This window comes from Bos indicus, chromosome 15, assembly GCF_029378745.1.
Source record: "Bos indicus isolate NIAB-ARS_2022 breed Sahiwal x Tharparkar chromosome 15, NIAB-ARS_B.indTharparkar_mat_pri_1.0, whole genome shotgun sequence".
Lineage (NCBI taxonomy): Eukaryota > Metazoa > Chordata > Mammalia > Artiodactyla > Bovidae > Bos > Bos indicus.
This window is the reverse complement of record NC_091774.1, coordinates 48,671,135-48,743,223: the sequence shown is the minus strand read 5'-3', so window position 1 is coordinate 48,743,223 and position 72,089 is coordinate 48,671,135. Positions and strand designations below refer to the sequence as shown.

At 41.6% G+C, this 72,089-nt stretch overlaps 5 protein-coding genes across 5 annotated transcripts; all 5 read right to left on the bottom strand.

Moving 5' to 3' along the window:
* Nucleotides 1–1,998: 1,998 nt before the first annotated feature.
* On the bottom strand, nt 1,999–4,704 carry UBQLN3 (ubiquilin 3). The gene is made up of 2 exons (XM_070803793.1): nt 4,572–4,704; nt 1,999–4,297 (listed from the first exon to the last, which is right to left on the bottom strand). The coding sequence occupies exon 2, from the start codon at nt 4,258–4,260 to the stop codon at nt 2,290–2,292; it is 1,971 nt and encodes a 656-aa protein (XP_070659894.1). The 5' UTR covers nt 4,261–4,297; nt 4,572–4,704; the 3' UTR covers nt 1,999–2,289.
* A 4,330-nt stretch (nt 4,705–9,034) lies between these two features.
* On the bottom strand, nt 9,035–11,305 carry UBQLNL (ubiquilin like). Its single transcript, XM_019974261.2, has one exon. It carries the CDS (start codon nt 11,028–11,030, stop codon nt 9,225–9,227), a length of 1,806 nt encoding a protein of 601 aa, XP_019829820.2. The 5' UTR covers nt 11,031–11,305; the 3' UTR covers nt 9,035–9,224.
* Nucleotides 11,306–37,370: 26,065 nt separating this feature from the next.
* Nucleotides 37,371–38,346, bottom strand: LOC109568896 (olfactory receptor 52H1-like). Its single transcript, XM_019974260.2, has one exon. The coding sequence runs from the start codon at nt 38,325–38,327 to the stop codon at nt 37,371–37,373; it is 957 nt and encodes a 318-aa protein (XP_019829819.2). The 5' UTR covers nt 38,328–38,346.
* Nucleotides 38,347–51,769: 13,423 nt separating this feature from the next.
* On the bottom strand, nt 51,770–52,735 carry LOC109568895 (olfactory receptor 52H1-like). Its single transcript, XM_019974259.2, has one exon. It carries the CDS (start codon nt 52,719–52,721, stop codon nt 51,780–51,782), a length of 942 nt encoding a protein of 313 aa, XP_019829818.2. The 5' UTR covers nt 52,722–52,735; the 3' UTR covers nt 51,770–51,779.
* An 8,816-nt stretch (nt 52,736–61,551) lies between these two features.
* LOC109569282 (olfactory receptor 52H1) lies at nt 61,552–62,532 on the bottom strand. The gene has a single exon (XM_019974597.2). It carries the CDS (start codon nt 62,518–62,520, stop codon nt 61,576–61,578), a length of 945 nt encoding a protein of 314 aa, XP_019830156.2. The 5' UTR covers nt 62,521–62,532; the 3' UTR covers nt 61,552–61,575.
* Nucleotides 62,533–72,089: the final 9,557 nt, after the last annotated feature.

Here is a 72,089-nt window from a genome sequence, read left to right as displayed (position 1 = left end):
GTAAGCTGGAATTTATGTCATATGAACCCTCAGGCTTTTCTTGGCCCATATGAAAGGCAGATAAAAGCAACATTTCTCTCCCTGAGTTTTTTCTCAGACCTGTCTGACTTCCAAGGGTTGAAATTAGAGATTACAATGTATAACTCTGGCAGTCAAAAGCAGCCCAGAGCCTTCTTAGTTACAAGAAATAAGACTTTCCTCTGCCTTTCGCCTAGCACCACCATAAACAACAGTTCATTGGATGTGGACAAGAACCCCTCACTGATGGGGAGTGAAGAGGGAGTAGAAAGGAGTCTTGAAGCCTCATGCTCCACTGGAGATTAAAACCTAAAACAATGGGAGAAAGTTGCCCTCAAAGCTCATTTTATCTCTAAGGCACAAGATGGTAGCTAACAGGTAAAAGCAGCTTGATCCAAGTATCCTAGGTTCCAGGCAGAGCTTTTGTTTCTCCCTAAAAGGACTCTGAATACTGAGTCTCTGACATTTAAACACATATATACACCATGGCCACTTTCTATTATAGTGATATTCTCTTTCAAAGACCCTTTTCTTTCCTTGACTGGATTATGCATGTGTGCTTGCTAAGTCACTCAGTTGTGTCCAGCTCTTTGAGACACTATGGATTGTAGCCTGCCAAGCTCCTCTGTCCACAGGATTCTTCAGGCAAGAATACTGGAGTGGTTTGCCATGCCCTCCTCCAGGACATACTCCTGACATGGGGATGGAACCCACATCTCTTATGTCTCCTGCATTGGCAGAAGGGTTCTTTACCACTAGCGCCACCTGGTAAGCCCTGACAGGAATATAGCATTATCTTTTTTTTAACACATCTATGATAAAACTCTAACAGACTATGTTTTGTGTGTATGCTCAGACACATGCTCAAAAGTTTGACCATGTGAAAGTGTACTAAAGTGTGAATATGCATTTTATGTTAGTGCATTACTCCATGATGTATTTACCCATGTGAACCCACAGGCACATTTATGGGCTGGAAGCCATGGTTTACTCACTTGATAAGTGAATTGTAACACTTCTGCCCCAGAAGCATGTGGGTATCGGGAAGCATCCCCGAGTACAAATGGGTCTGAGAGACCAAAGGCACCTCCTGTGTGCTATATGTGCACCCTCCCTCAGCGCCTTTGTACATAATGACTTTTTTACTGGAATACTCTTCCCTCCTCCCTCAAAACTTTACCTACGTAATTCTTAGCACTTTTTTAGATTTTTAGCTTAGAGTTCACACTCACAAGCCTTGCCTGTCCCCATAGAGTAGATCAAGCCTCTGTTTTGCTATTTCACAGATCCCCATCTTTTATAACACTTATCATAGCTTGTGATTATATATAATGAGTACTCTTTGAACAGTTCCAGCTACCGTCATAAATTTATGAAGTCAGTATCATGCCTCTTTTACTCACATTGAATTCCCAACCCCTGGCAGAATGCCTAGCACAGGTTAGGTAATCAATTTCTGAGTGCAATAGTATAAGAAAGACAAAACCCAGGACAAGCTGGATCCATGGCAGTGGAATCAACTACAAATCTGGCTACCAAGGACAGTAGCTTTGTAAACACGGTGAGATCAGGGAATCTTAGAACTCAGCCTGATTCCTGCTCTATTGCTGTCTCAGGGATCAGGATCAAATCCAAAAATTGAGAGCCAACTGTAGGATAGAGTTCATGGACAATAAAAATAAGAAGCTGTGCCCACTTTTCAGTCTGGCTGGTGGTAGAGAGCCTCAGAGAATGTGGTGGCAGCTCGAACAGGACACCAAATCTGGGGAACCTTTGGAAGGGCACATGGAAGGCTGCAGTTCTCAGCTCACCCTCCTGTGTTCCCTGGGCCTTTTTCTTCTAACCTCATACCTTTCAGTTTCCCCTCCAAGCCCTCCCATCCATGCAGAGCTAGCTCTTATCACCACCTTTCCTCCTATACAGTCCCTCTTTTCCCATAGCCCACAAAGAATCAGACTCAGGCAGCAGACGACATTGGAGACTGGATGTAATTACATCTCAAGATAGGCATTAGCAGAACTCAGACCGTGACCCCAGGATGGTACAGTGACAGGGGTGGTTGGGTCACTTATAGCACCCCCACCTTGTTCTGGCTCTCATTCTTCCTCACTGACTCTGGAACAACATTGTCTCTGCAGTAAAGAGTATCATAGTAAATTTGCTTCATAGTGCAGCTGCATTCAAGAATGGCTGGGGGTGGGGGAAGTTAGGGACTGGAGCTATGGGAGGAAAGGCACAGAGGGAAAGATACGGTGTGAACAACTACGGCTCCTACAACTGCCTCAGCTTCTCCACAGCAGCATCCACGTCACCTCCTGTGGCAATGAGGGCCTGGAGATTGGCTTCAGGATTCAAGAAGCCCATGGCCTGCAGTTGCTCTAGCTGCACCCGGAAGTGAGTCTCGGGTGTCGGCTGCTGAGGATTGGTGCCTGTCAAGGCTTGCAACATCTGGAGGAAGGGGGTAGAATGGAGGCCCAGCTCCATAGAGCCCTGTGCTGAGGGAACCTCAGGAGCTGGGGGAGGCAAAGGATCCTCAGGCACAAGGGGACTCTCTCGAGGCTCTGTATCTCCCGCCATACTTCCCAGCCCTGTTAGACAAGGCATGAACCAGAGGAAGAGGCGAGGGGCTTCAGTAGCCAAGATCTGCAGACCCTGCTCAATCTGCAGCAGGGCATGCATGGCACGCGGGTTTGCCATGGCTGCCTGAAGGTGCAGCAGCAGTGGCAGTTGCCAGTGCATCTCGTCCTGCAGCTGTGGGGCCTGATTCATGCTGGTTGGCCTCAGAGATCTTGGATAAGCCAGTGGCGGTGGCCAGACACGCTCAGGGGTTCCAGCAGCAGCTGCTGTGGGCAAAGGTGGGGAAGGAACAATTTGGGTCCTATTGGCAGCAGGCCCCAGCCCGGAGACAAGATCAGGCATGTGGATGCTGTGGCCAGTGGAACCGTTCCCTGCACCATCTTGACCTCCATCTTTTCTAGCACTGCTCTCCATGGGATATCTCAGTAAGGCTGGGCAGGAGGGCTTTCCCTTGATTGCAACTGACTCCTTGGGGAGAGCCTGGCCTGACTCAGGTTCCTGGGATGAGGGTGAAGCTGGAGGAACTTGGTTTCCTGGTGGTGGAGGTGGTTGTTCTTGGCTTGGACTGAGGGTAGATGCCATCCCCTGCAGATAGGTTCCCAGGGACTGGGGGGTCTCATGCAATTGTTGGAGATAGTCATAGAGCCCTATATTCCCTAGAATATTGGGAACCCTATTTCTAAGTTCAGATATATCCTGGTCCCCAGGCCTTCTGCCCCTCCTGCCAGCTGAGCCTGCATATGTGGAAGTCCAGGGATTGGGGAGAGGGTCACAATTCTCCGTCCTTGAGGGTTGGCTGCTGCTGCTGGTAGCATTAGCATTAGTGGTGGCAAAGGGATTGCCACCAAACTGCTCCTGGACTGCATTGAGCATGGGGTCCATAATATCTGTATACATGGTTCGGAGCACATTGTAGCCACCCGGGATGCTCTCCAGGTTGCTGAGCGCCCGGTCCTGGCTGCGCATCATCTCTTGCATCATGGCAGGGTTACGTAGAAACTCCAGTGTCTGCCGCATGATTTCAGGATTGTTGAGAATGTGCCCAATCTCGGGGTTGTGCTGAATCAGTTGCTGCATACGAGGATTGTCAAGAACCAACTGGCGCACCAGGCCTGTGTTGGACAGCAGACCCTGGATGAAGGGGTCATCAATGATCTGAGCCACAAATTCAGGCACAGATACATGCTGCCACACCAGTGAGCTTGGCTGGTCAGGGAAACCACCCAAGGTCAGGCCTAGCCCATTGAGGCCTGTGAGGATACCCAAGCTAAAGGTAGGTGGCCCATCTGCTGGGTAAATGGAGCTTGGCTGAGGGAGTGACCCAGGGCTTGGGGCTGGGGTAGGGACTGAAGCAGCTGGGCACTCGTTGCCCATGGTGCGACGCTGCATCTTGATGACCAGGTGGACGGTGAGGCCATCTTGGACCCCACACTGTGCCAGCGAGTCAGGGTCCTTGAGGATTTTGCCAGCAAAGATTAGGATCAGCTGATCAGGGTGGGCCTTAAAGCGCTGGGATATCTCTTCCTTCAGCTGCTGGATGGTGCAAGTGTCTGTAACTGAGAAATCCTCCTTGTCCTTAGGCGTCTTCACTGTCACCTTGATGAGGTGGGGATCTTGGACCAGTGCTGGGCTGCCCTGTGGCAGGGCCTCTCCACTTTTGGCCATAGTGGGCAGCAGGAGGCCCAGGTCTGTGGGGACACAGCTGCGGGGAGGCGGAGGGGAGACCAAAATCATCCTTTTGGGCAGTGGTGAAAGGAAAGGTGAGCAGGGGGAGGATTTGGGGTCTCAGGGTGGGGGAACTAGAGGGTCCACATAGAAGGGGCTATGAGGGCATGGGATAGGATGCCTTAGGAGGATTTGGGGTTGGAGAGACGGTGCGGATCATGGGAGGGAAATCTGAGCCCTAGGAAAGAGGTTGATAGTTGATGAATGAAGGGCAAGGGCAGCCTGAAGGACCTGGTTTGGGGAATACATACCGATCAGCTGTGGCCCCGTCCTTCCTCTTAAATAGGACTCCAAACTGCCCTCATCTTGCTGAACAGCCACCCCTGAAGCCTTCTACACCAGAGCCCACTCCCCCAGGTCACTTCTGTGACCTCAGCACTGACATCACGGCCTCATACAATGGATTCTTGAGACTTTTCCAAGGTACTTGGGATTCTTAGGGGCTTCATCTCCCCCCACCCTTCAACTCTTCTACTTCCTTTATCTCAATTGCCTTCTTCATAGTGAGGGTTCTGGGCTGACCCTTCTTTCTCAAGCCAAGTGTTCTGCTTTCACACAACCTGGTAGGTGGTATGTGGAAATTCAGACAGGGGGTGGACAATTAAGAAAGGCTTCTTGAGCCCTTATGTCCCCACGAAGACCCCAATTCAGCTACTTGCTAGTTGAGCCTCTTCTTGGCATTGTTATGTTCCTATGTCCTCTCTGATTCAACATTAGCCACGACAAATCAATCAACATATTGACTTTCTGATGAGTAGGATGTAGAGTATAAAAGAGAGGTTCAAGATGAAATAAACTTTTATTTTACCTTTTTTCCCCTATTATTATTATCCCCCAGAAAAATTCAAGGAATGTATTGGCTATTTGTTGAGGTAAAAGACCAGGAAATAAGGTTGTTAAATAGAAAATTAAGTTCAGTCTATTTCATATCCAAATGAAAATGTTAAGAAGGTAGTTCTACACTGTGAGGCTGACTTCATCAGCATCAACAGAGTATGTGGAGCGGTATGTGTGTGTATATAGTAAAAGGACAGAGGTAAAAAGACTGAATTGTGGACAGTACGATATTTAGAAGTCTGAAAGATTGGATGAATTCAGCAAAGGAAATTGAAAAGAAATAAAACATTAAGTCAGAAAAGGAAATTAGAGAAAGAAGTCAAAGGACAAAGTTTCAAAAAAAGAGAAAGTAAACAAATGTGTCAAATGATTCTGGTAGGTAATAAGTGAGGACTGAGAATTGGCTACTGCGTTTGAACAAGAGAGACCAGTTAGACTAAGGGCCATGATGAGATCAAGTCTGGAAGAGTAGTGAGGCCAGAAAATCTGATTGGAGTGGGTTTTAAAGTAAATGGGTTGGAAAGGAAGTGGATCCAAGAAGAGTAAATGAGAAAAGGCTGATGGCTGCACAGAAATGGGGAATAAATCTTTTTGTGTGTGTTTGTTTCTTTGTTTATTAAGACAAGACAATTATAATATACTTTTATTTTAATGGAAACAATCCAGTGAGGAAGAGCACAGTGATGCAGGAGAAAGAGAAACAGTTGTAAGAGCAAATTGTTGAGAAGATAGAGGGATTGGAATCAAATGCCCAAGTGAAGAGCTTGATTTAGGATCATGGACAGTTTATTCATTAAAAGAGGATGAAGGGTGGAGTATACAGGTATAGATGCAAGATAGTTGGTTGAATTAGTGGCAGACAAAGGTGAAAGTCACTTTTGATCACTTTTGTCTTCTTGTTGGAATACGGAAAATATCATCTGAGACTGAGAATAGATATTGAAGGGCTGTTGAAAGTTTTAGAAGAGCATATAAGGTATGAAATAATCATCTCAAAGAATATGGCTAGAGCATTGGATCTCCAAGTGTGGTCCTTATATCAGTATCATCAGCATGACCTGGAAATTGTCAGCTATGCAGAATTTGGGGCCTTCCTGTAGAACCACAGAATTGAAAACCCTTGGAATGAAGCTCAGAAATCTGGGGGTTTTGACACACCCTCCAGGTGATTTCTGATGTAAATTCTAGAAAAAAAGCATTAAAATAAGAAAATGTATTAGGCATACAAACAGACCAACTAAAGCCTTGGTAATGAATTTAAATAAGACTAGTCAGCACAGTTATATGATTTTCTTTGCCTACACAGAGATTGGAGAAAGCAATGGCACCCCACTCCAGTACTCTTGCCTGGAAATTCCCATGGACGGAGGAGCCTGGTAGGCTGCAGTCCATGGGGTCGCTAAGACTGAGTCATGGGGACATGACTGAGCGACTTCACTTTCACTTGTCGCTTTCATGCATTGGAGAAGGAAATGGCAACCCACTCCAGTGTTCTTGCCTGGAGAATCCCAGGGATAGGGGAGCCTGGTGGGCTGCCATCTATGGAGTCCCACAGAGTCGAACACGACTGAAGTGGCTTAGCAGCACACAGAGATTAGGCAGGGTTGGATATAAATGTTATAACCATCGTGAGTTTGCTAGGTGGGTATTATATCAGAATAATTATGATAGATTGAGTAGTGTTGAAGCTAGAAAACTATGTTTGGGAACCTAAAGTAGGTACATGAAGAACATGTACCCCACTTCTAAGTTCACAGAGAAGGAAAGAAACAGTCATCACTGCTGGAGAAGCAGTCTTCTCAGCGAACACTCAGATATTAATCACAGCAAAAAGGTGAGGGAACATTGAGAGATAAGGTTGTAGGTATGAGTTTCACTGTTGCTAAATTGAATCCTAAAAGGTAGAGTGGGAAAAACCGACAAGTGGAAACTGAGTCACATGAGGGAATTTCAGAGCATATTGACAGAATCAGGAAGATAATCTGGAGAATTTTGGCTCCTTATGTAAACTGAGGATAAAATATTTAATTGGATTAATAGAGATATCTTAATGGGGAAGTGAAAAATCTGTTTCTAGCTATAATTTTCTTTCTTGAGGGGGCTTCCCTATGGCTCAAATGGTAAAGAATCTGCCTGCAATGCAGGAGACCCAGGTTTGATCTCTGGGAGAAGGAAATGGCAATCTGCTCCAGTATTCTCAGTTAGATTGGAACTTGTCCTGCATTTCTCCAACTCTAGTCTTTGTCACTCAGTTGTGTCTGTGTCTGACTCTTTGTGACCCTTTGGACTATAGTCCACCAGGTTCCTCTGTCCAGGGGATTTTTCAAGCAAGGATACTGGAGTGGGTTGCAATTTCCTTCTCCAGGGGATCTTCCCTATCCATGGATTGAACCTGCATCTCCTGTGTCTCTTGCATTGCAGGCAGATTCCTTACCCACTGAGTCAGGTTTTCCTGATGGTCCAGATAGTTAAAGAATCCTCCTGCAATGACGGACACCCTGGGTCAGGAAGATCCCCTGGAGAAGGGAATGGCTACCCACTCCAGGATTCTTTCCTGGAGAATTCTATGAACAGAGGAGACTGGCCAGCTACAGTCTATGGGTCACAAAGAGTCGGACATGACTGAGTGACTATCACTTCACTTCATTTCTTTGACCTGTTTCTTTTTGATAGGCCATGGTGATGGAGTGGGACCTTTGGCAGCAGATTTACTGAAGCACTGGGAGCTTAATGGAGCTTTCTTTACTCTTGCTGATGGTCACGTCGGGGCTGAAGGATGGGTGACCTGTGAGGACCACACAAATCTGAATATCCCTCACCTCCTCCACTGCTCCTGCCCTATTCCCAGACACCACTGTCTCCCACATGCTAGAACTAGTGTTCCTGCTTCCAGCTTTCTCTTCTACAACAGTGTTCCACTCTCAGCAGCCAGACTGACATACTGAACTACTCTATTCCTTTGCTAAAACCTAGCAATGATTTTCTTTTGTATTCATAGTAAAATCCAAAGTGATCACCAGATCTACAAAGCTCTTCGTGATTTCTAATAATTCTCTTTTCCCCCTTATTTTTTAGTTCACTCCTCTCCAGCTACACTGTCCCTTGTTATTCTTCAAACACAACAAGAGTACTCTTATCTCACAGCTTTTCCTCTTATGCAGCCTTCTCTGCCTGGAACAATGCCTGGAACAATGCCTGGAATTGTATGTGTTGCTCTCCCAAGTCGTGATTTCTGCTCAACTGTCTCCTTTCAGAGAAGCCCTCCTTTATGATCCCCCATTTAGCACAGCTTATCCACTGCATTTTTCTTTATAGCACTTATAAATACCTCATGTAGCTATACATTCAGCTGTATTTCCTAGAGTAGGAAATGGCAACCCACTCCAGTATTCTTATCTTGAGAATTCCATGGACAGAGGAGCCTGGCAAGTCGTAGTTCATGAGGTTGCAAAGAGTTGGACGCCACTGAACACACATACACGTATTTCCCTCTTTTCATATGAGTATGTTATGACTGTCTTCCCTACATGTGGGTCTATTTTGGTCTCTAAGCATTTGTGTGCAGCTGTCTATACACATGAGTATGTGTACTGTGTGGTGACTTTATATGCCTATATATGTGAATCTTGGGCTGTTAACCATGTGTGCATATGTGTTTGAGGTTATATGTGCATGTTCTTGGATATGTGAGCATGACATGATGTCTGACATATAATTCTGTGGGTGCAAATATGCTTTTCTATTTTAACATATGCATGTGGTTGTGGTGTGTGTGTGCTCACGCATGTATGGTACATGAGGTAGGGTTATTACACATTGACAGTTGAATTTTTCATTTAAAAAAAAAAAAAAAGGCCAAACTTCAGATGGGGTCAAGTTGATGTAGCCATTTTATTGACAGATCTCTCAGCTATGGCCAATGGTCTATTATTCAGTAAAGAAAGCACTGTTTGGTTTTTCCCATTCTAGGACTTCTCCTAACCAGAAGCACCAGAAAAGATGAAGGCAGATGAGGTAGTCAAATGGGTTGGCAGGCAGGTAGCAAAGCAAATAGGTATGCCCAGTGGTTAGGATCCCTGGGATCTCCTGAGCTTCTGGATGGCAGCGCTGGTGTCTCCCTCGGTGGCAATGAGGGCCTGCAGATTGGCATGATGGTTTGCAAATCCCATGGCCTGGAGATATTCCATTTGCTTGCTGAAACGAGTCTCAGGGGCTTGTAGAGGGTGGGAGGGGTCTCCAGCTAGGGACTGTAGCCTCTGTAGGACTGCTCCCGATTTGGGACAGGACTCAGGTCCTTTAGGCTCAGCCATATTGGACACATCCCAGGTCCAGGGCACTGTGTCAGGGTAGCTGCAGCTGGGTGCAGGAAGCCAACCCAGGCCCCATAGGTAGGGAGCAACACAGGGTAGAAGAACAGGAGCCTCAGTGGCCAACAGCTGCAGACTCTGCTCAATCTGCAGTATTGCTTGTGATGCTTTAGGGTTGGCTAGAGCTAAAAGCATATCGGAAAACTGAGTCTGCTGCAGAAATGCAGGCAGTTGCTGCCTCCACTGTTCACTCAGCTGGGGCACACTCATGAACAACATCATCTGGTCTGCCAGGGAAGGGTTGTTCAAGAGCAGTTGCATCATGTTTCCTTGGATCTGGGAGCTGGTCTGCTCATTTGATTGCTGGAGATCATCTAATTTCTGGTTAGAGCTATCTAGAGAAATGGTGGCATCTTTGTCTTCTGCCTGGGGCAGCTGGTTGAGCTCTCTGCTAGGTAAGGCTGGTATCCCAGTTGGCTGCTCCACAGCACTAGCATGACTTTGACCATTAGTGGAGTTAGAAGTACTGGCCCTGGAAGTATGATTTGCCATGTTGAGGGTAGAATTGACTGAAGTGATTGAAGATACACCTCGAGAATTAGCATAGATGACTCGGGCTGTAGGGGGCTGTGGGAGATGTTCCTGTTGTTCCTGGGATGGTGGTGGAGATGGGAGTGAACACTGGACTTGCTCTGGCACTTGTCCTCCCAGAAGAGCTGTGAAAATGTTGCCCCCAAATGGATCTTGTGTGCTGTTGAGCATCTGATCACTGAAATCAGCAGAACTCTGACCTGAGGCACTGTCCCATCCTGGGACAGTCTCTAAGCCTACATATGACTGTGGGTTCGGTGGACTCTCAAGATTCTGTGCAGGTTGCTGGATCTGCATTATTTCTTGAATCACTGCCAGGTTCCTGGCCAGCTCCAGAGTCTGCCACAGGATCTCAGAATTGTCAAGGAAGTGTGAGACCTCTGGGTTCTGCTGCATCAATTGCTGAGTGTCTAGGTGTTCTGAGATGAACTGTCTCATGAAGTCTGTGTTGGACAGGAGTTGCTGGATGCTAGGATTCTCCAGTATCTGTGCTATGCGCTCTGGACTACCCACTTTCAAGTCCTGGGTATGCACCTTGGGCACATCCTCTGAGAGAGCTGACTCCACTGGTGTGTAACCCACACCAACAGATTGGTATACCCCACTACTGTTTCCTTTTGTGTTTTTGTCCTGGTGGCAGGGATGGGCTAGGGATCTGGAGCCGTTTTTGGACTTGATGACCACATGGATGGTGTGACCGTCCAGGATGCCCCTCTGGCTCAGCACATCATGGTCTTTGAGAAGGCGGCCCATGAAGACAAGCACTAGTTGGTCCATTTGACATTTAAAGTGAGCCGACAGCTTCTCCTTGAACTGCCTTACCGAGGTATCATTGGCTATCACAAAGTCTTCCTGCTTGCCTGGTGTCTTCACTATCACCCTAGTGACAACCGGAGAGATCTTCTTCTCTGCAGGCAGCCCTGAATGATGCCCACACTGGGCCATCCTGGGTGTTCGAGCAATGACATGCGGCATGGACCTTAGTGGGTGGGCAGATGGGGAGCAGGTGGAAGCAGGGGCAGAGGGGTGAGGGCAGGCAAATACTTCCTCTGGCCTCTGTTTCAGGTGTTGCGTTCGCAGGCCACAGGCTGGTTTCCTCGTTGCCCCAAAGGGGATGAGTGACCAGACTGGGGCCAGGTATTTTGTGATGTTGTACCCCCACCCCAGTTCTCTAGATACGGCCCAGCTGAGGCCTGTTGTGGCTACTAATTCATTCTTGATATAAAGTAGGCTAAGTGGAGATGACTCATGCCAGGGCTGCCCCTCCCCCGGCCCCACCCACCAAAAGCACAGCTCTTGAGAAAAGGGATATTGTGATGTCAACCCAAGCCTCACAGTCTCTGGCTGAACTAGTTGGGAAAGGAAACCTATTTGGGGATTCTGGGTCTTCATAATAAAAGAAAATAAGACACTTTTACAGGAAATAGAGGGCAAAGTTCTCAGAATACAGCTATTAAAAGTACAGACTGCTTAGTCATGGTTGCTCAGTCATGTCTGACTCTTTGCAACCCCATAGACTGTAGCCCACCAGGCTCCTGTGCCCACGAAATTCTCCAGGCAAGAATACTGGAGTGGATTGCCATTTCCTTCTCCAAAAGACTGCTTACATAGTCCATATGTTTCTCTGTGGTGCTGTGTGTGAGTCCCTTGTGGGGATATCAGGCTTGTGAATGAAAAGCTAGGTCTATTAAAACCATAGGTAAAACCATATACCTGTAGGTAAGAAAGAAATTTCTTCCACAAGAAGGAGTTTATTCCTTTTTTGGAGATCTGGAAAAAGTGAAGCCTTAGAAAGTAAAGGTGGCATATTGGTAAAGAACCTGCCCGCCAGTGAAGGAGATGTAAGAGATCCGAGTTTGATTTCTGGATTGGGAAGATTCCCTGGAGGAGGGCATGGCAACCCACTTCAGTATTCTTGCCTGGAGAATCTCATGGATAGAGGAGCCTGGCGGGCTATGGTCCATGGAGTCACAAAGAGTCGGACATGACTGAAGCGACTTAGCACATAGAAAGGAAAATGGAGCAAGACAAAAGCTTCTTAAGTGGAAGAGAAGGCTGTGTTTTTCTCTGGGTCAAGATTCTGGAATTCTAGACTTAACTGAGAGTGTTCCCATGCAGTGGGAAAAGATTTCCTCTATCCTAGAAGTAGGAGTAGGGCTAAACAGGGAAAATCCTCCTAGAAGCATAACACACTGAAGGTGAATGAATAGTTCCTTGCTAAGTATTTTTTATTTGCTTATCACTTGGTCTTTTCTACACAGTGCTACAGCAGAACTTTTAAAATAATTTCTTTCAATGTCCTGGCCCAGTCCTGAGTTGCCTACCTTTGTGTTGAAGCAGTAAGGGGGAAATTTGTCTGTGAATCAAGAAGTGAGCATAGAGTTGGTTTAGCAGTGAAATTCCTAACAGGGCAGGATTAGGCATCTAAAAGCCAACATCTTTTATTTTTTATTTGGCTAGCAGATGAATTTTCTGTTAAAGGACATATTAAAATATTTTTATGTTTATTGATATTTGGGTATGGATGGAAATATTGTATATGTAAGAGTGGGAATGCATGTCTGATTTGGATACAATATTTGTAAATGTATGTATACATGAAAGTGTAAGCATCAGACAGTGTGAGTGAAGTATTCTGGTATCCTCTGTGTGACTCAGAAGACTTTAGGGTCTGAAATCTTGAACATTACATGTACCTGCATGGACAGAAGGTACATCATATCATCATCAGATACATACATCAGATAAGTACAAGCAGACGATCTTAGCCTGAGCAAAGAAACTAATGACAGTCAGCTAGCAGACTTTCTGCTATCATATCAAATGATTCCTTATATAGAAGGTCTGGGCCTTTAGCCCAAACCATGTCAGAGCTCATGTCTCAGCCTTCCATTGCTTAATTCCTAGAGCAGGATTCAGGTCTAAGGCCATCTCTCAACTGCATTCGAAGTGAAATTGATCAGGACAATGAAACATTAATTTTCACACTAAGATACTGCCTCTTTTCTCCCCAGGTACAGCATAGGAGGTTGGGGATAAGATAAGAAACTTGCACATCTCACTTTAATGATCAACTCCCTTGTATCTTCAGCACTGGAACCAGAGGATCTCAGCCTCAGACACAGAGAATTCTAAACCTAGCTCAACAGACTTCCACAACTGGAAGAGTTGGAATCACAGTTTTCAAAACACAGATGAGATTTGTTTAAAAAACTATGAATCCAGCTCCTACACTAGGTTTCTGGTAAAGAGGGGGTAACATTGCCCAGCTAATGTTTCATTTCCCAATGAAACTTCAATCAGATCTCCCCAGACCACTATTAAAGAGCACTTTAATGTGCTGATGGAGATATTTATTGTCAAGAACTAACTAAATATAATCAATATATCCCAATCATTAGAGCTGATGGCCATTTTGAGGAATGGTCCACCTGGAGGGTGAGGTAAAGGCCACACTTCTATAAACACTCTCTCCTGAGGTCTCAGGGTCTGGAGGGTTTTTTCAGTTTGACAGCTTTGGGAGGTGCCCAAGCCCCAAAGGGCCTTTTGGATGGTGGTCTTGGTAACCTATGCTTCAGTCCCAGGAAGCCAGGAAGCATAAATAATCAGGAAACCATCACTGTAGACATAGAACCTGTGATCAGAAGGTTAGTAATTAATGCCTTATGGTGTTTCCAGCATCTTATCCAGAATGATGCTGAGATGGCACTCCCGGTGGTATCAAAAGCATAAAAACTCTCCTCTTGGCCAATGCTCAGTGGGCGTAAGGCATATAGCGCCTGCAGGCCATGCAGGTCCCTGACACGGCTGGCTTGCACTGGCTGGTGTACCATTTCCTCTACCTGTAGAGTGCTGGCATTGAAATGACTCACGCCAGGTAACCCTTGGCCACCTGAGTGGCACAGGGCACCCACAGCCCCTTATCATCACTAGCAAAATATAAATCTTTCCAGGGCACAGCAGCATGGGAGAAGCAGTTGTTGTAGGTGGCACTGGACAGCTGACACTGCAGCATCAGGGTGTTAGGAGAAAGGTCCACCTTGGCCATGGCGGCTGTGCCATAGTAGTTAAAGTACATGAAGTTCTTGTACAAAGTATTGCCACCGCCATTGCCATAGCCCATTTTCCTCTCCTCATAGTTCTGCAGCAGTACCAGACCTTCACAGGATTTGTATAGCCAATAGTAGTCAAAGTACCTAGGCCAAGCCTCACACCAAGATCATCAGGGTTAAAAAAAGTTTAAAAAAAAAAAAAAGAGAGAGCACGAGAGAGAAGCCTGGAACTTCCCTGGTGGTCCAGTGGTTAAGAATCTGCCTTTTAATGCAGGGAACATGGGTTTGATCCCTGGTCAGGGAACTATGATTCCACATGCCCCAAGGCAGCTAAGCCTGTGCACCACAACTTCTGAGCACAAGCGCCACAATGAAAGACCCCAAATAAGACTCGATGCAACCAAATAAATAAATAAGTAAAATACTAAAAATAAAAAGACCAGTGAGTGTCCTAACAGTCGGGGCTTTGGGAGTCAACCAGAATTGACTTGTAATCTCCCTTCTTTTACTTATAATATATTATGACAACATATATCTGTAAAGAAAAAAAATGTAACAGTAATAATATTAAAATCAACTGCAATGATGCCCAGTGGGCACTATACATGCATTATCTCATTTAATTATAGTAAAGCACTGTAAGAAAAGTTTAAAGAGCCTTGGGTATAGAAGAATTTGTTCTTGAGATAGGACCAGGCTGGGGATACAACTACTTTGTATTATGATGGGATTAGAAATTCCAGACAGTGGGTTTATGAAGGAAGCTTGGGGCAGTCTGCACCATCCTTAACTCATGAAATGAGCATTAGGGGGTGACCTGTCAGATCTTGGCCAAGACTATCCAGGGGCATGCTTAAAGTAGAGGAAGCTGAGCTGGGGCCACAAAGAAACCTGCATTTAGGGTAGAGTAGAGCTCCTTTGGAATAAACCTGGTGCAGAAGGGAAATTATCCTGGACTCACCTGGAATCTGCAGGCAGAGGGGCCACCCAGTAGAGGGAAGAGTTTGGGCTGGGTGTCGAGTCTTGGTCCCAGGCACTTGTCTTGTACAAGAAGTCTCTCCAATTAAGCTGTACCACAAGGGGTTTGACAGACTTCCTTCATAGCTCAGTTGGTAAAGAATATGCCTTCAATGCAGGAGACCCAGTTTCAATTCCTGGGTTGAGAAGATCTCCGTGAGAAGGAAATGGCAACCCACTCCAGTATTCTTGCCTGGAGAATCCCATGGGCAGAGGAGCCTAGCAGGTTAAGGTCCAGGGGGGTCACAAGAGTCAGACACGACTTAGTGACTAAACCACCACCACAAGGGGTTTGCTGACTTTCTGGAGGCCTCCATGGGCACAGGAACCTAGAGAAGAGTTCAGGTAAGGTATGAGCTAGGAGTGAAGCATATAGCACACTGGAATCAGACTATGAAAGTACAATAACTACGTGCACATTTGAGTGAGTGTCCATATACTTGAATGCATTTATATGTGTATAAGAGAAATGATTTGCAAGAATAAAGGTTAGTGTGTATGTCTGATTGCTATACTGTGCTTAGTCACTCAGTTGTGTCCAACTCTTGATTATGGGTGTGTTTATATGTCTGTGTATAGGTATGCTTACGTTCAAGAGTACATCTGTCTCAGTCTGCATCCCTTTGAGACATACCAACAAGGAAATGAAAGCTTTATTCTCCATCAGGATCTTTACTGCCCACCTTTCAGTCCCCTCAGTACACCATAGTGAATCCTGCATCCCCAACTCTGCCCTTGGGGAGAGGAGACCTTGGGAAATTCAGTCTGAGGCCTCACTAGGGTGCAGGGGTGAACCAAGGTGTCTGGAGGTCTTTTCTTGTTCCTTCTCACTCTCACACTCCCGTAGCTTGTTCTCAAGGACATCCACGTCTTAATGGACAGCATGAAAGCTGCACTGGTCAGAGTCAGCCAGAAGCCTGAGTGTGAGCTTGGCATTAGCTACCTATGGAAATGCAAAGCCAGGGATGTGGGTCACAGAGTTTCCCTTATTTCTCAGCTCCAGAAAGGAGATTTCAGAAATTGTCAGATTCTTGAGATTAGATAAAATGGAAGGCTGTAGAGGCAACAAACATTTATTCATCCATCCACATACTTGGCTCTCCAGTTGATAGAGGAGGTCCCTAGTCCCACCCACTTCTCCCCTGACTTTAAGCTGGAAAACCAACTCTTGGACTCCCTCCAGCTCCAGGCACAGCAGAGTGAAAGCTGGAGTCTCACAGAAGTCAGCAAGGGCAGCAGGATTCCTGGATTCTAGGATGTGGTTCATCTCCAAGGCCTGGTTACTCAGATCTTCAGTGGCGAATGCATGCTCACTGACCTGGACATGGAGGGAGGAACACTGTGGCTCATCCTCCTGGTGCCACACAGTCTACAAAACACCCTCATATCTGCCACCTAATTTGCTTCCAATAAGAGCCCTCGAGGTGAGCCCAAGGTGCTATGCCCATCTCATAGCTGAGGACAGTCATATTCTTTTCACTGAAAAAATTAAAAAAAGCTCGATCCTGCACCACCCACATTCTCTGTTCTTTTACCTGGTTAGAGCCCCACTCTCAGGAGTAGTTTGTTGAGTTAATGAATGCACTGACTCATAGCTTGCAATCTGATCCTATTCCAGCAGCCTTTCCCAGAAGGTCCACGGGTAACCATTACAGAAAGCGACTGCCCATATCACACTGCTAATGCAATATTTTTACACTCATCCTCACAGCATCAGTTCCAAGCTCACTGGCCTGGATCACAAGTTTCTCAACATATTGCCCCTATTTTAACTTTTCAGCTCAAACTTTCCTGTCTCCCACATCTCTTGCATTACAGGCAGACTCTTTACTATCTGAGCCATCAGGGAAGCCCCTCCTTTGTACTGGTCCTTCCATTTCCAAGCCTCCTCTTGTTCTATATGCTCTTCCCATTTCCCAGTGGTTCTAGCAATTAATTTATTCATTAGCATAGAAAGTACTTCTTGCAGGAGACTTTTTATAAAATATGACCAATGAGGATCCCAAAACAGTACTCAGGATCCGTCCTCAGCTCTTCCTCTATCATCCAGGCTCATACCCATGCTGGGTCCAGGAGAGGCTGTGCTTGTATAACTTACAGTTTGGCAGCCCCAACTCGAGCCTCCAGCACTCACCTTGGACAGCTCCTGCTCATACATGCCCATAAGCTTCTGGGCTGTACTTTATAGCTGCTCCAACTGCTTCAGGGGGATGAGGTAGTTTGGAGGGTAAACCACACCATGGCATAAGCCATCCTCATGCACACAGACTGGTATACTACTCAGCCATTGTAAAACATGGCCACTAGTACATTAAACCGGAGAAGGCAATGGCACCCCACTCCAGTACTCTTGCCTGGAGAATCCCATGGACAGAGGAGCCTGGTGGGCTGCGGTCCATGGGGTCGCTAGGAGTCAGACACGACTGAGTGACTTCACTTTCACTTTTCGCTTTCATGCATTGGAGAAGGAAATGGCAACCCATTCCAGTGTTCTTGCCTGGAGAGTCCCGGGGACAGTGGAGCCGGGTGGGCTGCTGTCTCTGGGGTCACACAGAGTCGGACATGACTGAAGTGACTTAGCAGCAGTAGCAGCAGCAGTATATTAAACATAAAAAAGTGGGAGAGAAGGCTGCCCTTCTCTGAAGTGCCTTTCTCTGCATAGGAAGTTACTCTTGACTATCCAGGCATCCTTCTGTCATGGGTTGGAGAGATCCTTGCCTTGATTTCTTGGAATTAAAGTGCAGTTCCCTTCCAGCTCTTATTGGTAGGGCCACCCTCACCCTACTTCATGTACTGGCTGGATCTTCACATAATGGAAGCAGACTTTTTCCTGATGCTCTGTAGTTGAGTGGAAAACTGATCTAAAGAAAAGTTTTAGGGGACCAGTATGAGAGAGTATGAGAGATTCTAGTCAAGGCTATGGTTTTCCCAGTGGTCATGTATGGATGTGACAGTTGGACTGTGAAGAGAGCTGAGCACCAAAGAATTGATGCTTTTGAACTGTGGTATTGGAGAAGACTCTTGAGAGTCCCTTGGACTGCAAGGAGATCCAACCAGTCCATTCTGAGGGAGATCAGCCCTGGGATTTCTTTGGAAGGAATGATGCTAAAGCTGAAACTCCAGTACTTTGGCCACCTCATTCGAAGAGTTGACTCATTTGAAAAGACTCTGATGCTGGGAGGGATTGGGGACAGGAGGAGAAGGGGACGACAGAGGATGAGATGGCTGGATGGCATCACTGACTCGATGGATGTGAGTCTGAGTGAACTCCGGGAGTTGGTGAAGGACAGGGAGGCCTGGCGTGCTGCAATTCATGGGGTCTCAAAGAGTTGGACACGACTGAGCGACTGAACTGAATTGACCTGATGAGAGAGTCAATTCCTAGACAGGTTGATAAGAAGTCTGGGGTCCCCAAGGTGCAGAAAGGGGTCTGGGGCTCTCGAGGAAGAGAAAGAAACAAATAAATCCAGAGCTGATAATTGCAGAACAAACAACTCATCTTGCTCAAGGATATGTTTTCCCTTAAACTTTGTACCAAGGATTATATGACAACAATGTACCCTGCTTGAGGACATTTTTCTTCTTCTTAAGAACCTTCTGAATAATCCTGTCATCTTAAAGTGTATGTTGTGTGAGGGGCTCTGGTAAGATCTTTCTATTGTTAGTTCTAATCCTATTATCTTAAAATGTATATTGTGGGAGTGGGTCTCATAAAATCTTTAAAACCTTGAGACACTCTTTTGATTTATTGTAATAACCAATTTAAAAAGTATATAGCTCCCTTGCTAAGACTAGCAAGGGGGGCACTCTCTGGCCCCCTTTTTATGTCTATGTCAGAAGCTTTCTCTGTCTCTTTTCATACTTTAATAAAACTCTGCTACACAAAAGCTCTTGAGTGACCAAGTCTGGTCCCTGGTCCTAAAGCTAAATCTTCTTCAAAGATCATGAATCCAACACCGTTCACCGAAAGTTATCTAGTGTTAGGGCTTCAGCAATCCCATTATAGAGTTTTAGTACATTCCCACAAATTCACTTTGTCTTGAAGATGGCAGGAGTTCTCTATTGTCAAAGAAGGAAAGTGAATATTAACAGCATCATGGGGCACCAGAGTTAAAGTGACAAGGTATGACTTGTGATTGACATGTTATAGCTGAATGAACTGAGGTGCTGAGAATCTAAAAAACAACTTTACTAAACCACATGATTAGTAGGTGGCCAGCCTACAAATGCCCCCAGGTCTAGGCCCTGTACTCCTGAGGAGCAGAGCTCCAAGCTCTGTTAAGGGAGGTGTGTGATGTAGCAGACATGGTGAGTGTGGGAGGCAGCTCTCTTGCCTCGGCAGAATAGGGAGAGAGGAGAATTTTCTAGTGATGAGAGATGTGTATCTATCTCCCTTGCCTATCATCTTACTTACATTGTCACTCAGAGTCCAAACCCACTGACTCCAGAGCCAGTTCGATTGGGTTCAACATCTGGCTCCATGACACTGTGTGAATCACTTAGTTTCTCTGTGCTCCAGTGTCCTTGTGTGTAAATGAGGATGATTACTTTTATTTTAAGAATTATAAATGTATGTAAAGACTATCTTTGTTGAACTACCATATGACCCAGCAGTTTCACTACTGAGCATATACCCTGAGAAAACCATAACGCCAAAAGACACATTTACTCCAGTGTTCACTGCAGCACTATTTGCAATAGCCAGGACATAGAAGCACCCTAAATGTCCACTGACAGATGAATGGATAAAGAAGGTGTGGTACATATATACAATCAATACTACTCAGCCATAAAAAGGAACAAAATTGTGCCATTTGCAGGGACATGGATGGACCTAGAGACTGTCATACAGAATGAAGTCAGTCAGAAAGAGAAAAACAAATATCATATATTGACACATACATATATGGAATTTAGAAGAATGGTACAGATGAACCTATTTCCAGGGCAAGAATAGAGACATAGACATGTGGAGACAATGGGGGAAGGGGAGGGTGGGATGAATTAAGAGACTGGGATTGAGCAAATACACTACCATGTGTAAAATAGATAGCTAGTGAGAACCTGCTACATAGCCCAAAGAGCTCAGCTCTGTGCTCTGTGATCTACAAAGGTGGGATGGGGAGGGAGGCATCTAAGATGGAGAGTATACGGGTATACATATAGCTGATTCACTTTGTTGTACAGCAGAAACTAACACAGCAGTGCAAAGCAAGTATACTCCAATTTAAAAAAGACTCTGGAGTCATTTATGTCATTTATTATAATTCCCTATATTCATCTCTCCAGTCCCACTTTGAAGCTAGATGGATCAGAACTAGATGGAAAACTCCTTCCCAAATTGTTGGTTAGGCCTGTGTTGCCAGCTGGAGCTTCCTTACAGAACCTTTAAAAATTAACATGTGTGGCCATTGCTCTCTGGATAGTCACACCCAAGGCTTCTATGGCCCTGGTAGTTAATCTGGCTATGTCTTCAGCTTATAACCCTAACCCAGTAGCTTGGCTTTTTTAGATAATAAAGCAGAGGTTACATAGCCTACAATAGCCCAGGGAGCCTCCTTTATGTCCAGCATCCTGAGCTCAGGGAAGGGGCGGCAGACCTCTGCAAAAGACAGGGCCTCAGAAAATGGCAGGAGTACAAAGCAGAATCCTTCTCTCTGTCCCCTTCCTCCTTGTTTCCCTCTATCACCCTATGCCCACACAAACCAAAGGATAGTCAGAGCAGGCAGGGTATCTCATACCCCTTCCCATATGTCCCTAGGTCTCTCCACCTTCACTTTCTCCCACAACCTGTAGCTTCTTGAAAAGGATCAGGGCAGCGGAGAAAGCAATCCCAAAGCACAGAGCCCTGTTTCTACTTGTTTGTGACATTTCTCCCCTCCACCTATACCTGAGGCTGTCCTGGGGACACCTGTGGCAGCCACAGCATCATGGTCGGGAGGGCTGGGATAGGCTGCCTCTTGCACTAGCTGTAGAAGTGGAGTAAGACCTTTGAACGTCCCTAGGCTCTATCTCTGGTCAGAGTAAACAGTCCCAGAAGGAGGGGTCCAGGTTTGGGCATCTGAAGGCACTGAGAGTAAGTGAGGGTGTGGGGAGGATCTGGGGGTACGGTGTGGACGAAAAGGGCTGTGACAGCCAGATAAGTGCCTCCAAAGATGGGGTGGGAGTGAGTTTCTCACTAAAAACATGGTCTTTCTCATCCATTCCAAGCTGAGATCTGACCAGTCCTGCTGGGCCCTCCTGCTCAAAAAGATTAAGGCAAACCTGAGACATCTTGTGGGGGCCTTGAGATGAGTTATTTTCAGAGGAGATTATGGTCTTCCTATTGACTTCATTTACTTAGCCATGCACTCTTGGATGAGGGCCAAGCTGCATATCTGGGAAGACTGCTTTAGCTTATGGAGGAACCACTTCCCCTTTTAAGGAAAGGATCCAAGAGCTTAGGTGAATGCATAACTCCAGAAAGACATGCTCAGGGCTCTGTTGGGAAATCTTCAATGAGGGATCATACCCTCAAATTTCACTTATAGATTATCATCCTCTGGCTCTCTGACCAAGGCCAGGGATCCATCTCCCATCAACTCCCCTGGCTGGGCCTTGCTATAACCATGGGGTCCAGAGGGACGATAGAGGTTAGGGAGATAAAAGAGGAATGAGTTGAAAGCCCTAAGTTGCATGGAGTGGGAAACCTATCCAGAATCAGTGTCTAGGAAGATGTTAATAGACCTTGGGGAGCAAGGAAAAGTGGAAGAAGAAATCGAGTGTGAAACAGGACAAATTGTGCTGGATCATCTCCCTATATTTAGTACTAAAGCTGATGTGTGGTACTAGACAGAAAAGCAGGAGAAGCCTCTGAGTAAAGTTAGGAAACACCTTAGGGAGACAGCTACAGTATTGTCCATTCCCTTCCGCTCCCAGAGACAATGTCTCTCAAGATTTAGATATGAATCACCCAGGTCAGAAACTGTGTCAGTTTCCAGAGCTGAGCTCTATTTTATTCCTATTGTGACATTTCCCCAGCTTCCCCTGTCTTCATCCCTTCAGCCAACACAGAGTTCCTGCTCAGTGTCACACCGTGTACACAGGCCCTATTCAGAGCCACCTTTCTTTCATTTATCTGGTTCTGGCTGGATAGAATGATAGAAAAAGACAAGACCCTGATGATCAGCCTGAGTCCTAGGCCTCCCTGTCTGCCACAATCCAGGCCCAACGTATGCTATGCATCTATGGAGATCATACAGAGTTAGAGAGAGGAGGAATAGTCTTGGCATCGTAGACTCAGGCAGGGAGAGGTCAGTTCAATGTGCACTCAGTACTACGCGCTCTCCCTTTATGGGAAGAGGGCTGGGGTGAGCATAGGGCCACCTAGTGGCAGATGATGGCAATGCCTTGGTTAGAACAGGCCAGCTTGACCAACTGAGGGAAAATGCTGCAGAAAACAGGGTGCTCATTTGTTCCTGGGGGAGGCCCTCTCAGGGCCCACATCCCTCACTGGTCCTGCCCAGCAGAGCCAAAACAAGTGCCTGAGCCTCTGAGCGATCTGCTGGGTCCACACTCTGTAGACCATGGGGTTGAGGGCAGGGGGCACCACCACGTAGAAGTTAGCCAGGGGCATGTAGACGTGGCCAGGCACCATGTGGCGGCCAAAACTGTGAGCCAGGAAGAAGAGAGCGGGTGTGTAGAAGAGGGTGATGACACTGGCATGGGCCCCGCAGGTGCCCAGGGCCTTGTGCAGGGTGCTGTGGGAGGGCAGGTGACAGACCACGTGGAGGATGAAGGCGTAGGAAGCACCTATGAGCCCTAGGTCCAGGACTGGAGAGAGCAGCGCAGTGGCCAGCCCGTACCAGACACTGGGGCACGTGTCGCCACCGGCCAATCGAGCCATGCCCATGTGCTCACAGTAGGTGTGGGGCAGGGCCCGCTGCCCACAGTAAGGCAGTTCTCTGGAGCAGGGCCACCGGGGGTGCCATGACACAGGCCCCACGGGTCACAGCAGCTACAGCCATGATGCCTACCACACGCAGAGTCATCAGCACCCCATATCTCAGAGGCTGGCATATGGCCACGTAGCAGTCCATGGCCATGGCCAACAGCACCAAGGACTCCGCAGTGAAGGCCACGTGGGCAACAAAGAGCTGGGCTAGGCAGGACTGGAAGGAGATCTCACCTGACAGGCCCCACAGCCCGGCCAGAGCTTTGCGCACTGTGGATGTAGCCAGAACCAAGTCAGCTGCTGCCAGAAGCCCCAGTAACTGGTACATGGGTCTCTGAAGTGCTTTATCAGCTGCCACCAGCCCCAGTAGAAGGGTGTTGACCACCAGAGCTGCCAGGTACAGCAGGCACACAGGCACAGAAAGCCAGGCATGCAAGGCCTCCTTTCCAGGTACCCCCAGCAGGACAAAGGTCCCAGGCCCCAAGCTGAGCCAGGTCTGGTTGAGAACAGGCAGTGTGGGATCCAGCTCCATCTCCTGGTTCCACTTGGCTCTGTCACTGTAGGAAACAAAAGAGATCTTTCCGAGGTAATCACCAAGTATACAGAGATTTTAGACAGGTGGAGGTGAGGATGGGGACTAAGGATGCTACAGCATTTGCTGAGAGCTATCTTTGTGTCTGGCACTGTTCTAGGGCTTTGGCATACACTAATTGGCCACCTCATGTGAAGAGTTGACTCATTGGAAAAGATTCTGATGCTGGGAGGGATTGGGGGCAGGCGAAAAGGGCACGACAGAGGATGAGATGGCTGGATGGCATCACTGATTTGATGGACATGAGTCTGGGTGAACTCCAGGAGTTGGTGATGGACGGGGAGGCCTGGCCTGCTGCGATTCATGGGGTCACAAAGAGTCAGACGCGACTGAGCGACTGAACTGAACTGAACTGAACCTACAAATTCCCTAATTGTCTGTGAGTTTGTCAATGTTCCCCTCTGTGTGATGGATCAAGGAATCGGTTTCTGAGAAGCTAAAAAACTTACTCCAAGTCATACATCTGGTACATAAAGGAACTGGAATTTGAAGCAAAACTCATCTGACTAAAGATGATGCTCTTCCAACAGTCTTCTCTTCATCAGCCCAGGCTCACAGAGATATTGGAATATGCTTTTCCTGATCACCTATCCCAGAAAAAGTCATTCCTGTTATCTAACCCTAGTCCCTTTAATATTAACTGATGTTAAAGAGATTAAGCATCCATGCTCCCTCCATCCTGGGGGAGATATCAGTCAGAAGGAAGGAAATATGGAATGGCCATTTTCTACTCCATTCAGTGACAAGTGCTTAGATAAAACTCATCTTCCTAGATCCTTTTCCAGAGGACACTTAATTAGCTCAGACCTGTTCTCCCAACATCACAGTCCTCCAAGTCTGTTCAGTACTTTTTCCCAGCTGCCCAAGGCCTGTGGCATCCCTCCCTCCACTCCCAGCTCTGATGTACCATAACTGTATATACCTGGCTCATGGAACTTAATTTCTTCTTTGACTAGGGAAGATATCCATCCCCTGATTCTGCTTTGTGGTTCTTCTTTCTTCTGTCCCTTGTCCAGGGGGACATCCTCTGGTTGTACAGAAACTCAGTCTGAGGAAGTTCTGATCTCACTGAGGACACGGCAGAGCATCAAGGTTGGGCTGTAGGGGAAGGGACCAGGATCAGATGCCACATGGCAACTAGTAGTCACGTTAAAATAGTGGAGGGAGGAGGATTTTACTTACTTGGGTTTAAGTGGGTAAAGAACAATCTGGAAGAAGGAGCCAGGCTTGGGTTTTCCGTGTTCTGACTGAGGCCAATTTATACCCTCTCATACCCAATTTTATGAGACATAGTAACTGGTATCTTAACCTGGTCCTGGGACTGAGGAGTTTCAATCAGGTTAGCAGAGAATAAGGTTTAACCCTGGGCGAAGCTGTCAAGCTCCACACCATTTGTGTTTGCTCTAGCTTTCTCTGCAATATGCCTCTTGGACATTCTCTCACATCCCCACACTGACTCCTGCAGATTAGAGGCAGGTGAGAAACCAGGCTAGACTTTCCCACATGGAACTCTTGGCTGTGTATAAACCAGAGATTTCTCCTGGAAGATGAGGCTTTGCCAAGTCACGAGGATTCATTTTACTTCTTACTATGGGGTAGTCCCATGACTTCATGGCAAATAGATGCGGAACAATGGAAACAGTGACATACTTTATTTTGAGGGGCTCCAAAATCCTTGCTGGAGAAGGCAATGGCACCCCACTCCAGTACTCTTGCCTGGAAAATCCCATGGACGGAGGGGCCTGAAGGGCTGCAGTCTATGGGGTCGCTAGGAGTCGGACACGACTGAGCGACTTCACTTTATTTTTTCACTTTCATGCATTGGAGAAGGAAATGGCAACCCACTTCAGTGTTCTTGCCTGGAGAATCCCAGGGACAGGGAGCCTGGTGGGCTGCCATCTATGGGGTCGCACAGACTCGGACACGACCGAAGCGACTTAGCAGCAGCAGCAGCAGCAAAATGCTTGCAGATGGTGACTGCAGCCATGAAATTAAAAGATGCTTCCTCCTTGGAAGATGAGTTATGACCAACCTAGACAGCATATTAAAAAGCAGAGACATTACTTTGCCAACAAAGGTCTATCTAGTCAAAGCTCTGTTTTTTCTAGTAGTCATGTATGGACGTGAGAGTTGGACTATAAAGAAAGCTGAGCACCGAAGAATTGATGCTTTTGAACTGTGGTGTTGAAGAAGACTCTTGAGAGTCCCTTGGACTGCAAGGAGATCCAACCAGTCCATCCTAAAGGAAGTCAGTCCTATTCAGGACTGACATTGGAAGGACTGACATTGAAGCTGAAACTCCAAGCTGAATTGAACTGAAGTGAACTGATATGGCGGCTCCTTTAGATCCTGGAAAACTTCTGCCAGGACCCACAGGGCATTCTCAGCCTTGACAAGGGAAGGAGGATGTCAACTCCCTCAGGGCCTAAGAACATCTCTCACAAAACCACAAAGCAAGCACAATCCATTCCCAGATGGGAGCCCTATAAGAAAGTCCTATACTTAGGATCTGTGGGCCCTACTAGCCCACTTCCTCTTGGAAAAAATCCCAAAGACACCATTCCCTCTACATCTACAGCCCACACTTCTACCCTTTTAATATATTTTCATGGGCTAAGTGAAGGGGAAGAAGAGGAAGTGGGGGACTCCCCCTACTCCCATCCTCTAGCCTCAGCCTCTGCTCTGTGTTGGGTTCTCTACAGGCACAGCTGCACCCTTCTTAGCCTCCATCTGCCTGCTCTACTTTTCCTGCCAAGTCCTCCTCCTCATCGCCAAGTTATAACAGGGTATTCCCTCCAGCAAAGGGTAGAAAATCAAAAAACATATAAAGTGTAGCAGGAATCATTAAGAAAAAAAGAAAGCAGAGTGCAAAAGAGTTCAAGAAATTGATTCAAACAACATGTATCGAGTCTCAGTTTTCTTATATGATTTGGGAGTGAATTGATTAATCACTCTGAAACTTCCTTTAAACAGTTTGTAATCCCCTTCCTGATTTATGAGGAGATAAGAGTGAGAGAAAAACACATTTTCCTTGCTTCTCTTTATTCCCACTTGAGCACAGAGATTCATTACCCTGAGGCCAGATTACCCAGTCTCCAGTCCTCATACTGCCACACAAAAGCTTTCTGACTTTAAACAAAATACTCAACTTCTCTATGCTTCAGTTTCTTTGTTTCTAAATCAGGGATAATAATTAACATATATAAAGCAATAACATAAGGTACAGTAGTAGCTTAAACACAGTAAATGCCCAGCGTATGTTAAGCACTACTGATATTTTTATCCTTAACCCTCTTGTAACTCTTAGAATCCATTCTTCTCATGGTCCTTTCTACTGCATTCTTAGTTCTTAATTTCACAATCTGACAAAAAGTCCTTTATCAAATCTTAAAAAGATAAGGTGAGCAGGGACTGAACTAAGGCTATTTGAAAGTAGAATGGTCTTAAGTCCAGAAAAAAAGGCAGTAAGGGGGTGGAGGGCAGCTAAAAGGAGACTGAAGGATTCAGATTTGATCTGATTAGACCAAAGGAAAAAAAAAATCCTTTGCCAATAGCAGACCCAAGCAAAGGAGGTTGAATACAAGACCATTTCTAAATAAATGAGGAATACGACAGCATTGTCTTCTAATCCAACTCCTTGTCCCTCACCTCCACATTTTCACTTTATTCTGGCTCAGGAATGGTGAGCAGGAGAAAGGGAGTGGTGGTGCCTTAGTCCCAGTTCTCAAACTTGGTGTCCCCACTGGCCTGCTGCACGGTACTCTCCTGTGCATCCCAAAGTTGTTCTCTGAGAAAAAGTCTGAACACCTCATTTCCACCAAAACTGAGGGGCTTCTGGAAGCATCTCCTCCAGGATGGGCAGTTTAGTGGGACTTTTCAGTATTGGGCTTGAAAGTGAAAGTGAAGTTGCTTAGTCGTGTCCGACTCTTTGCAACCCCATGGACTGTAGCCTACCAGGCTCCTCAGTGGAGGCTGAGCCTCCAGGCTCCCCATGGAATTTTCCAGGCAGGAGTACTGGAGTAGGTTGCCATTGCCTTAGGGGATAAAGACACCTTTTCAAGGGCCCCCTAACTCTTTCTAGGATGTGACTGATCTTGGCTGATGAATTCATGCTACTGATGGAACAGGGCTCTCTTACCTCTTTGTTGTGAAAGAGAGGTTAAAGATGAGGAACAGGCACCCAGCCTCCCTCTACCCAACACTTCTTCAGTCCCTGCTGCTCCAGCTTATCAATTCAGCCGTCAGCACATCCAGAACCTAGGAGATTCCAAAGATGCTCCTATGGTCAGCCTGGGAGAGAACAGGTGGGGACAAGAAGGACTTATGAATTTCTTCTCTGTGCCCCTCAGAGGGCCATGGACCCTGAGCCCCTACAGGGATTGAGAACCTGCTAGTCACAGCTGTGAGGTGTTAATGAGGAATTAGTAGAGATTTGTAATCATCTCCGCTGACTTTCCTGGTCCCCAGGTTTATATGCCCCACACGTTCAGAACCTGGGCAAAGGTAGAGACTGAGCAGAGAGGTCTCTGAAAACCCATTGGACAAGCAGCAGCAAACTCAGATGGAGATGAGCTATGCTCTACAAAAAAGACAAGCCTAGTTGTCATCTAGAAATGGACAAGGATAATCATTTTGATTTAGCATTGTTTCTGCCTTACCCCTAAAAAGAGACATACCAGCTGAATGGAAAGAGGCTGGGCTTTTGAATCAGGCAGACCCGGCTTGAATAAAATTCCACTGTTAAGTAGCCTTGAAGAAGTTTCTTAGATCTTCTGATCTTGATTTCTTTCCTTTGTGCTGTGGTGGTTGGTGTATCTTCCCAAAGAAGTGGTTGTGAAGATAAAAGTAACAGGAGTAAATCACCCAGTAGGGTGATTTAATTAAGGAAAAATGGCAATGCATTCCAGTACCTTTGCCCGGAAAATCCCATGGACGGAGGAGTCCGGTAGGCTACAGTCCATGGGGTTGCAAAGAGTCAGACACGACTGGGCGACTTCCCTTTCCCTTTCCCTTTTCACTAATATAGCATTACTCAAGGCTATGTGGCTTAGAGTCATCCTGAGGAAAAACTCTGTTGGATCCACATCACTTTTGGACTCTAATAATAAACATCATTAGTTTCATAATGTTTCCCCTCCTCAAAAAAATGCATCCTTCCATTCAGAGGTACATAACTGTAGTACTTGCTAAGTTGCTTCAGTTGTGTCCAACTCTTTGTGACCCTATAGATTGTAGCCTGCCAGGATCCTCTGTCCATGGAATTTTCCAGGCAAGAATACTTGAATGGGTTGTCATGCCCTCCTCCAGGGGATCTTCCCAACCCAGAGATGGAACCAGTGTCTCTTATGTCTCCTGCATGGGCAGGAGGGTTCTTTACCACTAACTCCACCTAGGTAACCCTAATAGAATGAAGTAATAAAAGGCATTTCACAATATCTCATGTACAGTTTATATTTGCTTTTAGTTTGCATAAAATTATTTTGTGTTTATACCATCACAGAAAAAATTCATAGTTTATCAAAAATAAAAAATATATACTACTGTAGTTGTGTTTTTTTTTTATTCCAGAAAAGTCATTTCATGTTAGGTCTTTTCCTTGTGGAACATGTTCATACATATTCTAACCTGGAGTGTCTGAAAGCAGTTACTAAGTTATGGCCCAGAAACCGTAAATAACAAGCCCACTGTGCAAAGGAGACAGGACTTCTGAGTGAGGAATCCAAACTTCACTACTTGTGAGAGCACCTGCTTTTTCCCCTTTTGTCAATACAATGTAATCTCATATATTTAAGAGTTTAATGATATGGAAGTCCAAATCACAGGACAAGTAAAGCCGGCAAATTTTTCTTTTATAATTGCAACTTGAATATACAAATATTACCAGCATGATAATTATTTTATGTGTGATTTAAATATGAAAGTGATGTGAAGGAAAGTTATGACCAACCTAGACAGCATATTAAAAAGCAGAAACATTTCTTTACCAACAAAGGTCCGTCTAGTCAAGGCTATGGCTTTTCCAGTGGTCATGTATGGATGTGAGAGTTGGAATATAAAGAAAGCTGAGAAGAATTGATGCTTTTGAACTGTGGTGTTGGAGAAGACTCTTGAGACTCCCTTGGATCGCAAGGAGATCCAACCAGTCCATCCTAAAGGAGATCAGTCCCGGGTGTTCATTGGAAGGACTGATGTTGAAGCTGAAACTCCAATATTTTGGCCACCTGATGCGAAGTTGGCCGCATCAATTGGCCAACTTCAATTGGCCACCTCAATTCCACCTCATTGGAATTGAGGGCAGGAGGAGAAGGGGACAACAGAGGATGAGATGGTTGGATGGCATCATTGACTCAATGGACATGGGTTTGGGTGGACTCCAGGAGTTGGTGATGGACAGGAAGGTCTGGTGTGCTGCAGTTCATGGGGTCGTGAGGAGTCGGACATGACTGAGTGACTGAACTGAACTGAACTGATGTGAAGGAATAATTATTTTTTTAGCATTCTTGCTGACAAATACAACCAACTTAGACCTGTATGTAAAGCTATGAATGAAGGATACAATATGTAGTTTAGGGTTTAAGCTTGGTGTAAAAATACGTCCTGATAGAAACCTGCCTTCTAAGAAATCTGTATGCAGGTCAAGAAGCAACAGTTAGAACTGGACATGGAACAACAGACTGGTTCCAAATGGGGAAAGGAATATGTCAAGGCTGTACATTGTCATCCTGCTTATTTAACTTATGTGCAGGGTACATCATGCGAAATGCCAGGCTGGATGAAGTACAAGCTGGAATCAAGATTGCTGGGAGAAATATCAATAACCTCAGATATGCAGATGACACCACCCTTATGGCAGAAGGCAAAGAACTAAAGAGACTCTTGATGAAAGTGAAAGATGAGAGTAAAAACTTGGCTTAAAAAAACACTCAGCATTCAGAAAACTAAGATCATGGCATCCGGCCCCATCACTTCAAGGCAAATAGATGGGGAAAGAGTGGAAACAATGAGGGACTTTATTTTGGGGGGCTCCAAAATCACTGCAGATGGTGACTGCAGCCATGAAATTAGAAGACACTTGCTCCTTGGAAGAAAAGCTATGACCAACCTAGACAGCCAGCATATTAAAAAGAAGAGACATTACTTTGCCAACAAAGGTCTGTCTATGTTTTTCCAGTAGTCATGTATGGATGTGAGAGTTGGACTATAAAGAAAGCTGAGCACTGAAGAATTGATGCTTTTGAACTGTGGTGTTGGAGAAGACTCTTGAGAGGCCCTTGGACTGCAAGGAGATCCAACCAGTCAATCCTAAAGGAAATCAGTCCTGAATATTCATTAGAAGGACTGATGCTGAAGCTGAAACTCCAATTCTTTGCCCACCTGATGTGAAGAACCGACTCATTTGTAAAGACCCTGATGCTGGGAAAGATTGAAGGCTGGAGGAGAAGGGAATGACAGAGGATGAGACGGTTGGATGGCATCACCAGCTCGGGTGGACATGAGTTTGGGCAAGCTCCAGGAGTTGGTGATGGACAGAGAAATCTGGCATGCTGCAGTCCATGTGGCCACAAAGAGTCAGATACGACTGAGAGACTGAACTGACTGATAGAAACAGTGATAGTTATGGGTAAACACACTGGTGTAGCTAGGAAGATTAATGAGCTTAATTACATCAGAATGTAAACCTAAAGGCTTGCTAGGGAAAATAAAAGCTAAGCTGAATGATGTGTTTAGATAATCAGAATAAGGAACTGTATAAAACTTACTGTGTTAAATTCAAGGTTATTCTCTTTATTTTGTGATAGATAGTATGGAAGCTGATCAAAAACAAGTTTCTGCCTATGAGGAATGATGGTTATTATAGTGAAAAGTTCTATTAAGATGTTTGAACTATGGAATGAACTTTCATTATTTCTGCAAAAGAAGATGACCTTTTTTTAAAAATATATATATTTATTTATTTTAATTGGATGTTAATTACTTTACAATATTGTGGTAATTTTTGTCATACATTGACACGAATGAGCCACGGGTGTACATGTGTCCCCATCCCGAACCCCCTCCCACCTCCCTCCTCATCCCATCCCTCTGGATTGTCCCAGTGCACCAGCTTTGAGTGCCCTTAGTCTGGTAAGTTCGACTAAGTCGAACTTAGTCTGGTAATCTATTTCACATATGGTAATATACATGTTTCAATGCTATTTTTTCAAATCACTCTACCCTCGCCTTCTCCCACAGAGTCCAAAAGCCTGTTCTTTATATCTGTGCCTCTTTTGCTGTCTCACATATAGGATCTTCATTACCATAAGATGACCTTTTGGTCCCATTTCTTAAGGAATTAAATTGGATAGACAGATTTTTTTTTAACTTGACTCTCTATGGCAATATTAACATCCTAATGCTTTTATGCAACATACTTTCTAATAGTAGGTAAGTTTTAGAGGCAAATATGGAAGTTAGAAATTTTGGAGGTCAAAATGTCTCCAGAATGTTGTGACATATCCTTAAAGTAACAATAATTTTCAATAAGTTATGAGCTATATATTGCACATTTACAAAGACTGTCACTGAATAATACATTTAATAGAATGTTTTGAATTTTATTTTTTTATCAAAACAAAATCCAACATAAGAAACTCCAGGAACATAGGAAATTCCAGAAATTCAGAAATTACTCTTTAAACTGAAAGATCATTTGAATTCAACTGTAAAGTTTAGGATAAATTATTCAAACTGGCTACTAATAAAACTGAAGATAAAATGAAAGCATAGCTTTGCTGGAATAAATAAATAAAAGATAAGCAAATGTAATTATAGTGGTGTCATTGCTTTAAAATTATCTCTGCCATTTTACTTAATAAACCTTTGTCAGATAGGTTTTCTGACTATTTATATTAGCAAAATAACTAATCAAACCAACACACAAAATATGATTTAAACAGAAATTATTTCCTAGAAGTAGTATTGTCATCAATCAAACCTGTTAGATAAATTAGCAAAATCAGTGTAAGCTCATTTGATACATTAAAATTTTAAATATTGATATACATGGCATTTGGAGAAGGCAATGGCACCCCACTCCAGTACTCTTGCCTGGAAAATCCCATGGACAGCGGAGCCTGGTAGGCTGCAGTCTATGGGGTCTCTAAGAGTTGGAGATGACTGAGCGACTTCACTTTCACTTTTCACTTTCATGCATTGGAGAAGGAAATGGCAACCCACTCCAGTATTCTTGCCTGGAGAATCCCAGGGACGGGGGAGCCCGGTGGCCTTCCGTCTATGGGGTCGCACAGTCAGACACGACTGAAGCAACTTAGCAGCAGCAGCAGCAGCATACATGGCATTGCTTCAAAAGGTATATATCGGCTTTTAATATAAGGCTTTCGGTTTTCACTTATAAATTTCATTTAACTAGAGTTGCAGAATGGCAAAATCTCATGAAATAATTTGTTATCTACATTAGTCACCTGTATGCATTCTTTCAAGAAACAATGTGTACAATTTCTGTAAGTTCTTTATTTTTTTCCTCTGTCTATTCTGGTTTTATGCATTGTAATACATCTTATGCCTTTTGAATATAATAATAAAACAAGGCTTGTATATTCAACACATTTAAAAATTTTCTACTAATTAATTTTATTGTATTTAACAAAAGTATTAATCTACAGTTTGGGGGCATTAAAAAAGTGGTGACTCCTCACTGACATTTTGAGAAGAACTGATCTAGAGGTCTTTCTCTACATGTATCTTCATATATGTACATCCACATTTGTGATTCTGCAGCCAACTGAGCTAGAATTATTGTTCTGTGAATTCTGACTCATTCTTGGTGTGTTCTCCCAAGTTTAGACTTGGAGATAAAACAGTAAAAGCCAGTCTGAATATACAGTCACACCATATTCTTGAACCCAACACTACCAAAAATAAAGCTCACATTTCTATATCCATCTGAGTCCTATGCTTAACTCTCAACTAGGTTGCAAAAGGAAGTAGAAAATGTATGACTGATTTTTAATTTTCAAATACTGATTATAGCATCAAGCTACAGGACTATTCTTCATTTGCTTATACTCCAGTCAGTTCCCTACATCCACTGAAGGCTAGTTTATAAGCTCCCATATTTCTCACTGCACAACCCCTACAGCCCCTGAGCAATGCATCACCGCTAGGGATGATGCCTCCACCAATTTGCCCTTGCAAATATTTGGAACAAATGGTTTCCCACGCAGGCTTAGACCATCCCTTCTGTCAGGGACATCCAATTCTCCTTATCCTTGAGGTTCACCTTCTTTGTGTTCTTTAAGGCAATCACAGAAATGAACTCTCCTTTAAGACAGTTACAGAAATCTTCCAGGAAGCTGTCTTTGACTCCAATTAACTGAGTTTGCTTCTTTATGCTTTCCTAGCACTTTAGCCTAATCATTGTGGTACCTTGTGATACATAAGATTATCTGAGTAAGGTACTTATTTATGTGATTTACTCCTTTTACTAAATTATATGCCTCTTGATTTTAGCAGGTTGTGTACTTGCTCAATGTCTCTACTCCCTGTTTATATGTATTTCTTTTCATATAACATGGACTTTGTGAATTCTATTGAAAATATGACATAAACCATTTGTAAATTTAATAATCTAAGTTATTAAAGGTGTCAGGAACACATTTATCAATTCTTACTATTTGTGGAGTGGGCTTCCTGTAAAGAATCTGCCTACCAATGCAGGAACTGTGGGTTTGATCCCTGGGTCAGGAAGATCCCCTGGAGGAGGGCATGGTAACTCACTCCAGTATTCTTGCCTGGAAAATCCCATGGACAGGGAGTTTTGGTGGGCTATAGTCTATGGGGTCACAAAAGAGTCAAATATAGCCTAGCAACTAAATAATTTGTAGAGTCCAGTTCTAAATTCTGAGTGTAGGAAGATAAAATAACTAATGCCTCTATTGGCTTACAATGTTGTGCTAGTTTTAGACATCTTTAATATAAGAGATGGGAATTTGCAGAAAGGAATGGATACAGGACAAGGCAACTTATGTGTGAGACAGTCACCTGATAATTTTTGTATAATTATTCTTTTTTCATCCAAACCAAAACATGTAATTTCATTTATGGTCTGACACGGAATAGAATATTTATAACCAACCTCATCAGAAAGAGACATTAGCAGCTAGGACAGTAAATTTAAACTTAAAGGAAGAGCAAATCAGGGTTTAACCAGTTTTCTCCTCTTATAAACAGTAAAGGGGAGGATTTTACATTACACTGATGAGCTTGGGTTTGAATAGGATGAGTCTGACATGAGAATGTTAGTGGTAATTAGTGGAAATATTGAACAGCTAACATTAGAATGATGGTTTACAATCTGCAAAGCACACTCACTTACATTTTGCTTTTAATATTGGTACTGACCCTATGAGGTAAGAAAGCACTGAAATTCATCAGAAAGATTACATATGAAAACTAAGATACAGAGTTATCAGCAAAGAGGCCATAAAGTCATAGAAATAAAGAAACTCTCCTGAGAAGGCTAGAAAAGTTATAATAGATAACTAGCTCAAAGATAGAGGGCTGGAAAAGGAAAGGGAAACAGTCACTTCCTTTGTTGTTTTTTCTGGGTCATTAAGCTTCCAAGGGAGCCATTCGTGCATGTCAGTGAATAACCACAGATTCCAGTTCCTACCAGGATGAAAGAAGTATGTATTTTTAAATTATCCCAGCTCAGTCTCTATTTATTTACGTTTCCATCAGTAAATTTTTAAAAATATCATCTCTTGGAAAAATCCATGTTCTCAGTGAGATGTAAATAACCAGAAGAATAAGAGCTCATCTCTTTTGATATCCAACAGCATTTTTAGCAAGCTGGCACAAAAATACAGAATACTCACTTAGTCAACTGTGGCTTAATTGAAGATAAATACAGTTCACAAAAACAATAATGGGCTTTCCAGGCGGCTCCGTGGTAAAGAATCTGCCTGATGATGCAGGAGACCAGGGCTCAATCCCTGAGAGAAGGCAATGGCAACCCACTCCAGTATTCTTGCCTGGGAAGTCCCATGAACAAAAGAACCTGGCAGGGCTGCAGTCCACGGGATCTCAAAAAGTCGAACATAGCTTAGCATACAAAAACAATAAAAACTGCCTCTGATTCTCATAGATAATTTTTTTTTTACCTTCCTCTGGAGTCTGTTTTCACATGAGTAAGGTATGTTATGTTCAGTGGGAATATCAATAGGACTTAGCAGATTCTTTTCTAGCTCCACATTTATGACTCCCTTGCCATGTGCCTTGGGAAAGTCATTTCACTCTAAGAGTTTCAGTTTCCTCTTCTAAAAATAACACCTGGATGATTCCAGTCCCCCAGGATCTGGTCCTGCCCCTAATCCCTCACGCCTTATCCCACCTCACTCTGTTGTGACCACACAGACCTTGTTTTTGGCCTCAGCTCATGTCAAGCTGTTTTCAGCCCCAGGGCCTTTGCATGTACTGCTGTTCTCTCTGCCATTGTCTTTCTCATCAAGTTTTAGTCCATCATTATATTTGGTTTTGTTTTTCTATTGATTATATTACTATTTGAAGGTAACACATTTATTTTCTTGCTCCTTATTTGTTACTCTCCCTGGAAAATAAGCTCCAGAGAAGCAAAGCAGAGCCTCTTCCATATTATTAATCCTGAATGCTTAGGACAAAACTTAAAATATATTCGGTACTAAATAGGCAATTCCCAGTTGAATAGACAATTTTCAAAAAACACATATTGAAAGAACTCCACATCTTTCTTTGATTATAACATGTATCTTCTCGATTCTAATGCTTATGACATTTGGGTGCATCTTACCTTGAATGTATTACTTTACTGTAGTTTTCCCATTTTCATCCCCAAACCTCACCGAAGAAATGTATTTTGCAATTGAGTCTTTTAATGAAGGAAATAGACTCTGTAGATAAGAACTCCACAAGTCTTGCAGCCAATGTTGTTGTTTTTTTGTTTTGTTTTACTTTCATATTGGCTTGAGTTCTCACCTATGTATTGTAGGAAGGTTGTAGGAAGTCCAGCCCTCTTCTCAGATCTCTAGCTATTGTAGGGGGTCATTTTTCCTGAGCACTATCTCTGAAGTTCACTTTATCAGTATATCTTGGAGCCTAAAAGCTACTCTCCCTTCCCAAAAACCATGGCATTGATAAGTATATTCTCTTATTCCTATTATAGCAATGCTGATAGAACTCATTATTTATAACAGACTTGTACTAGAAGGCTTTTGGTGTCTAAGGATTGGACATTTAAAGTGAAATACATAAGCATAACATAGACAATAATTAGAATATATATTATTTAAAATTTCCTAAATCCATCTAATAATCTAATTTAATATTTTCAGTTTTAATCTCTTTTCTTTCAAGTCTTTGTCTGATTTCACATATTTTTCTCTCTCCATAACTGAAAATTTCAATTTCTGAATTGCTATTGATATTTTCTATTTAGACTAACTCAGCACTCTGTTTTCCCCTCCTTCTTCCAGACTGTATCCTGTGCAGTATCATATTCCAAAAATAATCAGGTCATCAAGGAATATTTTAATATACAAAAATCTTTCTTACATATAAATCATGACATATTCATAAAACACAAAATCACTTGTAGACTATTCTTACTTTAAATAACATTTGCCTTTTAAAAAAATTCTTGCACATTAATATATGTTAAAAACTTCTCCTAACTTTTCCAATGTCTCCTAACATTTCCATAATGTACCCTTGATAGAAAAGAAAATGATGACCTTCTCTCTGATCTGCTTGGTCTTCATTCCATAAACAATGGGGTTGAGTGCAGGTGGGATAACAATGTAGAGGTTAGCAAACATGATGTGGAAAGTGCGGGAGACATTGTGTCCAAAGCGGTGGGCAAGGATGGAGAAAAAGGCAGGTATATAAAACATGAGGATGACACAGACATGGGAACCACAGGTGCCCAGGGCCTTCTGGCGGGCTTCATAGGAGGGGAGGCGGAAGACAGCACAGAGGATGAGTGTGTAAGAAACGGCAATGAGGATCACATCTGAGATGACTGTCATGATGGGAATGCAAAAGCCATACCAGATGTTGATGGAGATGTCCGCACAGGCGAGCCGGGCAACACCTATGTGCTCACAGTATGTGTGCGGTATGATGCGTGTCCTACAGAAAGGCAGTCGTATGAGCAAGAATACATCAGGCAGGATGATGCAGAAACTACGAAAGGAGATTCCCACCACAATCTTGATGATGGTCTTGGGGGTCAAGATAGTGTTGTATCTCAAGGGAGAGCAGATGGCCACATAGCGGTCAAATGCCATGGCCATCAGGATGGCTGAATCCAGGACGAAGCTGTAGTGGAGGAAGAACATTTGTGTGAGGCACCCTGGGAATGTGATCTCTCGAGCCCCAAGCCAAAAGATACTCAGTGTTTTAGGAATACCAGCTGTGGACAAGGTGAGGTCAGTCTTGGCCAGCATGGAGAGAAAGAAGAACATGGGTTCGTGAAGGCTACGCTCCACTAAGATTAGGTAGAGAAGGATGCAGTTTCCCACAATGGCTACAATATAGATGATACAGAAGGGAATTCCAATCCACACATGGGCTTGCTCCAGGCCTGGGATCCCCACCAGAATGAAGGGTCCTGGGTTGTCACTGCTCAGGTTGAAAAGGACCATGGCAGACCAGGATGGCACAAGTCCCAGTTCCTGAGGACAGAGGGTGATAAATGTTAGGCTCACTTGAGTCACTCTCACTTCCAACAGCTCATTATATAGCCCCAAAAATAAAGTGGCTGTCTAATTATAATTCAAAGTGAGACACTTTTGTAATGAAGAAAGATTGTTATGAAGATAGCAGGTAGCAGCAGGAGCCAGGTTGTCTCATATATGTTGGAAAATACAGTCATTCCCTTAAAGAGTTTATCTTATTCACTCTGGTTGCCTCTGATGATTTACACAGCTTTTCCAAGCAGTGTTCCATACTGACATGAATCACTTTTTATCCACAGTATACTGTTGTTACAAATTACCAATTTACAGGGCATATTTTTCTGTGGGTTGATGGATTATAGTACACATGATGTTATGGACATTGGCAGTTAATATTGGCTTCCTCTGTCATTGCTGAATATCAATCTCTGCCCCCAGCAATTATTCATTCTTTTCCAACTTCATGATGACCGTTGTTCTTCTATTTGTGAGGTCCATACACTTTTTTGCTATTCAAAAACCTAATTCAGTTTAGCCAATACTGCCTGAATCCCACACTATGCTGGTAAACAGGTAAACCTTAAATTTAAACTTTGCTCCTCCAAAATTACTTTTTTCCAGCACTCTTTAAACTATACAGTTGTATAATATCCTAATGCTTTGGACTTAATAATAATTTTGGTCAAGATTTCTGTCCTAAAGCACAATTATTTCTTTGCAAATACATGTTCTATTGGATAGACACCAGGACATTTACTCTTAGATACACACACACTTATTAGTTCTTAAAATCTCAAGCATACCTTGATCTATACTTGCGTTATTTCATACATTTTACCATCATATATTTACCCACACTCAATCTTACACAACAGGGGCATTGGTGGTTCAGTGGTAGAACTCTCGCCTCCCATGTGGGAGACCCCGGTTTGATCTCCAGCCAATGCATCATGGTCGTGTTTGTTTTGGGCTTCATTGGTGGTTCGGACAGTAAAGAATCCACCAGCAATGTGGGAGACATGGGTTCAACTCCCAAGTTGGGAAGATCCCCTGGAGAAGGGCATGGCAACCCATGCCAGGATTCTTGCCTGGAGAATCCCCATGGACAGAAGCACTTGGTAGGCTACAGTCCATGGGGTCACAAAAACTCAGACACAACTGAGAGACTAAGCACAATCTTACACAAACCCCCTTTTTGCTCTCTCTCTCACACATAAAGGCACACATCATACACACATACACTAAGAAAAATACAAACAAAATATTTCATGACAGAATTGTCTCATCGCCACTTTCTTTGTAATTTCCCAAAATATTCACTCTTGAGTTAATTTTGTAAAGACTAGGTCCTCGAAATTTTGCCATTTGCAGCAACATAAATGGAGGGTGTTAAACTAGGTGAAATAATTCAGATAGAGATAAATACTGTATGATATAAATTATATGTGGAATATTTCTTAAAAACCAACAAGCTACTGAATATAACAAAAAAGCTAGCTCACAGATATAGAGATTTCACTAGTGATTACCATGGGGGAGAAGGGGTAAGGGGCAATATAGTGGTAGGGGAGTAGGAGGTACAAACTACTGTGTGTAAGAGGCTACAAGGATATATTGTACTACATGGGGAATACAGCCAATATATGGTAATGACTGTAAATGAAGTGTAACCTTTGAAAATTGTATTACAAAAGTATTCACTTCCCAGGTGGGAATAAACATGAGCTGTTCACTTGAGATCAGGAAAGCGGTGGTAGCAGTAGACTCTCAAAACAAGAATGTCCACATACTTAAGCCCGCTTGTCAAGCTAGGGCTATGGATCCTTGCCACACATCTAACAGAAATGGCCAGAACAACACTTACCTTGGCCATCCTTAACCCAGCTGTTTATCTTTCTAATCATTTGAAGCATATATCCAAGAACAGGAGACCATAAATTCAGCTTAAAAATCTGAGTTATTCAGGAAAAAACGTTGTAGCACTTAGTCCATGGCTCCTAGAAAATGGAGCCTTGAGTTTTTCATTCACTCTCTTTCTCTCAAAATCATATTTCCAACCAAACCGCTTCAGATAACCAGCACTCACCTAGTTTGGTTACTGGGCCAAATGCAGAGCAGAAAGATTATGGTGATAGACACACACAAAATCTGCAAGAGGACCAGACATATAAACCCAAGAAAAAAGTGGAGATGGAAGGAAAAGATTGATAGGTTGATTCCCTGTTCGTGTTTTTTTTTTTTTTATCTCCCCCCCCCACCCTGCCCCCACCCACCACCCGATCCATTGTTCAATGCCAAGAAGAGGTAAATAATTAGGGCCTGAGGGACTCTAACACCCTCTTTTTTTATCTTCAAGAGAAGACTGTAGAGATTACACTAACTCTGATGGGGCCTGTAAGCTAACACACCCTCAGGGTATATACAATTCTTTTCTGGGTATTTAATACTCTATTTATTTTTACATGACAATTAGGCATTAACAGAGGCATAGAACTACAGAGCTAGAATTATGTAATATGTATAATCTAATTATAAAGCTTATATATAATTATTAATTTTTATTTTCTGATAAGTTATCATGAAATATGCTTTGTTCTACTAGCATTTTTTTTCTTTTTAATTTATTTCATTTTACTGAAGGATGCTTGCTTTACAGAATTTTGTTGTTTTCTGTCAAACCACAACATGAATCAGCCATAGGTATATATTTAGCCCCTCCCTTTTGATGCACCCTCCCATCTCCCTCCCCATCCCACCCCTCTACAGAGCCACTGTTTGAGTTTCCTGAGCCATACAGCAAATTCCCGTTGGCTATCTATTTTACATTTGGCAATGTAAGCTTCCGTGTTACTCTTTACACACATCTCACCCTCTCCTCTTCTCTCGTTGTGTCCATAAGCCTATTCTCTATGTCTGTATCTCCACTGTTGCCCTATAAATAAATTCCTCAGTACCATTTTTCTAGATTCTATATATATGTGTTAGAATATGATATTTATCTTTCTTTCTCTGACTCACTTCTTCTGTATAACAGGTAATAGGTTCATCCACCTCATCAGAACTGACTCAAATGTGCTCCTTTTTAAGGCTGAGTAATATTCCACTGTGTATATAAAAGTGCTGCACTCACTATGCCAGCAAATTTGGAAAACTCAGCAGTGGCCACAGGACTGGAAAAGGTCAGTTTTCATTCCAATCCCAAAGAAAGGCAATGTCAAAGAATGCTTAAACTACCACACAATTGCACTCATCTCACATGCTAGTAAAGTAATGCTCAAAATTCTCCAAGCCAGGCTTCAGCAATACGTGAACCATGAACTTCCAAATGTTCAAGCTGGTTTTAGAAAAGGCAGAGGAACCAGAGATTAAATTGCCAACATCCACTGGATCATTGAAAAAGCAAGAGAGTTTCAGAAAAACATCTATTTCTGCTTTATTGACTATGCCAAAGGCTTTGACTGTGTGGATCACAATAAACTGTGGAAAATTCTCAAAGAGATGGGAATATCAGACCACCTGACCTACCTCTTTAGAAACCTATATGAAGGTCAGGAAACAACAGTTAGAATTGGACATGGGAAAACAGATGGGTTCCAAATAGGAAAAGGAGTACGTCAAGGCTGTATATTGTCACCCTGCTTATTTAACTTCTATGCAGAGTACATCATGAGAAATGCTGGACTGGAAGAAGCACAAGCTGGAATCAAGATTGCCAGGAGAAATATCAATAACCTCAAATACGCAGATGATACCACCCTTATGGCAGAAAGTGAAGAGGAACTAAAAAGCCTCTTGATGAAAGTGAAAGAGGAGAGTTGGCTTAAAGCTCAACATTCAGAAAACGAAGATCATGACTTCTGGTCCCATCACTTCATGGGAGATAGATGGGGAAACAGTGGAAACAGTGTCAAACTTTATTTGGGGGGCTCCAAAATCACTGCAGATGGTGACTGCAGCCATGAAATTAAAAGACGCTTACTCCTTGGAAGAAAAGTTATAACCAACCTAGATAGCATATTAAAAAGCAGAGACATTACTTTCCCAACAAAGGTCTGTCTAGTCAAGGCTATGGTTTTTCCAGTGGTCATGTATGGATGCGAGAGTTGAACTGTGAACAAAGCTGAGCACCGAAGAATTGATGCTTTTGAACTGTGGTGTTGGAGAAGACTCTTGAGAGTTCCTTGGACTGCAAGGAGATCTAACCAGTCCATCCTAAAAGAGATCAGCCCTGGGTGTTCTTTGGAAGGAATGATGCTAAAGCTGAAACTCCAATACTTTGGCCACCTCATGTGAAGAGTTGACTCATTGGAAAAGACTCTGATGCTAGGAGTTATTGGGGGCAGGAGGAGAAAGGTACGACAGAGGATGAGATGGCTGGATGGCATCACCGTCTCGATGCGCATGACTCTGAGTGAACTCCGGGAGATAGTGATGGACAGGGAGGCTTGGCGTGCTGCATTCATGGGGTCGCAAAGATTCGGACACGACTGAGCAGCTGAACTGAACTGATGTAGAGCAGTGTTTTGAAAATGCTTAACACAGTGGGGGACTCACATGCACCTGCTGGAATGCCTGGCCAACTTCAGGATAATCTAATACTGCTTTTCTGAGTAAGGCCCCCAGGATCCGCACTCAAAAGCTCTTCAGTGGGTTTTTGTGCCTTTTATTTTGCCCATAAAATGAAAGTGGAGGACCCCATATATATGTGGATGAGAGCATAAAAACTGGGAAACGGGAAAGTTGGTTGAAACTCTATCTACTAGGATAGGAGTGGAACAAATCCTAGAAGCTATTTCCTTTGAAGGACAATGTGAAGATGACTGTTGGGTATCAAAGGGCATCCTCTTTGGGCCAACACTGGTTAAATATCCACTTCAGCTTCAAAACCATCTTGTCCCAGACTACATTCACTACCTCCCCAAACCCAGTTTTCAATGTTCCTAAGCTCTGCAAATGTCACACCTCACTAGTCACATGAATTTTTTCAATCACATTATATTGCTGTTCCTTTTTAAAAGTCCTCTGAATCTATTCTCCTTTCTATTTCCCTTGCCCAGTTACCATCATCTCTTACCTAAGTTGCTCTAACAGCCTCCTAAAGTGTCACCTTATTTCCTTTTTGTCTCCTTCAGTGCCTTTTCCACTTGAGGACAGACTGCTCGTTCCATAATGTTCATTCAATTATGTTTAAATCTCATTTTGTTCTCATTAGAGTTTTACTTGCTGTTTCTTCAACTTTTATATATTCTCATTCAGGTCTTTGGATATTTGTCACATTTTCATTACTTGAGACTCAACACAAGCTGATTTGTCATTGTTACCAAAAAAGAATTAATAAAATGTGTTCCTGTGGGAATACATCTAGGTTTGCCTGTTGGTACGGTCGGCCATTCTGTGGGCCCTGATCTCAATTTATACCTAAGAGGCTTTTCTCTCATAACTCTAAGGGCCAGATCAATTTTCCTGAGTTTGGTAAATCTGATCTTTCTGTCTTACATTTACAAAGATATTCAACAATAACACTGAATAGTGGATTTTAAAATTGCTCATATTTTTGTTTTTATCTCATCCCTAGGCAGGTTTCCTTCTGGTTGGACACTGAATACAAATAATTCTATTTTCAGTGTTTACGTCTAATATTGCATGACTATTAAAAACATCAGTTAAATGCCTACCAGTGTTCTGTTTGAGGTACTGTAAGTCAAATTTTCTTGGGTTAGTATTTATATAGGAAACGCAGGTACATTGAAGTCATGAAAAGTTCTAAATCTTACCTTTGGTGTCATCCATACCACTCAGGAGACATCTGTCATTTCTGACTATTGATTAAGTGCTAAGGGACTGGTTATTGGTAGATTTAATGAGTTTTATGTGAACACCTGGCTCATATAAAAGGTTATGTAGAACTTGCAACTTAATTTTTCCATGACTTGGTATAATAAAAAATAATTTTCTAGTGAATCAGTTAATGCTTTCCATTTAACTAAAACAGGAATATACTCTAGTGTTCCTGCTCTGTGTATTTGTAATTCACACCCTAAAAATTTGAACTGCACCCCACCCTTCACCTGCACTTAAATGATAGCAACAAATATGCTATTTTACACACCCATATTATGGTTCTGTTAGCATGACCTAGGAGAGCTGCCTTAACAGACAGTTGGTCCTGCTACATGAAGGAGTACAAATCAACTGTTTCAAAATGGAAGTCTCCACAATTCAATTACTACCATGTATATCACAATTGTTTAACTTGAAACTGTGCTACTCTTTTTTAAAATGGTTAATAAGAGATTAAATGATAAAATGATAAAGGTGGAAATTTCCTTCTTCTCTTCTAATATTTTGTACATGTTGATTTTGGCCCCTATCAGTTATTTGGACTCTCATTTCATTATTTTGTACAACATGAAATCAGAGTTATTTCACAAAGACTCCTTCAGTTCAGTTCAGTTATTCAGTCATGTCCAACTCTTTGCGACCCCATGGACTGCAGCACGCCAAGATTCTTTGTCCTTCACCAACTCCTGGAGCCTACTCAAAGTCATGTCCATGGAGTCAGTGATGCCATCCAATCATTTCATCCTCTATCATCCCCTTCTCCTCCTGCCTTCAATCTTTCCCAGCATCAGGGTCTTTTCAAATGAGTCAGTTCTTCACATTAGGTGGCCAGAGTATTGGAGCTTCAGCTTCAGCATCAGTCCTTCCAATGAATATTCAGGACTGAGTTCCTTTAGGATGGACTGGTTGGATCTCCTTGCAGTCCAAGGGACTCTCAAGAGTCTTCTCCAACACCACAGTTCAAAAGCATCAGTTCTTCAGTTCTCAGCCTTCTTTATGGTCCAACTCTCACATCCATATATGACTACTGGAGAAATCAGAGCTTTGACTATATGTATCTTTGTTGGTAAAGATATGACACTGAAAGATGAACTCCCCAAGTCAGTAGGTACCCAATATGCTACTGGGGAAGAGTGGAGAAATAACTCCAGAAAGAATGAAGAGATGGAACCAAAGTGAAAGACTCATTAACCCTAGAGAAACTGATTCATTTCTAACTGAAGTTGGCTTTGCCTTTCTTCAGGGAATTGAAGTGTTAGGTGTTTCCTTGTTTAAAAAAGAATGCCCACCTAAGGAGGGTTATAGTGCATGTGAATGGGCAGGTATAGGGTCACTGTTGAATCCAATGACATCCTCCCACCACTTCCAAAGCTATTACAAACTCCATCATAAAAACAAAAGTTCTATGAATAATGTTTAATAACACAATTTTGGGATTTGTTGCTATCTTACTTAAAATTCCTGTAACTTTCCTTTTTACTTAGAATTTTAAACAAACTCTTGAAATGATCTAGAATTTTTTATCTTCTGCAATCTCATTTTTTGTTATTCCCTCTACCTAAAACCTACCTCACTTGATCAGTTTCCAGTTCCTTTAATGTACTGAGACTTTTTTTTCAGCTCTGTGTTTTTATATATTCTAATTCCTTTGCCTTTTTTCAAACAAACAAGCGTACCCCGGTTTACTCATTCATAAATGTTCTTTTTTTATATTTCCAGATTTTTTGAGAATAATTGACAAATAAAATTGCATATATTCAAAGTACACAATATGATGATTTGATTTAGATATACATTGTAAAACATTCATCACAATCAAGTTGATTAGCACATCCATCGTATCACATATTTACCTGTGTGCAGTGTATGTGTGGTGAGAATATTTATGATCTACTTCCTTAGCTGACTTCAAGTACTAATGCAGTATTATTAACTAATCACAATGCTGTACATTAGATCTCCAGAACTTATTCATTCTATACCTGAAAGTTTGTATCCTTTGACCAATAGCTCCCAATGTCCCCCCACCCCATCTCTTGGATGTAAGTTTTGTATTCTCTGTTTCTATGTGTTCAACATTTTTTTAAAATTGTTTTAGATGTCACATATAAATGATACCACACAGTATTTTTCTGTCTCTGTATGGCTTATTTCTCTTAGAATGATGCCCTAATCTATGATGATCACATATAGCAAGATTTCCTTCTTTCTTGTGACTGAATAATATTCCATTGTGTGTATATGTGTGTTTATAGTCTTGCTTGTTTATTTTTGCTGTTTTACTTGTGTTTTTGGTATCATCCAAAAAAATTATTGTCAAGACCAATGTGAAAGGGAAACACAAACAGACTCACAGATATAGAGAACAAACTTGCGCTTGCCAAAGGGGAGCTGGAGGTGGGAGGAGAGGAGAGATTGCCTGGGAATTTGGGTTTACCAGTTGCACACTATTATATATTGAAGAAATAAACAAGGTCCTACTTTATAACATGGAAGCTATATTCAATATCCTGTGATTAAACCATAATAGAAAAGAATATGAAAAACAATGTCTATATATGCATATATATATATACACACATATATATACATACATATATGAATCACTTTGGAGTACACCAAAACTAACACAGCATTGTAAATCAACTATATTTCAATTAAAAAAATTTTTTTAAAGTACAGCCTTGAAGAATTTTATCCTACATTAGCTTCTAGAAGTTTTACAATTTGTGGTTGTGTATTTACATCTTTAATTCATTTTGAGTTAAATTTTGTGAGTGATGCAACATCAGAATCCAGTTTTACTATTTTGCATGTGTCTACCCTTTTCCTAACACCATTTTTTAATTAGAGTGTCTTCTTTCTACTGGTATGCTTGTTGACCATATAAGGGAAGGTTTATTTCTTGGCTCTCTAACCTGTTTCACTGATCCATATGTTTGTTTTTATGCAATTCTATAAACACCATATTATTTTGATAACTACTGCTTTATAGTTCAAAGTCAGGAATTGTGATGTCTCCAGTTTTGACCTTCTTGCTTGAGATTGCTTCAGCTCTTCAGGTGTTTTGTGGTTCCATAAAATTTTAGGATGACTCTATTTCTGAAAAATATCTTTGGAATTTTGATAGGCATTGCTTTGAATCTGCGGATGACTTTGGGTCATATGAACATTTTAACAATATTAATTCTCCCAATTCAAGAACATAAAAAAATAGATACATGAACATGTATAACTGAATCACTTTGCTGTATACCTGAAACTGCCACAACATTGTTATCACCTATGTGCTGTGCTGTGCTTAGTCGCTCAGTGTGTCCAACTCTTTGGAACCTGTGGACTGTAGCTCACTAGGCTCCTCTGTTCAAGGGGATTATCCAGACAAGAATACTAGAGTGGGTTGCCATGCTCATCTCCAGGGGATCTTCCCAACCCAGAGATCAAACCCAGGTCTTCCGCATTGCAGGTGGGTTCTTTGCCATCTGAGCCACCAGGGAAACCCAAGAATTCTGGAGTGGGTAGCCTATCCCTTCTCCAGGGGAACTTCCAGACCCAGGAATTGAACCAGAGTCTCCTGCATTGCAGGCAGATTCTTTACCAGCTGAGCTCCCAGGGAAGTCCAATCACCTATACTCTAACTTAAAATAAAGTGTTTTAAAAAACAGGCTAAAATATAGGATGCTACTTCCTCTCTAATTTAACTGAAAGTCAGTGCTATACAACAAGTAAATATTTCAAAGAGAAATAACGTCAAAAAATTCACAATGCAGCTACAGAAAGTATGAGACAAAAATAGTTGATAAAATGTATTGTTGCTTTTCAAACTTACTGTCAATGATCCGTATTTTTAGTAGTAGACCAAAAAACAACCAATAGGTTTATTATAGGGAAATATTTCATAAGTAAGAAAATAATATTACAACAAATGGTAGCAGATGCACAATAGATTATTAATTTGGGTAAAATTATAAAAATCATGTGAATGTGCATATATGATACAAATATATGCATATATATATATATATATGAATGACAAGCTAACTTAATAAGAAAATATACCTATTTTTATCACTTAATCTGAAGGTGTTTAACATTCAGATTGAATGTTATACATTCAATGTTATATTGAAATATAATGTAAAGATCAATGTTAAAAAAAAAAAGAATATACCTTTTCATTTACAGGTATCCCCCACTTTTTGAAAGTTTGCTTTAGACCACTTCATTTTTACAAAAGACCTATAGCAGTAACTGTTTTCACTAACTGAAAGAAATCTAAAGATGGATACCACTTTAATGAAAAATGTGAAAATGGAAAACAATGTTCAGCGTTTCTTCTGTAGCCAGTCTTTTTTTTTTTTTTTTTTTTAAATCTTTCCTTCTTGTTTATTTGCTCCAGTTAACTTAGAAACAGTAACTAGGGGTTTAACATTTGGATCCTCAGATGATAGTTCAGTTTTTTTTTTTTTTTTTTAGCAGGCAGGTATTTTTATTTTATTTTTAAACTTTACATAATTGTATTAGTTTTGCAAAATATCAAAATGAATCCACCACAGGCATACATGTGTTCCCCATCCTGAACCCTCCTCCCTCCTCCCTCCCCACACCATCCCTCTGGGTCGTCCCAGTGCACCAGCCCCAAGCATCCAGTATCGCGCATCGAACCTGGACTGGCAACTCGTTTCTTACATGATATTCTACATGTTTCAATGTCATTCTCCCAAATCTTCCCACCCTCTCCCTCTCCCACAGAGTCCATAAGACTGTTCTATACATCAGTGTCTCTTTTGCTATCTCGTACACCAGGTTATTGTTACCATCTTTCTAAATTCCATATATATGCGTTAGTATACTGTATTTATGTTTTTCCTTCTGGCTTACTTCACTCTGTATAATAGGCTCCAGTTTTATCCACCTCATTAGAACTGATTCAAATGCATTCTTTTTAATGGCTGAGTAATACTCCATTGTAGCCAGTCTTTGTAACACAGTGCACACCCAGAGCAGCAAGAGGAGCACCATGAAGCTCCTTCCTCAGGAATCGCACTCAGCATCTCAGTGTCAAGGCATCACAGCTTTGAACTGTGTCATTGAGAATCTATGCTTTATCTCAGTTTATTTTGTGACTCTGTTAGCCATATGCGTCTTAAGGTAATTTTGGCCTTATGCCATTTGGGCTTATGAAAAGTCCTAAGGATGTTCTACTTTTGAATAATGGGTAAATCTGTATTTGTGTCTTCTGCATTTCTTTTATCAACATCTTATAGTCTTCAGTGCAAAGACCTTTCAACTTTTCTTCTTGAATGATGCCATCCATCCTCCCCTATGTGACTGACGTCCCATTATTCCCATTGTTTTCAGAGAAAATGTAATTTCTTTTAGGTAGGGCTTTTCTAAAAACCTAACTTGAAGCTGCTTTCCTCTGATAGTCTCTCTCACAAAGGCACTGCTTTTAAGATTTTGGTTGGTTTCTGTTTTAAAACAATGCAATCTAAAATTATATGTTCAGTTGGGTGTTTATATGATTGAGGCTTGTTTCCCTCACTGGACTGAAAGCTCCACTAAGATGAAGGCCATCTCTGTTTTGTTCAATATGGTGAAAAGAATGCCTAACACAGTGTTTCAGATGTAAAAATTTGTGTCACATATTTGCTAAATACTCTGGAATGAAAGAATGAGTAATGATTGCCTGAAGTCCACTTAGTACTCTGAATGTCCCAGAATATCTGGACTAAACCATGCTTAAGGAGTCTAGAATTATGTTGATTCCCCACTAAATTGTTAGCTGCTATCGAATGGAAAGTTAGGGTGTTCTAGTGCTCTATACTAGGGTAATGGACTGAAGAATCCCATGAAGCTGTATATTATGTAAGAATGTGATTAATTATATTATTTGGTGCCTTTTTTCTAAGAAGTCTCTGAATATCTCTCTTTTTTCTCTTCATTTCAGGAATAAGTAGTTTTACTCCCCTGAACACCTGACTTTTTATAGGCACTGTGAATTATGCAACTAAATATTGCTTAACTAGAGCTGAATTCTTGAACTATGTGTAGTAAGAGAATGAGAACTCATAGCACATGGCAACTATATTAACTTTTTTGGTCTTATTTTTTAAAATCTTTATCTCTGCTTTTTCCCTTTTGCCTTTACTTTATCTCCTACTTATACTTCATAAAAATTTTTATTTCTGCAGATAATTTTGGAAACAACATACATGGCTAGGTCCCACAGTAAAATAATATATATTTAAATTTGAGCCTCTGAGTCCAAAGAACATATCGTTCATACTAAAATTTTATGTTGAGAATTACTGTGGAAATATAAATCTGGTGACCTGTGAGTGGAGGCATAACAGAGAAGATAAAGCAGAACAGGAGTAGAGAGACCATGCAGAACTCTGGTATTCTGATCCAGATAAAAACAGATGAGTGTTTGACCCTCCGTAGTAAGGAAAGGGGTGCTTACTCTGGACTGGTAATCTGCAAATTGTTTAGAAAATAGGAGTAGACTTTAAGGTCAGATAGATATAGAAGGAAATCAGACATCAGCAACCTTAAGCCCATCGAACACCAAAAATAGTTATTTCTTAAATGATTTAGTGACTAAATGACTTGCTATGAACAAGTCAGGCATACTGAATTTGAAGAGATAAAGAATAATATAAATTCAAAAAGAATAATATAAATACATTTTTGACATGAGACTACATGTCTTTTCGGATACAAAAATGAAGACTAGACTCAGTACTAACAGTGCTTCTAATTAGTCAAGTTTCAAGCCCACGTCTTAGTCTGTACATCTGTACATGCTTTTCTCTTACTGGCTGTGGAATTTAGCTTCCTCTGTATATTTCTTCTTAGAAGCCTTTACCTTCTCCATCTTGTTGGGCTTTCTCAAGATTGAGTGAAAAATGAGCTTTGCCTTTCATCATTGCCTTCTTCCTTCCTTTGTTCAAAATAAACACCTGCAATCTCAGTTTAATAATTTCATGATTATTTGTCATCTTTTCTTTTGTATTTATTTTTAACTGAAAGATAATTACTTTACAATATTGTGTTGGTTTCTGCCATCATCAGCATGAATTAGCCACAGGTTTGCATATGTCCCCTCCCTCTTGAACATCCCTTGTCACTTTTTTCTTGATAAACATTTCTTACGTACTAAATACATGCCAGGACCTATACTTGATGCCATTCACAAACGGATTGTAGTAGCCAAACTGAAAGTCTAGGACCTCACAGAGTCATTAAGGTAGAAATTTCTTGCTCTATTATGACATAGAAATTACCATGATGTATAAACCTGGAAAAATTTTCAGATTCCTTAGAAATATCTTTATAAAGAAAAAAAGATACTGATCATTTTATTTATTTCATTTAAAGTTTTGTATCACACTAGAGCACTCAAAAGAAATTGCCATTTTTTAGTTTCCAGAAACAATATTTAATATATACTATATATTATTTCTTAGACTAAAACTTTAATTTTTTGCAATTGAAATGACTGGGAAAACTTCTGTCAAAAATAATTAAAAAAACAAAACCACAGCCCCCTGCCTCCTAGATTTCAAGCACGTATCAATAGGACCTCATAGGAAAGAGCAGAAAAATGACTTTGTCTCGGATCTTCTTGGTCTTTACTCCATAGACGATAGGGTTGAGGGCAGGTGGGATGATAACATAGAGGTTGGCAAACACAATGTGAAAGGTCTGAGGGACATTGTGTCCAAAGCGATGTGCAAGGATGGAGAAGAATGCTGGTATATAGAACATGAGGATGACACAGACATGGGAACCACAGGTGCCTAGGGCCTTCTGGCGAGCATCCTGAGAAGGGAGGTGAAATACAGCACAGAGGATAAGGATGTAGGAGACAGCAATTAGAATCACATCTGAGATGACGGCCATGAGGAGAACACAAAACCCATACCAAATATTGATGGAGATGTCAGCACAGGCTAGTCGGGCAACACCTATGTGCTCACAGTATGTGTGAGGGACGTTACGTGTCCTGCAGAAGGGTAGACGATTTACAATGAAAACACATGGGAAAATAACACAGAAGTTTCTGAAGGAGATTCCCACAGCAATTTTGACAATGGTTCTGGGAGTCAGAATAGTGTTGTATCTCAAGGGTGAACAGATGGCCACATAGCGGTCAAATGCCATGGCCATCAGTATAGATGAGTCTAAAACAAAGCTGAAGTGCAGAAAGAATAACTGTGTGAGACAGCCGGGAAAACTGATTCTCTGGGGACCAAACCAGAAGATGCTCAGAGTTTTTGGGACACAGGTGGTAGACAGTATAAGGTCAGTAATAGCCAGCATGGAAAGGAAAAAGAACATGGGTGCATGAAGACTGTGCTCCGTTGCCATGAGAAGGACACTATTACCCACAATGGCCACGAAATAGATGAGGCAGAAGGGGATGCTGATCCAGACCTGGTGCTGCTCAAGTCCAGGAATACCCAAAAGGGTGAAGGCACCTGTGTTGTAGCCAGTCAGATTGAACGTGGTCATGGAGATCTGATGAATAGCTTCTGTGTCCTAAAACAAATTGTATGGAATGAACATTTTTAAAAAATCATATGGTAATTCTTCCTGCACCATTTTCTTAGGGTCGGCTTTTCTCTTTCTTATTGCCAAGAAAGAACCTCCCTTTTCTATTAAGACAATGCTCATCTCCTCTAGAAAGATGCTAAAGAACCAGTACTCCTGGTTATAATAACCAAGTCTCTCCAAGATATTCTTCAACATGCATAAAATATTATTTCCATTTTAATGACTCAGTTTTCTCTGGGTCAATGTAATGTGTTGCTGTATAGAAAAAAATGACCTAACCACACACATGCTGAGAGACAGAAGGAAAATTAGAGAAGGAGGGGCATAATTTGGAAAATAAGATTTGTCCCATGGGCCAGATTCTTATCTTCCTCATTTTAAAAATAAAAACTAAAGCTCTGAGAGCTGTCTTACCAAAGATCTCATTTTTAGTAACTTGCAGAGCCAAGCACATTAGAGTCCACAGACAGCAGTGTTTTTTTGCTGCTGTCCCACTCCAGGTGACTTCCTCCATACCCTGTTAGACAAGGAGAATTGAGAGGAGCAGGAGGTATAGAGAAGTGTTTAAGGAAAGACAAAAACTGGAGCTGTAGCTTGTCACACCAACCTTATTGTAGTTGCAATGATTTCCCTGACACGAGAAAGTCTTGGGATTTGCAGACCATAATGTTCTCTGAGGCTGTGTTGTTTGATACCTCACCTTGGATTATAATGTAATAGCAGTTGCAGCTCACCCTCCAGCCCACTCTTAGGACTTAGTGAAGTGAGTGTAAGTACCTCAGTCATGTCCGACTCTTGGCGGCCCCATGGACTACACAGTCCATGGAATTCTCCAGGCCAGAATACTGGAGTGGGTAGCCTTCCCCTTCTCCAGGGGATCTTCCCAACTCAGGGATCAAACGCAGGTCTTCCTCATTGCGGTGGATTCTGTACCAGCTGAGCCACAAGGAAAGTCCAGGATTCCAGAGTCCTAACACTGCTGGAATGAGTAGCCTATCCCTTCTCCAGCAGATCTTCTTGACCCAGGAATCAATCCGGGGTCTCCTGCATTGCAGGCAGATTCTTTACCAACTGAGCTACAAGGGAAGCTGAGGCAATTATTTCAAGTGTGCTTTTTGATAAAGACAGAGATGACCTCTAGTGGAAGAAATACAGAATTTGTATATCCTAAATTCTGAGTCAAGATAAAAGCAAATAAGCAACCTCCATAACAACAGTTAATGTTTTTTGAGAACATTCAGTGTACTTTATCTAAAGCTCTGTACATTTGATGCTCCTAACAACCCTAAGCCAAGAACATTACTCATACTTTCAATATATAGAAACTGAGGCAGGGAGAAAGTAAATAATTTGCCAAAGTCACGCAATGAGGAAATCAGTGTAGGTGTCTACACTACTTATCTCCAATCTACTCATCCTTAAACCCATGTGATTCGCATTTCTGTCCTCTCCTTTTCACTTCTGAAGTGCTGTCATGAAGGTCACCAATGATGTCTACATCCACCTTTTAGTCCTTGATGGACATCTCAGCAGCATTTGATACTACTGAGTATGTCTTCAATCTTTGAATCATTTTCTTAATGCTTTATCAACACTTTTGGAGTTTTTCTTCAACCAGTTGACATTTCAGCTCATCCTTTGATTATTCTTCTTTTTGGTGTCTCTTAAATCCTGACATTCCTCAAGTCTCTACCTGAAGCCCTTTTCTCTTCTGTCCATACTTTCCCTGAATTTTATCATCAACTTTATATTGTCACCTCCTAATTCTTTAGATCTCATTTAGATCTTTCAAGACACACATCTCCAACTGCACTCTGAAGATCCTCTTTTGGATAGATCATGGGTGCCTCAAATTTAACTTTTAGAAAATTAAAATTAAAATCTATTGTATTTCTTCAGAAATTTGATGCCCCCTACTTTTCTAATATATCAGAGACTATGAGTTTCATCCATTAAATGACCCAAAGCAGTAACTTGAGATTCATCATTTACACCTTCTCTCTTTAAATGCCCCACATTCAATCAATTATATTGATCTAATTATTTTAAATCTAAATCAAAAATCCTTAACATAACAACCAGGATCTCCAGAATCTGGTCCCACAACTTCTTCAGCTTTCATGTTAGAGCCCAAGAATGCTTGCCAAAAACCATATGAAAGATGGTGAATTACTATACCGCTTAATTTCCAAGGTGCCAGCTACAGTATTTAACTATTTGCTTATAAATTTTAACCTGCGTATTCACTGAAACTTCTATCTTTTCTCTGAAGACAATCAGGAATCAAGCCAGAGATAAACCATGTGGTGAAGGAGAATGAGACCACTGCCACTCTCTAAGGTTGGGCAATCACACAGCAAGGTGTTCAAAGCTATACCTATGCACTGATTTCTCATTCATTGATACTGCACCTCGCTGAACAATGGTCATTGTGGAAAAATAAAAGTCTAAGCCTGCAGTGCCCACTCTTCTAAAAAAAAGGAAACAGAACTCTCTGGTTTTTTTGCTAAAGTCCCTGACTATGAGAATTCCCCTTGACTGAGAATAAGTATTTTCATCCCTATTCTTATCTCCAAACAAGGCTAGGCTGTGCTGTTGCTCAGTTCTATTTATCATTCAAGTTTTTTTTTAACTTTTCATTTTATATTTGGGTATAGCTGATTAACAATGTTGTGATAGTTTCAGGTAAACAGCGAAGAGACTCAGCCATACACATATATGTAACCATTCTCTCCCAAACACCCCTCCAATCCAGATGCCATTCAAGTCTTAATTAAACCCCATGTACTTATGACTTATAAAAGCACTTATCAAAATTTATTGCATTTATTTGCCTACCATCTATCTTTCTTGAGTGTAAGACATTTTCATATTCATAGTTTTATCTGCTTATTCTAGTTGAATTTCTATAAAACACTTAATTTTTACTGAATAAATGAGTAATGTTTAAATCACTTACACACACAAGCTCCTTGCTACATTTGGAGCCACATCCCTCCTCATCCCACCTCTATTCTCCCTTCTATTAACTCTGTTTATTTAATGTGAATGTTGAAGTGTAGTTTAATGAATAAATAGCTAAAATAAATATATAATTAATTAAGAAGCACAGATATTTACACATATACCCAGAAGCACATGAAATCATAGGCAAAGTCTAAAAAAATCAAAATGCATCCAATGCTTTAGAATCCTCAGTTTTTAGAGTCAAATGTCTTGAATTTTCACTTAATCTGTGCCTTTTTTTTATTACTAAACAAATAATTTGATTTCTCTAAAATTCCTGCTTCCTCATAGAGGAAGATTTTCTACAGGAGAGAAGTCCTCCTCAGCTCAATGACTGGAAAACATTAAGTTCTCAATAAATAGTGACTAGAATATAATACTATTATGATGGCAAACAAGGGCATATATATGTATGGATGGCATGTGTGCATGCTCAGTTACTAAGTTGAATCCGACTCTTTGAGACTCCATGAACTGTAACCTACCAGGCTTCTCTGTCCATGGGATTCTCCAGGCAAGAATACCGGAGTGGGTTGCCATTTCCTAACTCCGAGACCAAACCCAAATCTCCTTATTGGTAGGCAGATTATTTACCCCTGAACCACCAGGGAAGCTGATATAGAGGACAGAAAGTGTCAAATCACACAAAAACCACAAAGTCTGAGTTCACTTTTCTAGATCCAAGCTCTCAGACCATTGGTTTTGGCTGCTGAATTGTGTCTGCCTGACATCCCAGTCTTGCTTGTTTTCTTTGTTTTGTTATCCGTTCTCATTTCAACCCTTAGACTTTAAAATCTGGCTCCCAGGCCTGTGGACTATCTCATGGGGAAAGCTGGACTGAGCCTACCTTATCTTTTCTTGCTCCTCCTCTGAGGTCCTCTGTATGTCTTTCAGTCAGTCTTCCCCAGGATCTGGCCTGAGCTGGGCCTGTGGCTTTCCAATCATCCCTGCCCTGCCCCCAAAACAACATTCACCAATCTCCAGCTCCTTCATGAGAATGGACAGAAATGACAATCTCAAGGTGCCAATCTTCTTCTTTCTTTCCTGGGCCTTCAGAGGGGACACTCAGGCTGTGGACAGCCGAAAGACAGCAGACATTAATCCAATCGACATGTGGGAGGCCCCGTGAGACTCTTCCCAGGGAGTGTAGCTTATAAGGTTCTGAGGTCCCAAACGCTGGGGTGGACTGAGTCCCTATAGGCTCATGTCTTCCAGGAGAATCAGTGTCTCAAAGAGTTGAATCTCCTGGGAGCTTTCAAAATGGCTGTGAAAAACATCTACAGTGATATCCTCCATATTTCTTTTGTAAGTGTGTGTATGTATATGTGTACACACACACACACACACACACACACACACACACACACATACAGACTACTTTTTGATACATTCTTCTAGAAAAGGAAATTTAGGTTGTTTCCTTATCTTGGCTATTGCGAATAATGCTATAATAAATACTGGAGTGCAGATATCACTTCAAGATACTGATTTTATACCCTCAATATTATAGCTTTCGTATATATACCTCGGGGCTTCCCAGGTGGCTCAAGTGGTAAAGAATTCTTCTGCCAATGCAGAATCCACAGGAGACACAGTTTCAATCCCTGGATCTGAAAGATCCCCTGGAGGAGGAAATGGCAACCCACCCCAGTATTCTTGCCAGGATAATCCTATGGACAGAAGAGCTTCGCAGGCTATAGTCATTGGGGTTGCAAAGAGTCAGACACAACTGAAGCATGCATGCATATATACGTACAAGTGGAATTGCTGGACCATATGGCAGTTCTATTTTTATTTTTTGAGGAGCCATCATGCTTTTTCCATAATGGCTGTAACAATTTACATTATTACCAACAATGTACAAGGGTTTCCTTTTCTACACATCCTCACCAACATTTGTCATCTCTGGTCTTTTGGGTATTAGCTATTGTAATAGATGTGAAGTTAAATCCTACTGTGATTTTGATTTGCACTTCCCTGACGACTAGAGATGTTGAGTGCCTTTTCATGTGACTGTTGACCATTTGTTTTCTTCTTTGGAAAAAAAAAATGTCTTTTCAAGTCTTTAGCCCATTTTTAATCAGATTAAGTTTCAGTTCAGTTCAGTCACTCGGTCGTTTCCGACTCTTTGCGACCCCATGAACTGCAGCACGCCAGGCCTCCCTGTCCATCACCAACTCCCTGAGTTCACCCAAACTCATGTGCATCGAGTCAGTGGTGCCATCCAGCCATCTCATCCTCTGTCGTCCCCTTCTCCTCCTGCCCCCAATCCCTCCCAGCATCAAGGTCTTTTCCAATGAGTCAACTCTTCACATCAGGTGGCCAAAGTACTGGAGTTTCAGCCTCAGCATCAGTCCTTCCAATGAACACTCAGGACTTATCTCCTTCAGAATGGACTGGATGGATCTCCTTGCAGTCCAAGGGACTCTCAAGAGTCTTTTCCAACACCCACAGTTCAAAAACATCAAATCTTTGGTGCTCAGCTTTCTTCACAGTCCAACTCTCACATCCGTACATGACCACTGGAAAAACCATAGCCTTGACTAGATGGACCTTTGTTGACAAAGTAAGATCTCTGCTTTTTAATATGCTATCTAGGTCACATCTTTCCTTCCAAGGAGTAAGCGTCTTTTGATTTCATGGCTGCAATCAACATCTGCAGTGATTTTGGAGCCCCCAAAAATAAAGTCTGACACTGTTTCCACTCTTTCCCCATCTATTTCCTTAGTCAGTTCTTTATTATAATCATTTTTAAGTTGTATGTGTTCCATCTATATTTTGGGTGTCAACCTCTTTTGAGATCTATGGCTTACAAATATTTTCTCCCATTCCATAAGTTATCTTTTCATTTATATGATTGCTTTTTTTTTTTTTTTTTGCTTTACAGAAGCTTTCTAATTTTATGTAATCTCACTAGTTTATTTTTGCTTATTTTACCTGTGTTTTTTTTTGTGTATGTGTCATCTAAAAAATTACTGTCAAAACCAAGGTAAAAGCTTTTACAGTGGCTGACTTTATTTTTTTGGGCTCCAAAATCAATGCAGATGGTGACTGCAGCCATGAAATTAAAAGACGCTTACTCCTTGGAAGGAAAGTTATGACCAACCGAGGTAGTATATTGAAAAGCAGAGACATTACTTTGCCAACAAAGGTCCATCTAGTCAAGGCTATGGTTTTTCCAGCAGTCATGTATGGATGTGAGAGTTGGACTGTGAAGAAGGTTGAGCGCTGAAGCATTGATGCTTTTGAACTGTGGTGTTGGAGAAGACTCTTGAGATTCCCTTGGACTGCAAGGAGATCCAACCAGTCCGTTCTGAAGGAGATCAGCCCTGGGATTTCTTTGGAAGGAATGATACTAAAGCTGAAACTCCAGTACTTCGGCCACCTCATGCTAGATTTGACTCATCGGAAAAGACTCTGATGCTGGGAGGGATTGGGGGCAGGAGAAGAAGGGGACAACAGAGGATGAGATGGCTAGATGGCATCACTGACTCGATGGACGTGAGTCTGGGTGAACTCTGGGAGCTGGTGATGGACAGGAGGCCTGGCGTGCTGCGATTCATGGGGTCACAAAGAGTCGGACACGACTGAACAACTGAACTGAACTGAACTGATAATCACCATATTGTTTTTATTACTATTGATTTATAATATAATTTGAAATCAGAAAATACTATGATTCCAGCTCTGAACTTTTATCGTGAGGTTGTTTTCACTCCTTTGTTTTTTGTGGTTTCTTGAAAATTTAAGATTACTTTTTCTATGCCTGTGAAAAATGGTGTTGGAATTTTGACAGGAATTGCACTGAATCTGCAAATGGTTTGGATTGTATGAACATTTTAACAACATTAGCTCTCCCAATTCAAGAACATTATACACCTTTCCAATTACAGATACCCCACTTTTCAAAAGTTTGCTTTACACCACTTAACTTTTATGAAACACTTATATCAATAACTGTTTTCACTAACTGAAAAAATTGGAAGAGGATTATTGCTTTTATCAATAAAGGTGAAAAGGGAAAATAATGCTCAGCATTAGTTTTGCAACTAACTGCCATAGAGGAGTGCACACCAAGAACAGCAAGACTGATACTGCAGAGAACCTTCCCTGGGAACTATTCTCAGCATCTCAGCATCAAACCTTCAGAGCTTTGTACTGTGTCAGTGAGCATTTATGCCTTATCTCAATTATTTTTGCATCCATTAGCAAGATGTGTATTAAGGCTATTTTTGCTTTACTCTATTTTGACTTACCAAAGGTTTCATAAGAATGATCTACTTTGGAAAATAACTGCAAACAGAGCAATGGACAAAAGATAAATCTCCAGAATATATAAGCAGCTCATATAGCTCAATATCAGAAAAACAAACATCCCAATCAAAAAATGAGAAGATGACCTAAATTGACATTTCTCCAAGGAAGACATACAGATGGTCAATAAATAACATGAAAAGATGCCCAATATCACTCATTATTAGAGAAATGCAAATATTTCTCTAATATTTTTGAGCAAGGTATCACTTCAGACCAATCAGCAAGGTATCATCTCAGACCAATCAGAATTGGCCATCATAAAAAAACTACAAGTGATAAATGCTGGAGGGGAAGTGAAGAAAAGGAAACACTATTGCACTATTGGTGGGAATGTAAATTAGTACAGCTCCTATGAAGAGCAGTATGAAAATGCCTTAACAAACTAGGAATAAAAACTACCATATGACCCAGCAATTCCACTACTGGGCGCATATCCTGAGAAAACCACAATTCAAAAAGACCTGTGTCCCCCAATATCATTGCAGCACTATTTACAATAACCAGGGCATGGAAGCCACCTATATGTCCATCAACAGATGAATGGATAAAGAAGGTGTGGTACATATATACAATGGAATATTACCCAGTCAAAAAAGGAATGAATTTGAGTCACTTGTTGTGAGGCGGATTCACCTAGAGCCTGTTAGAGTGAAATAAGTCAGAAAGAGAAAAAACAAATATCACGTATTAGCACAAATATATGGAATCTAGAAAAATGTACTGATGAACATATTAACAGAGAAGAAATGGAGACACAGAGGTAGAGAATGAAATGCTGGACACAGTGGGGGAAGGAAAGGGTAGGACAAGTTGAGAAAGAGGCATTGATGTATACACACTCTTATGCAAAATACATAACTAGCGGGAAGCTGCTGTATGACACAGGGATCCCAGCTTGGTGCTCTGTGATGACCTAGAGGGGCAAGATGGGGTGGGGAAGGGAGGCTGAAGAGGGAAAGAATATATGTAATTATAATGGATGCTTGTTGATGTATGGCAAAGACTACCACAGCATTGTAAAGCAATTATCCTCCAATTAAAAAAAAAGAATGTTCTACTTTTGGATAATAGGAAAACCTGTATTTGTGTCTTTTCACTTCTTTTATTAATGTCCTAAAGTTATCAGTGTACACGTCTTTTGCCTCCTCTGCCTGATTTATGCCATCCTTCATCCCGATGACTGACATCTCATGATTTTCACTTTTCTTAAGGAATATGCAATTTTGTTCAAGGAGGGCTTTCCTAAAAACCTTATTTAGATCTATTTTCCTCTAACAGTCTCTCTCCAAAGGCAATGCATTCAACATTTTGATTTGTCATCAATAAATATAGAAGCATCTCTTTCCTATAGATCATGCCATTTTCTTAATATGCAAAATCACTTGTAGACTGTTCTTGCTTTAAATAGCATTTGCTTTTTTAAAATTCTTATGACATCAATATATACTATACACTTATCCTAGCTTTTCCATTGCTCATTGGAACATTATTATGTCCTCTTGGAAGAAAACAAAATGGTGACCTTCTCTCTGATCTGCTTGGTCTTCACTCCATAAACAATGGGGTTGAGTGCAGGTGGGATAACAATGTAGAGGTTGGCAAACATGATGTGGAAAGTGTGGGAGACATTGTGTCCAAAGCGATGGGCAAGGATGGAGAAAAAGGCAGGTGTATAAAACATGAGGATGACACAGACATGGGAACCACAGGTGCCCAGGGCCTTCTGGCGGGCTTCTTGGGAGGGGAGGCGGAAGACAGCACAGAGAATGAGTGTGTAAGAAACGGCAATGAGGATCACATCTGAGATGACTGTCATGATGGGAACACAAAAGCCATACCAGATGTTGATGGAGATGTCCGCACAGGCGAGCCGGGCAACACCTATGTGCTCACAGTATGTGTGTGGTATGATGCGTGTCCTACAGAAAGGCAGTCGTATGAGCAAGAATACATCAGGCAGGATGATGCAGAAACTACGAAAGGAGATTCCCACCACAATCTTGATGATAGTCTTGGGGGTCAAGATAGAGTTGTATCTCAAGGGAGAGCAGATGGCCACATAGCGGTCAAATGCCATGGCCATCAGGATGGCTGAATCCAGGACGAAGCTGTAGTGGAGGAAGAACACTTGTGTGAGGCACCCTGGGAATGTGATCTCTCGAGCCCCAAGCCAAAAGATACTGAGTGTTTTAGGAATACCAACTGTGGACAAGGTGAGGTCAGTCATGGCCAGCATGGAGAGAAAGAAGAACATGGGTTCGTGAAGGCTATGCTCCACCAAGATTAAGTAGAGAAGGATGCAGTTTCCCACAATGGCTACAATATAGATGATACAGAAGGGAATTCCAATCCACACATGGGCTTGCTCCAGGCCTGGGATCCCCACCAGAATGAAGGGTCCTGGGTTGTCACTGCTCAGGTTGAAAAGGACCATGGCAGACCAGGATGGCACAAGTCCCAGTTCCTGAAGACAGAGGGTGGTAAATGTTAGGCTCACTTGAGTCACCCTCACTTCCAACAGCTCATTATATATCCTGAAAAATAAAATGACTAATTATAATTCAAAATGAGATACTTTGTAGTGAAGAAAGATTGTTAGGAAGTTGGCAGGTAACATGCATAAGCCACACAGTTTCATATATATTAGAACATACAGTTACTTTACCTAAAGAGACTATCTTATTTATTCTGGCCATGCCTGATGATTTATACGGCTTTTCCAGGGAGTTTTCCATATTGGCATCAATCATTCTTTTGATTATTCAGGGTACCTCTGTTACAAACTATCAATTTACAGGACATATTTTTCTAAGAGTTGGTGGATTATAGTTTACATGACTTTATGGACATCATTAAGGGATTCCCAGGGGCACTAGTTGTAAAGAATTTGATTGTCAATGCAAGAGACTTAAGGGATGCGGGTTCGATCCCTAAGCCGGGAAGATCCCCTGGAGGAGGGCATGGCAATCCACTCCAGTATTCTGGCCTGGTGAATCCCATGGACAGAGGAGCCTGGTGGTCTACAGTCCACAGGGTCACACAGAGTCAGACACAACTGAAGCGACTTAGCAGGCATGCATGGTCATCGTTAGTTAATATCAACTCCTTCTGTCATTGTCCCGAGCAATTATTCACTCTTTTCAAGCTTCATGGTGACTGTGCTTCTTCAATTTGTGAAGTCCACATCACTTTTTTCCATTCAAAATCCTCATTCAGTTTAGCCAACACTGTCTGAGTTCCTATACTATGCTGAAAAACAGGTGCAACTTAAATTTAAAAATCCCATACACTTCAGCTCATGGATTCTTGTTCCTCCAAAAATACTGTTTTCCAGAACTCAGTAAATTATACAGCTTTATACTATCCTAATGCTTTGGACTTAATAACAATTTTGATCAAGATTTCTATCCAAAATAGCTATTTCTTTGTAAATGCATATTCTATTTGATAGACATGTCCGCTGCAGGATATATACTATCTTAGATACACACATACGTAGTACTTAAAATTTCAAGAATGCCTTGATCTATACTCACATTCTCTCATATGTTTTACCATCATATATTTACCCACACATAATTTTACACAAACCTGAAATCCCTCTTCCCCCCTCTCTCTCACACAAACATACACATATCTACACATTACTACACATACACACTCATATGCCCACACCGTACACACCTATAACAAACACCAATGCTAATATAAAAAATACTGCATGATTGGATTGTGTCATTGCCAATTTTCTTTGTAAATTACCAAAATCTTGACTCTGGGAATAAATCTTTTAAAGACCAGGTCCTTGAAGTTTTCCTATCTGAAGCGACATGTATGGACTTGGAAGGTGTTAAGCTAAGTGAAATGAGTCAGACGGAGAAAGACGAATACTGTATGATATCACTTATATGTGGAGTTTAAAAAATACAACAAAGCTGTGAATATAATAAAACAGAAGTAGGCTCACTTATATAGAGAATAAGCCAATGGTTGCCAGTGTGGAGAAGCAGGGAAAGGGGCAATATGATGGTTGGGGAGTGGGAGGTACAAGCTATTGGGTATAAGAGGTTACAAGGATATATGGTACAACGTGGGGAAAATAGCCAATGTTTTTTCTTACGTGGACCATTTTTAAAGTTTTTAGTTTGTTACCATATTGCTTCTGTTCTATGTTTTGGTTTTTTGGCTGAGAGGCATGTGGGATCTTAGTTCTGGACCAGGGATCAAACCCACACTCACTGCATTGGAAGGCGAAGTCTTAGCCACTGGACCAACAGGGACGTCCCCATATAAGTGTAAATAGTTTGTAATCTTTAAAGATAGTATAAAAATTGATTCAGTTCCCAGGCGGGAATAAAGATGAGCTGTCCCCTTGAGGCCAGGAGAGGAGAGCAGTGAAGGTGATGCGGCAGCTGTAGACTCTCAGTTTGCAGGACAAAGATGTTTGTGACTCAGCTGCTCAAAGTATTATTAATGAACAAATGAACATTATGCACAAAAATAATGCTAGGTTCTTCAACATTCCTGATCCAGTAATGCATCTATGTAGAAAATGATTTCTATTCTAGGGATAACTAACCACAGCAAGGCCAGGGACTTCCAGGATCAGCACTAAGAGAAAGCTTGTGATAGCTACATGCCTCAGACTCCTAACCTGACAAGGTCAAAACGCATTCTCAGCTTTATCCCTACAGGCACTTTTTTAGCACATTCTTAGGCCCAGTTCACCATACCTTCCCTCTCCCAAGCCAGCACTTAGTGTCGACACTCTTCTGCTTTTGCCAAAGAAAAATCAGGTGCTCTGTTCTTTCTGACCTTCCCTTATCTATAAGCAAAATCACATGTCTTACAGAAACTCAAAGTCTCCTTTAGTGTCTCCGGAATTCATATGTTCTGGGTCCTGGGAACACAGTGCAGAGTTCAGACAGTGGCCCACAGACCAACCCCTTACATGCTAAGTGTGTGCATCCTCTGTCACACCTTCACTCGGTTCTCTTACCCACCAGAGGCCTAGAACTCACCCATGGCCAACGGTAGAGATTTAATTAGGATATGCAGCCTTTGTGCTGAAACCCCTCTTCTGCGCTGCTCACACACTCAAATAATACACGGCACCAGCACCCAGAAACCATATACTCTGAATCACAGCTCTTCCAGCTGGTCTGAAATCATCTTTTCTTCAGACATGTGTGAAGAAAGGTCTTCCCTAGTTTTTATATTTTCATGCACTCAAACACAACAGATGTTTCTACAGTCATGCAGAAACATTTACAGACACACACACGGGCACACAAAGTTAGTTCTGAGGCTTGTCGTTTCACAGCTCAGACAAATCTACAATGTGGGGCCATCTACCAAACAGCCTGGTCTTCTCAAAATGTCAATGCCATTAAAACGGTTGGGTACTTGGAGGAGGAAAATACTTTTCTAAAGTAAAATAAATTTTAGAGAACGCACAAGCAAATGCAGTTCTTGAATGAATTCTATTTAAATAAACCAGAAATAGAAGATAACATATAATTGGTGAAATTTCAACACAAACTAGGTTTTAGAAGATATAAACAGTATTGATTTGATTAAATGTGATTATGATAGATACACACACACACATACATGTACCCATATTATTTCAATAGCATATTGGCACAGAGTGGCAGTAGAACCAGAAGGTTTTAATCTCAATTCCATAATTTTCTAGCTGTGTGAACTTGGGCAAACTTAGTTGAACTATATGATCCTTCGATTCTTCATTTTTGAAAAGGGCCTAATATCTAATTCTTTGTTACTTTTAGGACAAAATTAGACATGTCCCTCAAACTACTCCTTATTTCAGTGTCTGACACATAGTAAGAGCACAATAAGATTTACTTTTTTATTGGATTATATTTTATATCATCTGGATGATCCCCAACAGTCAGATCACACAGTGAAGAAGAAAACAGAAATAGACAGATGTATAAAAACTGACAAGAGTATCCAAACACTTAAAACTACTCCTCAAGTTAGGGCTGTGGGTCCTTGCCACAAATCTAACAGAAGTTGCCTGAATAGCACTTACCGTGGCCATTCTTAACCCAGATGTTTATCTAATCATTTGGAGCATATATCCAAGTACAGGAGACCATAAACCCAGCTTAAAAATCTGAGTTGCTTGGAAAGAAAGTTGTAGTGCTCAGTCTGTGACTCCTAGAACATGGAATCCTGAGCTTTTCATTCACTCTTTCTCTCCTAATTCCAACCAACCCCCTTTAAATAACCAGCACTCACCTAGTTTGGTTATTGGGTCAAATGGAGAGAATAAAGATTATGATGATAGACACACAGAAAATCTGCAAGAGGACCAAACACATCACCCAAAGAACTAAGTGGAGGAGGAAGGAAAGGACTAATAGACAGGTTGATCTCCTTATTTATTTATTTTTTCCTGGTCATTGTTCAATGAGGGGAAGAGGTAAAAAGTTAGGGCCTGAGGGACTCTAACACCTTCTTTTCTCACTCTCAAGGGAAGAGGATAAAGAAGACTATATTAACCCTGCCTGGGTCTGTGAGCTAACACTGTTCAGGGTATGTTTTTGTTTTTATATTTGCATGTGAACTCTGTGACTATAGGTATGTGGCCATGTGTGCCCACCTATCAGGCCACCTAGGTTTCAAGGTCATGCCATCACCATATAAATGACTTTGAACAGGAAATTGACATATATAATATAGTCCCTACTTCTAAAGATTATGGCTTCCTTGGTGGCTCAGTGATAAAGAAGCTGCCTGCCAATGGCAATGCAGAAGACCCAGCCAGGTTCGATCCCTGGGTTGGAAAGATCCCCTGGAGAAGGAAATGGCAACCCACTCCAGTACTGTTGCCTAGGAAATCCCATGAACAGAGGGGTTCAGCAGGCTACATACAGTCCATGGGGTCACAAAGAGTCCCCAGCTGAGCATGTATGGCCTCTAAGATCTTGGCAAGGAGATCCAAGATCAGAAGATCTCAAGATTATGTAAGGATTTACAAATTAGGACAAAAACGTGGGACAGTGCCTATGAAAATACTTAGCACAGTGGTGGATTCACAGTGGACCTGTTAGAAGGATGAGATGGCTCACCTCAGATAATCTAACACTGCTTTTCAGAGTGAGGCCCCAGGATCTGCATTACTAAACTCTACAATGAATTTTTGAGTCTTTTATTTTCCCCCAGAGGACACATATATACGTAGATGAGAGCATAAAAACTGGAAAACAGGAAAGTTGGTTGGAACTCCCACATGAGGACGACATGAGAAATGGTTTTTGAGTATCAAAGAGGGCATCCTATTTGGAACATCTTTGGCTAAATATCCCACTTTAGATTCAAAGCTACTGTGTCCCAGACTGCATTCATAACACCCCAAACCCATTCCTTTCAATGTTCCTAAGCTCTGCAAGTGTCACACTTCTCTACTTACATGAATTTTTTAACCAAATTACTGTATAATACTGTTTCCCCTTAAACATCTTCTGGATCCATTCTCACTCTGTCTTCCTTCGATCTGCCTGTTGATACTGTCAGGCTTTCTGGGGGCTCAGATCTCAATTTAGAACTAAGAGGTGTTTCTCCTACAACTCTAAGGACCAGGTCAATTTTCCTGAGTTTGGTAAATCTAGTCTTTCTGTCTTAAGTTTACAAAGACATTCAGCAATAACTCTCAAAGTGAGCTTTAAAATTGCTCATATTTTTGTTTTTATCTCATCCCTGGGCAGGTTTTCTTCTGGTTGGACACTGAGTACAAATAATTCCATTTTCAATGGCTATTTTTATATATATAACATTGAAAGACTATTGAAAACATCAGTCAAATGCCTACCAGAGTTTTCTCTGAGGTACTGTAAGTCGAATTTTCTTGAACCAGAATTCACATAAGAAAAGTATGTACATTTAAGTCACAGAAAATTCCAAATCTTACCTTTGGTGTCATCTGTCCCTTTATGAAGACATCTGTCATTTCTGGCTATTCATTAGGTGCAAAAGAACTGGTTACAGGTAGATTAAGTGAGTTTTATATGAACACTTGGTCCTTACAAAAGATTATGTAGAACTTACAACTTAATGTTTCCATAACCTGATGTTATAAAAAGAGTTTTCTAGTGAATCAATTATTGATTTCTACTGAATTAAAATAGGAATATACTCTGGTGTCCCGGCCCTCTTTATTTATAATTCATACCCTAAAAATTTGAATTACATCCCATCCTTCATGCCAACTTAAATAACAGCAACACACCAACTATAATTTTACATGTAAATCTTATGGTTCTGTTAGCATGATCTAGGAGAGCTGCCTTAATAAATAGCTGGTCCTGCTACATGCAGGAGTACAAATCAACTATTTTAAAATGAAAGTCTCCAAAATTCAATTACTATCATACATTAACAATTTCTTTAACTAGAAATTGTGTTACTCTTTTTTAAATGATTAAGGGATTAAGCAATTAAATGAAAGTGGAAATTTCCTTATCCTTTTTTATTATTTTTTACATGTTAATTTTGGCCCCTATCAATTACTTGGACTCCCACTTAGCTATTTTGTACAATAAAATAACTCTGTGAATCTGAGTTATTTCACAAGGACTCAGCCCCAGAGACAGGCATTCTATTGGATCATTTCTAACTGACATTGGCTGTGCCTTTTCATCAGGCTACTGAAGGCGGTAGGTTTTTCTTTTGGTCTCACCACATCCAGGTGCGTGAGAATGGGTGGTTGTTTTATCCAGTGACCTCCCTCTCCATTCCTCCCTCAAAACTATCCCAAACCCCATCATTAAAACAAAAGATTTATATATAATGTTTTATAATACAATTTGGGGCTTTGTTGCCACCTTACTTAAAATTTCTATAGCTTTAAATTTTTATTAAAATATTAAACAAACTTCTTAAATGATCTGGATTTTTGTACCTTCTGCAGTCTCACTTTTTTTTATTCCCTCTACCTATAGCCACTCCATCCCCATCAGTTTCCAGTTCCTTTAAAGCACTGAGCCTTTTTTCAACTGTGTCTTTATACATACTAATCCCTTTGTTTGTTTGTTCTCAGAAAACAAGCATACATTTTATATATGACATAAAAATAATAAGCAAGTTTATTCATCCATAAATGTCTGCTTTTCTTTTTTCCCAGTTTTATTTAGGTATAGTTGACAAATAAAACTGTAGATATTTAGGGAAGTCCTTAGTGGTCCACTGGTTAGGACTCTGGGCTTTCATTGCTATGGCCCAGGTTCAATCTGGTTGGGGAAATAAAATCCAGCAAGCTGTATCACGTGGCCAAAAAAAATATTGTATATATTTAAAGTGTACATGGTAGCTTTATATAATATACATTATTAAATATTTACCACAATCAAGTTAATTAACACATCCATAAAGTTACATATTTGTGTGTGTGTGTGCATGTGTGTGTGTGTGTGTGTGTGTGGTGAAAGTATTTACAGCCTACTCCCTTATCAGAATTCAAGTATACAATACAGTATTATTAACTACAGTCATAATACTGCACATTAGACCTCCAGAGCTTATTTATATAAAAGCTTATAGCTGAAACATTGTACCTTTGATCAACATCTCCCCATGCCTCCCAATCCCCATTGTACTCTCTGTTTCTATGTGTTCAACTTAAAGAAAAAAAATCTTTTTAGTTCACATATAAGTGAAACCACACAGTATTTTTCTTTTTTTCTGTATGGCTAATTTCACTTAGCACGATACCTTTCATCAGTGTAGATCACAAGCAGTAAAATGTTCTTCTTTCTTGTGGCTGAACGATATATCATTGTGTGTGTGTAATCTCATTTATTTTTGCTGATTTTACCTGTGCTTTGGCTATCATCCAAAAAATCATTGTCAGGATCAATGTACAAGTGCTTTTTCCCTTTGTTTGCTACCAGGGATTTTATAATTTATGCTCATATGTTTAAAACAATCTATTTTGAGTTCAATTTTGTGAATAATGTAAGATCAGAATCCAGTTTTATCATTTTGTTTGTGGATATTGTTTTTCCAATACCATTTATTAAATAGATTATCCTTTTCCTGGTGGCACAGCTATAAAGAATCTGCCAGCCAATGCAGGAGACACAGGTGAGGTAGGCTCAATCCCTGGGTCAGGAAGATGCTCTGGAGGAGGAAATTGTAACCCACTCCAGCATTCTTGCCTGGAAAATCCCATGGACAGAGGAGCCCAGCTTGGGGTCTCAAGAGTTGGACATAACTTAGCCACTAAATAATAATAGCAACATCCTTTCTCTATTGGTGCCCTTGTGGACCATATATGCGAGGACTTATTTCTTGGCTTTCTTATCTGTTCAGTTGATCCATATATCGGGTTTTTGTGCCATTCTATAATCATTGTATAATCAAGTAGTAATCACTTGATTACTACTGCTTTATAGTTTGAAATCAGGAGTTGTGTTGTCTCCAGCTCCTTCTTTAGATTGCTTTGGCTCTTCAGGCCTTTTGTGGTTTCATACAAATTTTAGGATGATTTTTCCTATATTTCTGAAAAATGCCATTAGAATCTTAATAAAGATTGTATTGAATCTGCAGATGTCTTTGGGTTGTATGAAGACTTTAACAATATTCATTCTCCCCATGCAAGAATATGAGATATCTTTCCATTTACAGGTATTCCACTTTTTGAAAGTTTGCTTCATACTCCTTTACTTTTACAAAAGACACTTTAGTAACTATTTTCATCAGCTGAAAGAAATCTGAAGAGAACTATTGTATTGTAGAAAAAAAAAAAGTGAAAAGCAATAATCATGTTCAACATTTGTTTTGCAACCAGATATTATGGAACAGTGCACACCCAGAGCAGCAAGAGTGGTCCTACCAATCTCCTTTCCCAGGAATTACTCTCAGTATCTCAGCATCAAGTCATCATAACTTTGAACTGTGTCATTGATCATCTATACTGTATCTCAACTTATTTTATGCACCTGTTGGCAAGATGTGTCTTAAGGTAATTTTTGCTTTAAGCCATTTTGGCTTATGCAAAGTTTTATAGAAATGCTCTACTTTTGAATAATGGGAAAACTGGTCTTCATTACTTTTATAAATGTTTTATAATTTTCAGTGTACAGATATTTCACCTCCTCTGCTTAAATCATGCCATCCACCTTCCCCTGCTTGCCTGACTTCTCATGATTCTCATTGTTCTTAGAGAAAATTTTCTTTCTTTCAGGTCGGGCCTTTCGAAAGCCTAATTTGAAGCTGCTTTCCTTTGATAGTTTCTCTCCAAAGGCACTGCTTTTAACATTTGGGTTAGTTTCTGTCCATTTTAAAACTTAATGCAATCTGAAATTACATGTTCATTTGGGCGTTTTTATGATCAAGGTTTTTTTCCATCACTGGATAACAATTTCCACTAAATGGGGGACATATCGATTTTGTTCAATATGATGAAAACAATACCTAGCCCAGTGTTTCAGATATTAAATTTTGTGTCAAGCATTTTGCTAAACATTGTTGAATGAATGAATAATGATTGCTAATGTCCACTTAGTACTCTGAATGCCCCAGAATACATGGACTAAACGAGGCTTAAAGAGACTAGCATTATATTACCTCCCCACTAAATTGTTCAGTTCAGTTCAGTTGCTCAGTCGTGTCCGACTCTCTGTGACCCCATGAATCACAGCACACCAGGCCTCCCTGTCCTTCACCAACTCCTGGAGTTCACTCAAACTCACGTCCATCGAGTCAGTGATGCCATCCAGCCAACTCATCCTCTGTTGTCCCCTTCTCCTCCTGCCCCCAATCCCTCCCAGCATCACAGTTTTTTCCAATGAGTCAACACTTCGCATGAAGTGGCCAAAGTACCGGAGTTTCAGCCTTAGCATCATTTCTTCCAAAGAATACCCAGGGCTGATCTCCTTTAGAATGGACTGGTTGGATCTCCTTGCAGTCCAAGGGTCTCTCAAGAGTCTTCTCCAACACCACAGTTCAAAAGCATCAATTCTTCCGTGCTTAGCT

Coding starts and splice junctions, on each gene's coding strand:
- UBQLN3 (XM_070803793.1), bottom strand. CDS start 4,260: ATGGCCAAAAGTGGAGAGGCCCTGCCACAGGGCAGCCCAGCACTGGTC.
- UBQLNL (XM_019974261.2), bottom strand. CDS start 11,030: ATGCCGCATGTCATTGCTCGAACACCCAGGATGGCCCAGTGTGGGCAT.
- LOC109568896 (XM_019974260.2), bottom strand. CDS start 38,327: ATGGTCCTTTTCAACCTGAGCAGTGACAACCCAGGACCCTTCATTCTG.
- LOC109568895 (XM_019974259.2), bottom strand. CDS start 52,721: ATGACCACGTTCAATCTGACTGGCTACAACACAGGTGCCTTCACCCTT.
- LOC109569282 (XM_019974597.2), bottom strand. CDS start 62,520: ATGGTCCTTTTCAACCTGAGCAGTGACAACCCAGGACCCTTCATTCTG.